The sequence below is a fragment of the Ricinus communis genome, chromosome 1 (assembly GCF_019578655.1).
Source record: "Ricinus communis isolate WT05 ecotype wild-type chromosome 1, ASM1957865v1, whole genome shotgun sequence".
NCBI lineage: Eukaryota > Viridiplantae > Streptophyta > Magnoliopsida > Malpighiales > Euphorbiaceae > Ricinus > Ricinus communis.
In genome coordinates, this window is record NC_063256.1 from 3,507,471 (window position 1) to 3,559,571 (window position 52,101).

A 52,101-nucleotide genomic window follows, 5' to 3' on the forward strand; every position below is an offset into this window, starting at 1 on the left:
ATCGTTTTGAGAAAAATATTAGCATCACATAAAAAGAATATAATATATAGTAATACAAAACATATATCTTATGGACATCTATCAATATTAACAAGAGTTTTAATCACCTTTTTTGATGAAAATAACAAGCTCAATTATTGCCATACCTGCTATATTTTCCTTTTATATTTCTCACTGGTTTAATAGATAATATTTTTTTTATTGTATCTATTTCTAATATATGAAATTCAATTTAATATATAATTCTATTATTAAAACACGCACAGAGGCGTGATGCAAAGTTGGTAATATATCTTATGTTTTTGAAACTGGTTGGTAATATATCTGGATAGAGATATTTTAGGAGTACGCACATTATTGACCCACCGACAATAACAATAGTAACAATTTCTCACAAATTCCTTTTTCCCAACATGGCCATAATCCATGATCCTACATAATCTATGATTACAGTAAAAAAAAAAACTATATTACAGTTTAATTAAGTTCTAATTATTTTAAACCAACATATTTTCACTAAAAGCATCCAATAAATAAACCATTTTTAAGGTTTAAAATTCTACACTCCAATTTTTTTTTCCACAAGTTGTTTAATCGATCATGGAAACTTGAAGGCATATGCATATATATATATATATATGAAACCATTTCTTCATCTCCTCATTACTCGGTAGACCACCTTCTCTCTAATTCCGCGTCTCATCTCTCTCTTTCATTTCAGTTCTGTCTTTCTCTCCCAAAACAGTAAGAGAATTGCAAGGTAAAAGTTTGATCTTTATTGATCTTTACTCGATTTGTGCATTTTCTTGCTAATGCGCAATTTAGTTTTGGTGTTTTATGATGTGGGTCTTTTTTGTATTGAGTAGTTTCCTCTGTTGACAGTTGGGTTTTGGTTTGTTTCATAATTCAGTTTGTATGTACAGATCCATGTCATGGTTTCGTTTCCTTGTGGATCTGGTAGCTGAATATGATTTTCTGATTCTATTTTATTAACACAAAATTTTTAGTGTTCTTGAGGTTGTCTTTCATATGCTTATAAGTGGAATTGCATAATTTATTTGAAAACTACTTTTCTTCAGTTCGAGATCTGTAATTCCTTTTGTCAATGGATTCCATAGATCTATATTTTCAATTCTTTTATGTGTATCCAGAAGAATCATATTCGTATTATGTTAAAGTTGAAGCCACATCGATCCAGATCTTGAAGTTGATTGCACTGCTTAGTTCCAGATAGCTGAAATTAGTTCTGGATGTCTGTATAGTTCAGTTTCTTTTAGCATTCAAGGTGCATATACCTTAATTGAATATATTCATGATCTATAACCTGTATAGCCTGTATGTGGTGAGGCAAGAATGATGTTTATTTCCTTTTAGATTTTATTTTTGTTTTACATCGTTCCTCTCAAAATATTCATGCACTGGATTGTTGTTTTCTGATTCTTATTTCAGGCTATCAATTCCTTAATATATAAAAATGGTGAAAATTTGCTGTATTGGAGCTGGCTATGTTGGTGGCCCCACCATGGCTGTGATTGCTTTGAAGTGCCCAGAAATTGAAGTAGCTGTGGTTGATATTTCTGTGGCGCGTATCAATGCCTGGAATAGCGACCAGCTCCCCATCTATGAACCAGGTCTTGACGATGTTGTGAAGGAGTGTAGAGGAAGAAACCTTTTCTTTAGCACTGATGTTGAGAAACATGTTTCGGAGGCTGATATAGTCTTCGTGTCAGTTAACACCCCAACCAAAACCCAAGGGCTTGGAGCTGGAAAAGCTGCAGATTTGACTTATTGGGAGAGTGCTGCTCGAATGATTGCAGATGTATCAAAATCTGACAAAATTGTTGTTGAGAAATCAACAGTCCCTGTGAAAACAGCTGAGGCAATTGAGAAGATATTGACCCACAACAGCAAAGGCATCAACTTTCAAATTCTCTCTAACCCTGAATTCCTTGCCGAAGGAACTGCAATTTCAGACCTTTTTAAACCAGACCGTGTGCTTATTGGTGGTAGGGAGACTCCAGAAGGGCAAAAAGCAATCCAAGCATTGAGAGATGTTTATGCCCATTGGGTCCCTGTGGAACAGATCATATGCACCAATCTGTGGTCTGCTGAGCTCTCAAAACTAGCTGCAAATGCCTTTTTGGCACAGAGGATTTCCTCTGTTAATGCTATGTCAGCTCTGTGTGAGGCCACTGGTGCAGATGTCACTCAAGTGTCACATGCTGTTGGCAAGGACACAAGAATCGGGCCTAAGTTCTTGAATGCCAGTGTAGGATTTGGTGGATCTTGTTTCCAGAAAGATATCTTGAACTTGGTCTACATTTGTGAGTGCAATGGCCTTCCTGAGGTTGCAAATTACTGGAAACAGGTTATCAAGGTGAATGACTACCAAAAGAACCGTTTTGTGAATCGGGTGGTTTCTTCTATGTTTAACACAGTGTCAGGTAAGAAGATTGCAATTTTAGGATTTGCTTTCAAGAAAGATACCGGTGATACTAGGGAGACCCCAGCTATTGATGTTTGCAAGGGCTTATTGGGTGACAAAGCTCAATTGAGCATATATGACCCACAGGTTTCAGAAGACCAGATTCAAAGGGACCTCTCTATGAAGAAATTTGATTGGGATCATCCCATTCATCTACAGCCATTGAGTCCAACTTCTGTTAAGCAAGTTAGTTGTGTTTGGGATGCTTACGAGGCAACAAAGGGTGCTCATGGTATCTGCATTCTAACTGAGTGGGATGAGTTCAAAACTCTTGATTATGAGAGGATCTACGAAAACATGCAGAAGCCTGCATTTGTGTTCGATGGACGTAATATTGTGGATGCTGATAAGCTGAGGCAAATAGGGTTTATCGTTTACGCCATTGGTAAGCCACTGGATCCATGGTTGAAGGACATGCCTGCTATTGCATAAACCTCCCTGGAAATTGAAGTGGCTTGTGGCGGTTGTTGTTGACTCATATACCAGAGGCATTATAATCTTTTAAATTTTTTTGGTCCCTCTTTAGCCCTAATATGTTCTAGTTTTGCAATTTAGTCATTTACTGTTTAGTAGTGGATTTCATTAAACAATTATATCCGGGTCCCTCTCCATTTGAATATTTTCTTATTTGCTTAATGTAATAAAGCAGAATATTGGGAAATTATAGTACTCTTTCAGAATGATCTTTCCAGTTTCTTGACAGATTTCTCTCTGTTTCTTTTTTTTTTTTTTTTTTCCTTATGGAATATGATAACGTTGCATCTTTTGCCTGTGTAAGATGATAATGGCATGTTTCCAGTTATGTTCATCAAGTTTAGAGCCGGTCTTCAAAGAATTACGGGTTCAATCCAGATGTTTGTACAGAGGAGCTTTATGCAGTATTTCCAAATAAAGCATCGACAGTTGATAAAATTCTATAGCAAGATTTGCTAACAGCAACTTATTTAATTGTTTAATATTATTAACAAATATTCGTGGAAAAGTTGTAGCATAAATTCTTCTTTAAGAAAATTGTATCCAATTATCAGTACTTCAGTTATCTAATATATGAGCCGATTCTTAAACTAGGTATATATATATACCAGTGTTTTTACAGCAGAAAATCCATATGGACCAACTTTCTGTTAATGCTTAATCTTTTTCTAAGTAAATATTTTTCTAGGGAAAAAAAATTAAAAATAATGACCTTTTCCTTTTTCGTTTGAAAAAATAATATTTTTTTTTTAAATTCTCTAAATACTGATAAGGGAGGGTGAAGAGAGCTATTCCCTAGTATTATAATTCAAATTAAAAAGGTGTCCATAATAGAAATGTTCTGAATAAATTAAATCAAATTTATAAGAATAGAAAAAAACCTATATTCAATTAGAAAAGAAATCCATATTTAATTTGAATTTTTTTATGAAATTTGTATTTTAGTTTGATGTTGGAAACAAGAGAGAATTATGCTAAACCAGTCATGCAACTTAATTTACAAACTTTTTTCGAAAAAAAATAATTAAAAAAAGGAAAATCCTAAATAAATAAATGAAAGGGACCTTAATGTAATTTGAAAAGAGCGAAGCCGGGCCGGTCTAGTTTATAATAAGGTCAAGCTGCCTACAAATCTAACCCGGTTGGTCTCTCGGACCGCGTCTTGTACAAATTCACGACCCTGATAATCGTATTTCAACATCTCCCTCTTTTAAAATTCAATCTGAAATCGGTCTCCGATTTTTCTTAATTTTCCTATCTATTCTTCGAATCAACTACCGATTATTTCAATTCATTGTTTGCTCTTTCAATTGCTACCTCTTTCGACCTCTGCCGTTGATTTTCATGTTCTAGGGTTAGGGTTTCCTGTCGCAGTCCTTAGCGGCCTTTCAATCCTTGATTTTTGTGGGTTTTGAATCTCCTCTGTATATATCTTAATTTCCACATCAATTTTGGGTCTATTTTTGTAGTTTTTGTGCTTCAGTTTGAGATTAGGGTTTCGAAGATTTTGTATCGTTTAAGGTTTGTTTGTAATCTGTAAATTGGTTTAGGGGTTTGATTCCCGTCGTCGTTTCGCGTCTATATCACCCTTCTTCGATCAGAAATTTGGCTGTAGTTGGTGAATCGAAAATTTAGGGTTAGGGTTTCTTCGAAAAGTTTTTAGGTTCTTATTTTTTCGAATTGAATTGGAGGTTCGTTTCACCAAATTTATAAATCATTTTAGAAATTTAATTCGGCGTCTCTAACGTCTAAATTAGGTCTCATATTTTCCTTATTCTGTTTTAGGGTTTGAAGTCGACGAATTTTAGAGGTAAATTCTCGTTCCTCTAATTATCGCTTGAATTGTTGTTGAATTGTTTCAGTTGATGACGTTTGTGTTTAATTATGCTCTAATCATTAAATTTGTTCCATATATGAGTCAGTTGGAGTATCGCTGGATGCTTTGAAGCATGGCTAAATATTTCAATTGAGGCTAATGGTCTTCTATGACAATGAAGCATGTTATGCAACATTAGTGGTTACTTGTGTACATTTTTGTTGAAGCCAATGTTAAAGCATCTCGCATTGTGTTGGCATAGTTTCAACTGTTTAACATACTTAGCATCTTTCTACTTTGCTTTGACCTTTTTATCTGGTATCCCATTCTTGCTAATTGTTATTGCCAATCCTTGCTCCCATTGGATTCAGTTTTGAATGTGGTTTAGGCGGGGTCCTTGAGCACATTACTCTTAGATGCTTTTGTTTTTCTTACATGTAGATGCTGTTGTCTCTTTTCCTTGTTGTTGAGATTTTCTTCAGTAGAACTTGAATCGAGGTTTTCAAACTTTGTATTAACTTTTAGTTCTGTCTTGCAGACTGAAATGGGATTTAAACGACCTTTTGATTGTGAGGACTTCCAGGAGCTTCCTTTTAAGCAGGCTAGACAGGTGGACTATAGCAACAAGATGACTCAGTTTGCAGATTTATATAGAACTACATCTGAGGAAACTGATGTTACCGGTAAAAGTTGTGGTCTCAATATATTCTTTTGTTTCTATGGCAGTTAGTCTAGTGTTCTGCTAACCCGTCTGGACCACTAATTGAAATAAAATTGTGTAGTTTAAAATTGTGTAGTTTGTATGCTTATTTATTTTTCATAATGGACTAATCGATCTATGTTCTATAAAGCAGATGATCAAGAAGGAAGCTTTGGAAAATCTCAAGAGCATGAGAGTTCTGGAAACAACTGTGTTTCTGAAGCTTCAAAGTTGGTGAAAGATTTTGGGATCGCTGTTCCTTGGTCTTTGGTTACGAGCAATTCCGTGGATGATGATGTTGGTTCTCGCTTCACAGCTTACTCTTCTGATTTCCTGGAACATGAATTTGATGTTCCCCGGAGATTAGAAGCTTCTGACGATGCTTACTTTTCATATTTGGATTCTTCTCCTAGAAAACAAGTTCCTCTTGGACCAAATCATCAAGCGAGCAGTCCATTGTTTGGCAAGCGTGTAAATAAGAACCGGTTAGAATGGGAAGACACATTAGATCCCGGTAGCTCCTCGCTCTCTGAGTCTGACCTCGACATTCACACTGACAATGAAGAGAAGTTTTTGGGCACTTGTATTATTCCCATGCCAGACACAGAAACATCTGCAGATAATAGTGATGAGATTGGAGGTGGCAGAAAAGATTGCAGTTGCATGGATGAAGGCTCTGGTAGATGTGTGCAACAGCACATAATGGAAGCTCGGGAAAGTCTCTTAAAATTCCTTGGGCATGAACAGTTAGTTCATTTGGGATTTTGTGAGATGGGAGAGGAGGTGACACATAAATGGACCAAGGAAGAGGAACGTGTGTTTCATGCAGTTGTGAATTCCAATCCTGCATCATTGGGCCAGAATTTTTGGAAGCACCTGTCACACGTGTTTTCTACTCGATCTACCATGGAAATTGTCAGCTATTACTTCAATGTATTTATGCTACGGAGACGGGCTGTTCAGAACAGATCTAACTTTTTGGACATTGACAGTGATGATGATGAATTGCATGGAATCAATAGGGGATCTTTTAAAGCTCGTGTACTAGATGAAGATGATGACTCTGACATCGAGTCTTTTGATCAATATGATCATGCGGATTATGGGGAGGATACTCTTATTGAAGATGGTGAAGATGATGATGATGACAGTGATGGGGATCAGGGAGACAGTAGCGGAGAGGCCACTGGAGAAGATTCTGGGGTAGATAATGTTTCAGAAACACCTGGTACAAAATCATTGGATGGGAGCAGGTTTGATGTTGTTAATAGGGCAGGGCTTGTTGGAGAGGATTTCACTGTCCAAGATAACTCGTGCATGTCTTTTGAGTTCCAAGCTGATACGATAGACTCTTGTGATCCAGCTGATACTGAAGTTGCTGAGCAAGGTAGTCGAGTTAGGAGCCATGAGAAAGAATGCTTCCCTGGTAATGGAGATGGATACAGTGATGGAGTGGATCAGGTGTACTTGTTGGATTCTTGTGATGCTAAAGCTTGGGATAGCCGATACACAGTTCCAATAAAAGGCGTTGATTTTCTACCAACTTGTAACATTATTGAAGAGATTTTTGGACAAGGAACATCTGGTGACAAGAAGTGACCATGCAACGGCTAGCGCCTTCACCTGGTAGACGTTCTTGAGCAGTCCTTGGTGTACAGTGTGTAACCTTTGCAAGGAACAGGATTGCTTTTCTAGCTAAGCACAATGTAAGAAATTTTCTTTGTAGGGATTAGTGGATTCCTTTTCTCAATGAAGTAGGGCGAGGTGGATAAGTGAAGAGAGGGGATTTTGGTTACTGGGTTTCGTTCTTGTTCATTCATTTTGAATGTAACATTTGCAAGCTTCATTAGTAGCGTTTTCCCTATCTGTTTCAATTACGAACTCAAAAATTACTATTTCTGTAGCAAATGTATATATAATATATATAAATATCTTATCTTCCCATCATGAACAATGGAGGGTAACATGAATTTTCTTCTGATTTATTTTCTTTTCCCTCGATGTTTTATTTTCAGCAGAGCAAATAAAAATTATTTTTAGGAATTCTTTTTTTAGCTGTTTTTGCTTAATTTTCTTTTCAAAAATATCTTAAAATTAATAATAGGAATAATAATAAATTTGTTGGCTTAATTTTTTATTTTGTTTATTTCAGTATTTGAATTTTTGTTTTTCAATTAAGTGCTTGCTAATATATATAAAGTAATCATTGAACTTAGTTTACATATAAAATGATTTAATATTTTTTACTTGTAATTTTTTCTATTCTAATTTTTTATTTTTTTATTTTTATCTTCTTTTTATTTTTTATTGTATATTTTTTAGCATTAAAATCTAAAGATATTGAGTTAACTTTTTTGTTCATTTTCTTAAAAAAAAATTATTCGATATTCTTTAGTTTCTATTTTTTTAAAAGAAAAAAATTCAGTATCTCTTACCTATTATTGTATGAGTTAAAAGAATTTTTCTTTTTTACTTTTTTGGGATGAATGTAAATCTTTTTAGTTTTTTATTTATTTAATGTGTTGAAGAACAAATACAAATTTATAAAAAGAAAACATTAAAAATAGATTTAAGAAAAAGAAGAATATGAGATTATTTTTAAAAAATATATTTAAGTCAATTTTGATTATTCAAAATAAACACATAATCACTTTAACAGAAAAGTTAAAATATCAAATTCATAATTTCTAAAAGATAATATTATAATTACTATTTTTTTAAGTAATTTTTTTATATTTACGACGTGATAATATTTTAGTTGTTTTTAGTTATTTTAATTATTTTATTCAAAAACAACAAAAAAAATAAAAAAATCAACTAAAACTGTAGATTTTTTAAAAGATATGGCCGTGTTTTTGATATTCCAGAGCAGTAAAAATAAAAAAATGAAAAAAAAAATTAAGAAAACTAAAAATATGGGTATCTCTAATATATATTTTTTCTTTTATTATTTATGATAACTCTTGAAATTTAAACAGTGTGTGTCTACAAGGCCCAGCAACTTAAAAGGAAACGGTCCGGTCAACTCTAAAGGGCAAGGAATTGAATTTGTATCCAACGGATAGGATCTGTAGTACGCAATCCTAGTCCAAAAAGGATTAGGATTTCCAATTCCGTTATATTTTTAACCTCCTTCACTTTAGCGATCATTTTTCCTATATAATAATTGCCAAACTAATTCCTCAAATCCTCAAAGCATAATGATAATGTCAAGTTTGAGCTCATTGGTTTTCTTAGTCCTAACTAACCTGCCAAGTCCTGAGGTGGATTCCGATACAGCTGAAGTTGAAGAGGTCCTGGGCAACTTGGCACCTCCTGAGGCAGATAAAGTTGAAGAGGAAGAGGAGATTAACGAACTTCAACATGACTTAGCTTCTTCTTCTTCTTATAATTTAGCTGGTGACTTGATCGTAGATCAGCTAACAAAGATGGAGGACTTTCAAGCTCCTCAAGTGCAGTATGGAGCTGAAGGGAATGAAGACATTGGAGAGAACTTAATTGCACTGCCTCGTCAATCAGCAGGTCGTTGTGTTGACATGGTAGGGAATCTGAATTCAGTTTGTGGGTACAGATTTTCTCCTAATGATTATGAGTTGATCATTTATTATCTAGCGCAAAAGATTTTGGGCATGCCACGACCTCTGGATATAATCCAAGAAATTGATGTATACAAGTGTGACCCTGAGCAGCTTCCAATTGGTAAGTTATTGCTACCTACTTCTTTTTTGGAAGTCCAGCCAAATTCGGCTGGAACGGCCGCCTAATAATCGGTAAATTTACCAGAACGAAATATGTCGGCCGCTCCAGACAAATTGGAATAGGATCAATGATCTCGAATCTAATTGGAATTCGAATCGTTGATCTCTTTTCTTTCTGCAGGGTCTGTTCATAACTATTGATGATTTTATGGCAAAGTTATTAATAGATTCCATTATGTATGTCTGGAATGGTCGAAGTATCTCGTTCAGGTATCGAAATACTCGTGGATCTGTGTTTGATTAAATTGCATTAGCCAAATTAATTAGCTCACTGTTTCTTGTGTTGTAATTGTGCAGATGAATTCAAGCATGCGTTGCCTGGAGAGGCATATTTCTTTACACGTAAAGTGAGGAAACATTCAAATAAATCAAGTTCAAGACGAACTATTGGCACGGGATACTGGAAAGCCACGGATAAAGAAACCATTGTGACTCGCAGGAAGAAGTGCGTCGGCTATAAGAAAACTATGGTTTTCTACAGGGGAAAGGCACCGAAAGGGAAGAGAACCCATTGGATTATGGATGAATATAGAGTGAATGCCTCGTTATTTCCTAATATTCAGCGTAACGAACGCCTTAAATCCAACGTAATCACAAGTAATCCCAATTTTCTGCTTCTCATAGTTTTTAAATTCTCAAGTTTTATTTCTTTTAATCATGCTGCAGTTGGAGAACTATGTGGTATGCAGAATCAGAAGAAAGAGCAAAAGTAGTGCTGTAAGTATTGTTGCTCTTAGCATGTAGACATGGTCTATACGGGCAATTGGGTCCGCTGATCAGCGTGGTTAGTAATAGTTGACAGTCTACATCTAGCTGTTATGGTTTATGCCAAGTTGAATGATGATTTACGATGCACAAAAATGCAATGCAGTCTATCAGATTGCTACTATGTCAACTGATGCAAATCCAACATTCACTAAAGTTTCTAGTCCGCCACTTGGGTATGAGATCATGAAAATTGCCATGATGAAATTGCTGGTACCTCTTTTCGGTACATAAATACGAATCCTCAATTCCGCATATATCTTCTCCATATAACTTCAATCAGTCTTAAAAGATCTGTCCATATTTAAAAGAGGAACAGGGGGGGAAAATCATAAAAATATGCAAAACATATACTAGTTGGGAAATGGGGAAAAGAGGGAAGATATGTATAACATTTACTAGTCGGAGAAGGGGAAAGGAGCAATTTAGCACTAATACCGGTTGGGTATTCAAAAAGCAGATTTGGAAATTTTTTGATTTAAAAATATTGAATCTTTAATTTTTTTTTTTTTTTTTTTTATAAACTGATTCTTTTAAACCTGTTTTGCAAAAGTAATTTTCAAGATTCAAAATAAAAATTGAGTTTTGCTGAATCACAAACTCATCCTAAAATAGAGGACTTGATCAGAATACATTCCCTCTAATGGTATTCTGTCTATCCAACATCATAACACTATTCCATTTAAACTACTTTGCAACATGACATCATCAATAAAGTAAATTTTCCTGGTATCATTAGCAATATCTAAATACTGCCAGCAAGCACAATCAGGAGCTGTCTTGTCATCTCCAAGCTGCTTACCAGCATATATGAGCCTCCGATCAACAGCAGCACACGGCACCAAAGTCTTATTGGTATACTGATGAAATTTCAGAAAAGCACCAGGTAAAACTAGTGGCAGATTCTGCAATGCGAGAAGTTCTACATTGGCATCCACCCTGTATAAGGATTATTAAATTCTTCAAGTTGTCCAGCTGGTAGTGCAACATCAATATGTTTCTACATCTTTTCAACCTCGTAGAGCGCATAGTATCTTTTTTTTCATCATAATCATGGTACAATAGAACATGATAAATTAATATTTAATAAATTAAATAATTTTGATTAAATAATAATTTTTTTGGTCTCAATTTAGAACAATAAAATAAAATAATAATTTTTAAATTTTTTTTTAAAGTCCATTGAAAATATAAAATAATAATTCATTAAATACATATAAAAATTACATACCAAATAAGTTCATAAAATAAATACTTTTTAGATAATTTTTATTTTTAAATTTTATTATTTTTGTTAAGAGTATTTGATATTGTTCCTTGACTGAGAGAAAGACTAAATTTTTGTTGAACCCATTGTTACAGATCTTTTTTACTTGAATCATTTACACTAACAGACGATATGCAAAAAATAATTTAAGTTAAAAGGATTTAACCCATTCATAATTTTTTTGAGTCAGTAATATAAATTTATTCATAAAATTTTGTATAACAACTTAAATTCTAGATGAAATGATTGATTCTTTAACATAATTGAAAGGTGTAAAATTTTACATTCAATTTTAGATTTTTATATGTAAAAGTATATTAAAAATATAAAACTATTTATGAAAAACTCACTTTTGACAGATTAAAAGTCGTGGAATGCTAATTATTCATCCATGTTTTGATTGTTAAGCTACATTATTTAAAGCAATAGAAGATGCATCGCGGAATAACGTAATGCCTACTCGTGAAACAATCACCGACAGATAGAACCTCTCGACTGCTTCCCTTCACCTAAGACTTCTCTCTGTCAACTAATTTGCAGTGTCTTACACGCCCCGTTATTTCCTTCTAACTAGTTTCCTTCATTTTCCCAATTTCATAAAAGCTTGGACTGCTCCAGTTTATTAAAAACAAAAAAATTGATTATTAAATTGTTTTATGATTATTAGGCTAATAGCGACGTAAACCTGAGGGGTTAGATCGTCGAAGGCCCAGTTGGTGCATGTGTAGCGTATATATAAAAACAAGGGTCTTTGAATCTTGAGCCCCTCATTCTTCGGCGAAATACCTTCTCTCTTCTTCCTCTTCTTCTTCTGCATCTTTCTTTTACAGGAGGACTGCATAGTCTATATAAAAGGAAGCGTCTTCGAGTCTTTATTTTGATCACTATAAACTTAAATTTCAATTCTATCCGCAGGGTCTTTGAAGTCTGAATCTTGAGCCCCTCATTCTTCAGCAAAACACCTTCTCTCTTCTTCTTCTGCTTCTCTCTTTGGCAAGACGACTGCTAGGTAAAGATTTGATCCTCGGATCCTTTCTTGCTCTTTGATCTTTCACTGTTTGTTTGTGCATGTTCTGGATAATGGGCATTTTTATTTTGGTGTTGGTGATATGGCTTGCGTTTGTACTCAGTAGCTGTCTTCTTGAAAGTTTAGGCTTTCGGTATGGAACAATTTTGGTTGGAACAAACAGATCTGTAGTTGTTACTTTGTTTGCTTATCCATCCGTGATATTTGATTTTTGTGGATCTAGTAGCTGAATTTGCCATATTCTGATTCATTTAGGTAAGCACATCAAAATAGGAATTGCATACATTTTTTCAGAACTTTCTGTCACATTAACTATTAAACTGGGATCTGTCATTTTTAGGCAATGGAGTCCGTAGATCTAAAGTTTTGATCTCTATTTCTCTCCAGAAGAACTTATTAGTATTATCATTCTGTGTCTTTGATTAGAATTCTTTGTGAGCATCTGTATAGTCTAGGTTGTTCGGCACTACTTTATTGAATTTCGTAGTTCAAAATCCTAGAGGAGGAAGAATTTGTCATTGAAGATCTATTCCATTCATGTAATCAGGTAGATTGATGCTTGTTTTCAGGGTTTGGTGTTTAACAGGTTTTTGTCTTGTCCAATGTTTACTACTCAAAATAAACATGCTCTGAGATTGTTGTTTTTTGGTTCTTATTTTAGGCGATCCATTTTATAGCATATAAAAATGGTGAAGATTTGTTGTATTGGAGCTGGCTATGTCGGTGGCCCCACCATGGCTGTGATTGCACTAAAGTGTCCAGAAATTGAAGTAGCTGTAGTTGACATTTCTGTTGCACGAATCAATGCCTGGAACAGTGACCAACTCCCCATCTATGAGCCAGGCCTAGATGATGTGGTGAAGGAGCGCCGAGGAAAAAACCTTTTCTTCAGCACTGATGTCGAGAAGCATGTTTCGGAAGCTGATATTGTATTTGTATCAGTTAACACCCCAACCAAAACCCAAGGGCTTGGAGCTGGTAAAGCAGCTGACTTGACCTATTGGGAGAGTGCTGCTAGAATGATTGCAGATGTGTCAAAATCAGACAAAATTGTTGTCGAGAAATCAACAGTTCCTGTGAAAACAGCTGAGGCAATCGAAAAGATTTTGACACACAACAGCAAAGGTATCAACTTTCAGATTCTCTCTAACCCAGAGTTCCTTGCTGAGGGAACTGCCATCGAAGACCTTTTCAAACCAGACCGTGTTCTTATTGGTGGTAGGGAGACTCCAGAAGGACAAAAAGCAATTCAAGCACTGAAAGACGTTTATGCCCATTGGGTCCCTGTGGAACAGATCATATGCACCAATCTCTGGTCTGCTGAGCTCTCGAAACTCGCTGCAAATGCCTTTTTGGCACAAAGGATTTCCTCTGTGAATGCTATGTCAGCTCTATGTGAGGCCACTGGTGCAGATGTAACCCAAGTGTCACATGCTGTTGGTAAGGACACAAGGATCGGGCCTAAGTTCTTGAATGCAAGTGTAGGATTTGGTGGATCTTGTTTCCAGAAAGATATCTTGAACTTGGTCTATATTTGTGAGTGCAATGGCCTTCCTGAGGTTGCAAATTACTGGAAACAGGTTATTAAGGTGAATGACTACCAAAAGAATCGTTTCGTGAATCGGGTGGTTTCTTCTATGTTTAACACAGTTTCAGGTAAGAAAATTGCAATTTTGGGATTTGCTTTTAAGAAAGACACAGGTGATACTAGGGAGACCCCAGCTATCGATGTTTGTAACGGCTTGTTGGGCGACAAAGCACAATTGAGTATATATGACCCACAGGTTTCGCATGACCAGATTCAAAGGGATCTCTCTATGAAGAAATTTGATTGGGATCATCCCATTCATCTTCAGCCGATGAGTCCGTCAACAGTCAAGCAAGTTAGTCATGCTTGGGATCCTTATGAGGCAACAAAAGGTGCTCACGGTATCTGCATCTTGACCGAGTGGGATGAGTTTAAGTCTCTTGATTATCAGAAGATTTATGATAATATGCAGAAGCCTGCATTTGTATTTGATGGGCGTAATGTCGTGGATGCTGATAAACTGAGGAAGATCGGGTTTATTGTTTACGCCATTGGTAAGCCACTTGATCCATGGCTGAAGGACATGCCTGCTATTGCATAAATTCCTAACTGCATGACCTGGCTTGTGACCAGTTGTCCTGTACAAGTGTTTTATTTTTTTTTCTCCTTTTGATCTTTGGCCTTTTGCTTATGTTGTTGTTTTGCGATTCAGTGATTATTATTTTGTAATGAATCCGATAGCACAATCATGTTGAGATCCCGCTTGATTAATAGCGTATCTGAATGTGTTCTTTTTGGTTTAATGTAATAAAAGCAGAAACCTGAGAAATTATACTACCCTCTGTCCAGTCCATTTGTTTTGCTTAATGTCGTGATGGTATGGGAAAATTCGGAGCAGACAGTGGGAATTGTGATACCATATAAGAGGAACAGATGATACTATTTCTAAAGAATTATGCAAGATTTGAGGAAGAATAAATTACGTTGCATATGTGCTTGTGGCCATCGTGGTCATGTACCCCTTAAATTCAAGCACAAGATGAAGCACAGAGCCACCCTCAAAATTGCTAGTCTCTTGTCATCTCCAAGCTGCATATGTCACCAGAGCGTCATTGGCATCCTGATGAAATCTCCATGGATGCAAATAAAGAACTACGTAAAACTAGTGACAGATTAACAGGGCTCTGTACATAAGAGACCTGCCAATAAAAGCAATTCAAGAAACACTTCGTCACCTACAAGAATTACATCTACATAACAGTTAGCGCAACCATCTGACTACCTCCTAGAAACCGTATGTAGACTAATTAACGAACGCAATCTATAAACATACAAAAACCAGTACAAATGGTGTTAAGTAAAATAGAACTCTACAGTAAGTGAAGGTCAAATATGTTGCCTTTGCTGCACAAGAGGAACTCTTCTTTTTCCTCTACATGTTTCTTGATTCAATCAATAGTATCAGTAGGTTCAATATCAATATCAACTTCTGTTCCTATATGAGAGCTTTCGCTTTGATCACATTTCCTCTTCACAAGGTGAAGAGTTGACTCCTTGTGGATATTGCAATAAGTTAAGTGTTCTACCATCTTCCAATTCTTTATCAGCAAATACCAATCTTTGTTCATTAATATGAATCTCTAAAAAAAGATAAATTCACAAATAGTTGTAATTAAGTTCATCAATTTAAGACCACAGCAAAACCCATAACATCTAACAGTAATTTATTGACCCGTATGATAAGAGTAAAACAAACCTTTGAATAATTGAAAAAGGGAAAATTTTAAACTTTGTCTCAAAATAAATTGATTAAAAAGAAAGATAGATGAAAATAATAAACATCTAAATCTTGGCTTTAATGACATTAATGATGTTACTGTTCTCAAACTCGAGAGTAGTGATCATCAAGGATTTTAACGATAATTTATATTTATGATCTAAATTAAAATCAGTTGCTTTATCAACTCAACCAAACATTATTTTATATAATTTTGTAACTAATCTGAATCAAACATTTGACATTAGTATAGGAGAAAATCATTTGGTGCCTATTTTAGATGGACCAATTCTTATGTTTGGTTGGGAGGAAGGAAAAATTTGAGGGGAACGATAAAGAGGAAAACCACTTTTTCATTGTTTGGTTGGAGAGAAAATTTAGAGATGAAAGAAGTACTTTCTTCATCCATTCCTCTGTTGGGCCCAAAAGAAAAAAAAGTTCTCCCAATTTTTCTTTTAACAAACTAAAAAGAAAATCAATTGGAATCAGTTCTAAAAAGAACCACAAAAGAAGAAGGAATATTTCAGAGTGGCAGAATTTACCCAATCAGCACATTTGTTACAAAACATGAGAGCAAAAATAAAATCACTATAAGTTACAGCATGGATCCATCCTATGTAGTAAATTTCCCAAGGGCGGTTGCTACTGGGGCCCTTAAAATTGAAAGGATTGGAGGCGAGGGGCTGATACCTCTTATTATCTTTACTTGACTTAATTGTCAATGTATTATGAAAATTTGAGATTCCCAGTCCTTCTTCCAATCATTTATTACCAAAAAAATGGACAGTACTAAATAATCTATCATTTTATTGTACTTTCCTTCTTTCATCCCTCCACTTTTCCACTTTCTTTCTGATGGATTCCTTAGTGCAGGACAACCTAAAATTAGTTTTTGGGTATAGATATTTTCAGCATACCTTACAATCATTGAGCTTATTATGCATTTTCTAGTTACAAAATGGATCTTAGGCCTGCAAAACTACCTGCTGATATAATAACTGAGATTGATTTGATCCTCCTCAACTTCCAATGGTTGAGTTTTTTTATTATTGAATTATTGAACCAAACCAATTTTTCTTGAAGACGAAGAAGAAGAAGAAGCCATGTTATTGTTGAAGAGCTAACCACGTAATAGACCAGAACAAGTAGCTGCTGACCAATATAAAATGGGTTAAAAGTTAGGCGTAGTGTAGTTATCTTTTTATGTTTACTCTAAAAACAACATCTCCTAAGAGAAGTCTCTGGTTCATAAATATTTTCATCATCCGACTTAAACTTTGAATATGTAAAATAAAAGAATAATACATATAAATTATACATGCAATTTAATGTGATGATACTATATATTTTTATTAATGTTTAATAGATTGATTTATCTATTTCTTTCATTGTTAACCATAACAATCTCAATTTTTAAAACATTAACAACAACATAACAATATTTTTCTTCATTAAATTATAAATATTTTGACTTTATTTTTATTTATTTTAAAATATGTGTATTCTAATAATATTTTATATTTTACTTTCTAATTAATTTTTATTAATAAAATAAAAAAATAAGAAAATAAAAAGTGACTTTTAAGAATTAGAAATTATAATAAAACTATTTAATGATATATATATATTTAAATTATTTTAAAAAAAAAATAAATTAAGAATTATAATAAAAGAGGAGTATAATTTAAGAGTTTGTTGAGAAACTCTTAAATCATACTCTTCTTTTATTACGGGAAGTAGACAAAAAAAAAATTAATTATTTTACGAAATTTTTTATTTTTTATTTTTTAAAATTATTTTAAAAGTCAAGAGAAAATGACTTTTAAAAGTATTTTATTATTTTTTAAGAGTTAACTTTCTTTTTTTACTTATTTATATTAATAAAAAAAAGTGAATAAAAAATATTGTTAAAACACAACTATTTTAAAATAAATTAATGAAAAAGGCATACAAAATTTTATTGTTAGAAATGCTTTAGTGAAACAGAAGCAGCATTGCGGAATAACGTAATGCCTACTCGTGAAACAATCGCCAACAAGTAGAACCACTCCACCGGTTCCCTAAGACCAATCATATCTTCTCTCTCTCTCTCTCTCTCTCTCTCTCTCTAATAATTTGCAGTGTCTTACACGTCTCTTTGTTTTCTTCAAATTAACTTTCATTTTCCAAGATTACGCAGATAAAATAGAAAACTGTATAAACATAATTGTTAAATTATTTTATTATTAATAATTATTTTTTCGACTCAATTTGATATTTTCTGTCTACTTCAATATTTAATTACCTTTTCGTTTCTAATTACTAATTCAATGAATGATTATCAAAAATATTTATTTTATTTATTTTATTATTTTGAAAAAAGTAAAAATATTTATTAAAAAATAAAAATCATTCAATCCATATGAACTGAAAGTAAATTATGTGTTTAAAATAGGGAAAGATATCTTTTATTGATTAAAAAAAATGTCATATTTTTACTTTAGAATCGTAACTTTCTATAAGGAAATCAAATTAAAAAAGGTGATAAAAAATTAATAATAATAGCTAAAAAATCTACATCTCTAATTCAGCTGCAGACTATCAAATTCGCACATTATTATTAGGCTAATAGGTGACACGAACCTGAGTGGTTAGATCATGGAAGCCTGGTTGGTGCATGTGCAGTGTATATATAAAAGGAAGGGTCTTTGAATCTTGAGCCCCTCATTCTTCGGCGAAATACCTTTCTCTCTTCTTCCTCTTCTTCTTCTTCTGCATCTTTCTTTTACAAGAGGACTGCAAGGTAAAGATTTGATCTTCTGGATCCGCTCTTACTCTTTGATCTTTTATTGCTTGTTTGTGCATGTTCTGGCTCATGGGCATTTTTGTTTTGGTGTTTGGTGATATGGGTTGTGTTTGTATTCGGTAGTTGGCATCTTGAGAGTTTATGGTACAATTTCACTTGGAATAAACAGATCTGTATTTGTATGCATATCCATCATATTTGTTTGTTGTGGATCTAGTAGCTGAATTTGCTAAATTCTAGTTCTTTTCAGTACCACCAGAGCTTTTTGGAACACGACTAAGTAAGCACATTACAGTTAATTGGTGTTTGGTGATATGGTTTGTGTTTGTATTCAGTAGCTGGCTTCTTGAAAGTTTAGGTTCGGGTGTGGTAAAATTTCATCTGGAATAAACAGATCTATAGTTGTTACTTTGTTTGCATATCCATCATGTTTGCTTGTTGTGGATCTAGTAGCTGAATTTGCTAAATTCTGGTTCTTTTCAATATCGCCAAAATTTTGGGGTTGTGGAACTAGTTTAGATAAGCACATTACAATTGGAATTGCATAGATTTTTTCAAAACTTCAGTTGCTTTAATTATCAAACTGGGATCTGTCATTTTTAGGCAACGGAGTCTATAGATCTAAAGTTTTGATCGCTATTTCTCTCCAGAAGTACTTATTAGTATTATATTTTTGTGTCTTTGATTAGAATTCTTTTTGAGTATTTGTATGGTCTACGTTGTTCAGCACTACTTTATTGAATCTCATAGTGCAAAATCCTAGTATAGAGTAAGAATTTGTCATTGAAGATCTATTCGCTTTCTGTAGTCGGGTAGATTGATGCTTGCTTTCAGGGTTTGGTGTTTAACAAGTTTCTATCTCATTATATCATACCTCTCAAAATAAACATGCTCTGAGCTTGATGTTTTTGGTTCTTGTTTTAGGCGATCCATTTTATAGCATATAAAAATGGTGAAGATTTGTTGTATTGGAGCTGGCTATGTTGGTGGCCCTACCATGGCTGTGATTGCACTAAAGTGTCCAGAAATTGAAGTAGCTGTAGTTGACATTTCTGTGGTACGAATCAATGCCTGGAATAGTGACCAACTCCCCATTTATGAGCCAGGCCTTGATGATGTGGTGAAGGAGCGACGAGGAAAAAACCTTTTCTTTAGCACTGATGTTGAGAAGCATGTTTCGGAGGCTGATATCGTCTTTGTATCAGTTAACACCCCAACCAAAACCCAAGGTCTCGGAGCTGGTAAAGCAGCTGACTTGACTTATTGGGAGAGTGCTGCTAGAATGATTGCAGATGTGTCAAAATCGGACAAAATTGTTGTCGAGAAATCAACAGTTCCTGTGAAAACAGCTGAGGCAATTGAAAAGATTTTGATGCACAACAGCAAAGGTATCAACTTTCAGATTCTCTCTAACCCGGAGTTCCTTGCTGAGGGAACTGCCATCGAAGACCTTTTCAAGCCAGACCGTGTTCTTATTGGTGGTAGGGAGACTCCAGAAGGACAAAAAGCAATTCAAGCACTGAAAGACGTTTATGCCCATTGGGTCCCTGTGGAACAGATCATATGCACCAATCTCTGGTCTGCCGAGCTCTCGAAACTCGCTGCAAATGCCTTTTTGGCACAAAGGATTTCCTCTGTGAATGCTATGTCAGCTCTGTGTGAGGCCACCGGTGCAGATGTAACCCAAGTGTCACATGCTGTTGGTAAGGACACAAGAATCGGGCCTAAGTTCTTGAATGCCAGCGTAGGATTTGGTGGATCTTGTTTCCAGAAAGATATCTTGAACTTGGTCTATATTTGTGAGTGCAATGGCCTTCCTGAGGTTGCAAATTACTGGAAACAGGTTATTAAGGTGAATGACTACCAAAAGAATCGTTTCGTGAATCGGGTGGTTTCTTCTATGTTTAACACAGTTTCAGGTAAGAAAATTGCAATTTTGGGATTTGCTTTTAAGAAAGACACAGGTGATACGAGGGAGACCCCAGCTATTGATGTTTGTAACGGCTTGTTGGGTGACAAAGCACAATTGAGCATCTATGACCCACAGGTTTCGCATGACCAGATTCAGAGGGATCTCTCTATGAAGAAATTTGATTGGGATCATCCCATTCATCTCCAGCCAATGAGCCCGTCAACAGTCAAGCAAGTTAGTCATGCTTGGGATCCTTATGAGGCAACAAAAGGTGCTCACGGTATCTGCATCTTGACCGAGTGGGATGAGTTCAAATCTCTTGATTATCAGAAGATTTATGATAACATGCAGAAGCCTGCATTTGTATTTGATGGGCGAAATGTCGTGGATGCTGATAAACTGAGGAGGATCGGGTTTATTGTTTATGCCATTGGTAAGCCACTTGATCCATGGCTGAAGGACATGCCTGCTATTGCATAAATTCCTAACTGCACGACATGAAATGGCTCGTGACCAGTTGTCTTGTATAAGTTTTTATGGTTTTTTTTTTTTCCCGATCTTTGGTCTTTAGCTTATGCTGTTATTTTGCAATTCAGTTGATTATTATTTTGTAAGGAATCCGATAACACAATCATGTTCGGATCCTCTTGATTAGGAGCAGATCTGAGTGTGATGTTCTTTTTGGTTTTATGTAATAAAAGCAGAAACTTGAGAAATTATACTACCCAGTGTCTATATGTTTTGCTTAGTGTTGTGATGGGTATGGGAAAATTCGAAACAGGCAGTGGGAATTGTGATACAATATAAGAGGATGAGGATCAGATGATACTATTTCTAAAGAGCTGAAATCTATTTCTGCTCTTTTAATTTTCAGTAAATCAACCAAATTACTGACATGTATTTAGAAAGGATAAGAAGACGGTCGAGTAATGGTAATCTGTTTTTAATGTGTTTCTATTCATATCTCGTATGGAATTGAAAAATCAAATTGAATCAAATCAACACTACTTAACGGTAAGAAGAGAGAAATTAAAAAAAAAAAAAAAAAAGAATTATTTGTTTTTATATATATTAGGAAGGGTGTATCTCGACATACTTTGTGAGAGACCTGGCTAATAAGACGGGAGGAACAAGTTACCGGTAACTTAGTCTGATATGTGTTTGGATGATGGTTAGATTATGTTGCTTTTGTACTTGTGACCCGCGTCGTCACCCAGAAAGATACTGTTAATAAATCACCATCCAAATTTACTTTTCGTTAAAATGCCTCAGCTAAGGAAGCTTGAGCCAGAGTGAGAGAATGCTAGTTCTTGAGTAGGAGCATCTTTTGCTAGAAGTAAAACAGAAAATACCATCTACTTTGACCCACTTAAGAGAAGATGGAGACTAAATTAGTAATGCACAGGAACATCGAGGGTGCAGTTATTGTGGTGGGCTTCTGACACCGTAAGAGTGAGCAACTGCTCCAAGTTGGTGAGACTCAGAGATCCCAGCAATTTTTCAACTGCAGCAGCAGGAGGTATTAATTTTATTTCGTTTCTATGGCAGAAATTGAACGTAGGAATGCCTTTCTTTCTTACCCTGCCCCAAGTATGACTCCAGCATCTTGATTTCTATAGGAGACAAAAAAAACCTTCAATTTTGAGAGCCGATTGATTGTTTTGCAAGCTATCGGCAGAGTTTATTTAGTTTCGTTATGCAGTTGTGGACTTGTATAGTGTTGGATTGTGCTTTGCTGAGCATTACTGCTGCTGCAATCCCTGATATCAGTTTACTGTGTGAGAGAGAGAGGTATGTATATGATAAATTCACATTGCTTTACAGGAATTGGTTACAGATTATTGAGATGAATTGGGGTAAGGCTCCGAATGAAGGTCAGTATTGAAGCATTCTTATGATTCTAAATTAACTACAAATCTAAACATTGTAATTTGAAATCTTAGATCCGCCCCGCCAATGTCAGTATTTGTTTATGTGAAATTGTTCACCAACCATAGTTTTCTTTCTTTCTCTACCACTACAGCTTGTTCATGTGATCCTTTCTTTTTAATTTGTTATGTCCTCCATTTTGGATAGAGAGTGGGTCTGTGTTTCTTTCTAATTTTAGTTTTTTTGCAGGATTTAAACATCATTCTTCTATCACACCAATCATAAGGCAGCTTATGTAATTTCCCAAATATAGTGGCCATCTCCATTCATCATAACTCTATGCATTGATTTTTAATATTTTTATATTCTGAAATTTTTTTAAAATGGATGGAATGCAGAGGTAATTACAATTATCTATAAGATTTACCCTATTCTACACTTTCATCCTTATATTTATAAAAGCGTTCGCAGTCTATATAGGTATTTATTAGTAGAGTGTGAAATTTAAAAAAAAAAAAAAAAAAAAAAGAAGAGAAAGAGACAGTACGGTGGATTTGTTCATTAACTTCTTATTCTATTTAGTAAATTAAGTGGCAATATTTCATACTATAAAATACTTTAATGTTTGATAGAAATAACGTTTTAAATGTTGTATATTTGGACTAACAATTAACTAATAAGAAAGCTATTTTATTGAATGAATAAATATGAAGTATTATTTTTCTAAAAAAACATTAAAAAAATGCAAAATAAACCTTAAGAGATATATTTATAATTTTTCCTTAATTACCCTTTAAGGCCCTAATTCTCTTTCAGACACTCCCTTTAAACTACTAGCATAGCAAATTCAGATTATATTCCATGAGTATGCACTTTCTCGATGAATCAAGAAGCGATCCAATTGATCTTTTTATTTGCAAGAATTAAAAAAGATATCGAATTTAATTTTTTTATTTTTATTATTACCATCCACTAGCTATTAAATAGCTCATTAACATTCAATGAATTAAAAGGAGAGGAGGTACTTGGTTTGTTCTTATGTTCAAAGTCAATGCTGGCAGTGATGTTGAGATTTTCATTTGAGTAAAAGTTTATCATTTTGGGCAACAGCCATTTAAAAATAGAGAAAAGAAGCCATTTGCCAACTACAATATGACCAATTAATTCCCAATAAATTGACAAAGTTCCAAATGCTGCTGTTTATCAAGCGGGTTTTACTTCAATTCAAGGATCTTCCTCCCTTTTTCTCTTTCTTAATCAACTTCACCCTCCAACTCCTTACTATTACTCTAAATTTTAAGGGTGGGACTAAAATCCACCTTTTAACCTTTTTCTATTATTTTCACTTAAAATTTATCCTTTTTAATATTTTTTAAGAGAATGAATTGTATTTTCTATATCTAATAAAAAATAATCTTAAGACTAAACTTGACAAATAAATAATTAATTACTAATAATAATATTTAAAAAATTATAGATTCTTCTATTTTTATTTTATTTAAATTTTTTCATCTAAAAGTGAACTTTAATCCAAAATAATTCAAAAAAGTTAAGACGAGTTATTCAACTCTTCCCTCAAATCTCTAGAGAACTATTTAAATCTTAGCGCCACGTAATAAATAATTTTTGCTAGTTTTTCATCCCAAAAAAAAAAGAAAAAAGAAATTCTTATTTTGATTTAACTTTTCAGCCTCTCTTTTAAATAGAATATATGTTAGGGCTAAATATATGAGCCACACTAATATGGGAAAATAACTATTACTTCACAAGAACTTTTATCATTATTATTAACAAATAGAAATGTAAATATTAATTTGCCTATCAACACTCATCAATACTGATAAATAAATAAATAATTGAAACGGTGATAATTAATTAGAATTTTAACATTTCAAAGCTTATGTTGGATGAAAAGAAAAAAATGGAAAGAAAAAGGCAGATTAAAAATAAAATAATTATATTTTCAAAATTGTTTCTTTAAGTGAAGGAAAATAATTAAAGAAAGATAAAATTTAACTATTTTCTGGATTGCACCCAAGTTAGATTTAGGTATTTTATATTTATTACTTATTTAATTATTAAATATAAAACATACGAAATAGGTAAAATAATATTTTAAAAAAGATTTGAAAAATTAACTTACTATTATTCTCTGGCCAAAATATAAAAAATAGGGTGCATCGTAGCTCATGGGTGAAAATTTGATATAATTTATCTTTCTTATCCAAACATAGAAAATCACTTGTATTTTATTATTATACTCTGTGTTAATCCAGACTTTTTTTGGCTTAGTTTAGTTTAGTTTAGTTTTGTAGCTGCATTGATCATTTCATATTCCCAAACAAAGTGTAAGAGATTAACAAACAAAAAAAAGGTTTAAAATAATGAGAAAGTGCAATTGACAAGGAGATCACTACAAAGGTGGGTTGACTTGATCAAACCAAATAAACTGAAGAAGTGAGGTGAATAATTAGTAGCAAAAACACACTTAATTATTTTTTGTTACAAAATAATAATCCATGGAAATTAGTAACACGTAACTTGTCAGGTGTTGTTTGTGATCTAAAAACTAAGCGTATATAAAGGGTTTTTGCCTTCTCTTAAGGATTTGACTGTTGACTTCAATTCACCTTTATGGAATGGAAGTACATTCCCCATTTCTTTTCTCTTTTCTTCCATATCATAACACTAATTTGTGATGATGGGGTCATGGAAATTGAATGAACCCTTTTATTTATTTTCTTTACCTTAATTTCTTTTATAGTTTTGAGTTTTCATTTAAGAAAAAGAATTATCACTTTTATGGCAGAAAGTATCAACTCTTTAATGGTTAAAATTATATAAATATAATCGATTCTATTCAACTTGAATACGAGAGTATCTTAATTTTCAAAATGATTAGAGGCGTTATTTTAACTATGAAATTTAGTTGTGGGCAGTGTATTCACAAGTATGCATTATGATTGTTGAATTGAAGGAAAGCATGAGCTAAGTATTGGATCAGCGAACTATTAGATTACTTAGAGCATAGGCTGTGTGGAAGCTGAAAAGGGAAGTCAGACTCCTACTCCTAGCAAATGTACAAGGAAAAATGAGGAAGCTAAGAGCCAAAATGATTTAATGAGACTTTGATAATGTGTAAAGAAATTGTTAAGAGTCCCATTGGAGAATTAGGGGAGAGGGGAATTAACGGTTGGAGATTCTGACCTTTCACTTGTGTTTGTTTGTTTGAGCTTACAAAAGAAAAAAGAAGACAAAGTAAGGCATAGTTTGGATGCTCAAAAGTAAAGAGTATTGTTATTGCAGTATCTACTAAATCCTCATTCCTTGGGATCTCAAATTAAAAACAAAAAGAAAAAAGAAAATATATAGTCCAAAAGTGAATCCTGACCGTCCAATATAATACCGAATGGTTCTCACTTGAGTACACGTGCTGCCTATCTTTTCTTTTTTTTCTTGCCTTTTTAATGTTTTGCTTCCATGCATGGAATTCTCCTCCAACTAGAGCACAAAAACAAAAGAGAGAGAAATCAAATAAAAAGAAACAGAAAGAGTCATGGTTTTGCTTTGATTCTTCTTTTATACAGGCTTCTTCATCGCCATCATTAGCGACCCTCTTCAATCAAGACTTAAACTTTTGATTTTTCTTAAAAACAAAAAAAAAAAAAAAAAAAAAAAAAAACCTTTCAAGAGAGAGTCTAAATGTGTGTACTTGAGAAATGTGGATTTGAAGGAGGCTTCTTTTGGTGGGTCTGATCTTGTTGTGTACTTCACAGAAATAAAAACTGTCACATCTTTCGACGCTTTTGATTCTCCTGATCAATCACTAATGGTAAAGCAATAAATTGGTGATCTCTTGATCTGTTTTTATCACTCTGCTTCTTGATCTAGGGGATTTGATTTTGCTCCTGCTCTGTGTTTTTTGCTAATCATGAAAATGCGGGCATTTTTCGACAAGAGTTTGAGGTAAGATTTTAAGTTACTGATCTTGCTTGCTTTCTTTGCTGGGTAGTTTTTAGTTTTGTGCAATTAGATCAATCATGGAACCAAATGCAAAAAAGAAATTGTTCATTTGTAAGTTCTGCAACAAGAGGTACCCTTGCGGCAAGTCACTGGGAGGTCATATCAGGATCCACTTGAATGGGAATGGCAATGGATATGGGAATTCAACTGATATAGAAGAGGAGGATATGAAGCTCAATACTAGCAAGAGTTTTGCTGCTGCTAATGTAAGCAATAGCAAGCAGGAACTTGAGCTTGAAGCTGGTGCCCGGTCTGGTTATGGTCTTAGAGAAAACCCCAAGAAAACTAAGAGGTTTATGGCTGATTCAAGCAAGGGTAATTTGCTGCAAGAGAAAGTATGCAAGGAATGTGGAAAAGGGTTTCAATCGTTGAAAGCTCTTTGTGGGCATATGGCTTGTCACTCCAAGAACAGCTTTGAAGATCAATCAGAGACTACTGAGAAGCTGAAAGATCAAGTTTTTGATAGCCAATCAGATACTGAGACGTCATCAGCTCCAAGTAAGAGAAGGAGATCCAAAAGAATGAGGTACAAGGCTATTGGTGTTTACTCTTCTTCGTTGTCATTAGTAAATGGTTCGTTATCTTCTGCTTCTGATGTTGAGCAAGAGCAAGAAGAGGTAGCTAAGTGTTTGATGATGTTGTCTAAGGACTCTGGTTTTAAAGGTTGTTTTAGTTCAGTTGCAGATTCCTCAGATAATTCTGTTGTTTTAGAGACTAAATCATCATCTCCTAAATTGAGAATTAGTGTAAAGAACGGCGTTAGTTGTGTGTATAATGGTAATGGGATTTTGGAGATAAAGAAAGCAAAGCAGCACGAAGTTATGTCCGTTGGAAATGAGTACTCTGAGAATTCTGATTCTGGCTATTTTAAGAATGGACCTAAAAAGGTTGAATCTGATATTTCTGTTCATGGGTTTACTGGGATCGACGAATTCAAGAAGCAAAAGATGGAATTTGGTTCTAGATTTGAAGATGGCTTCAGTCCTGAATTGGGGAAAAGATTAAGCAGGGTTAGGCGTATTAAAACAGAATTAGGGAAGGATCTGATTGAGGAAGACGGATACGGTGAAACTGATGGAGCTTCATTTAAGTATGACTCAAGGAAGAGAGACAAGAGAAATGATCCCGAATTGCTTAGCAACATTGCTTCAAAAACATGCATTGGGGTACAAAGGACCAGGCATAGAAGGACTAATGGTTGCAGCGAATCAATGTACGGAAGCGGTGAGAATAGCATCGAGACTGACTGTGCTCCTAGTCCTTTGCCTAGTCATAATAAAAAGAGCCAATCTTGCAATGGGAAAACTGCAATTGAGCAGAAGTTATCAGGCAGTGTAGAGAAAAAATTGAGCTTGAGAAAAGGCAAAATACATGAATGTCCATTTTGCTTTAAGGTTTTCAGGTCAGGTCAAGCTTTGGGCGGTCATAAGAGGTCCCATTTTGTTGGAGGTGCTCAGGATAGAACTCTGGTGATTAATCAACAAGTTTCTGAAATTTCAATGCCTGCGCTAATTGATCTCAATCTTCCTGCTCCAGTGGAAGAAGATGCAAACGGGTACTATATACCATCATGGTAAGAGAAAAAAAAAAAAAAAAAAGAAATCTCGAGTTTCTGCAAGTGGGTAAATCTGCTCTCTAGTGGCAACCTCATTGATGAAGATGCCAGTTATGCTTAGAGTGTACAGGAAGGTTGGTGAATGTTTTTGTTTCTTTTGCTTCAGATTCAAGGATGTCTTATTCTTACAGAAGGTAACTGTTCCAATTGTTGCTTATGAAAATGTGAGAAGCATCATTTTTATTTTTAATTTTTTAAAACTTTTGCTTTAAATTTATAGGAGGCCCTTTTGCTTTGGTAAACATAGATAACAATATTTTGAATTCCAAGTTCCTTTATTTCCTTAAATTCTTTACTGTTAATCTTCCATGAAAGATTCTTTGAATGCTATGGGTAATGCAAACCTTCAATTCAAAGTTAAAAGACTTAAATTTTCACCTTTTGAAGCCACTTAAAAACAAATCAAATGTATGATTGGGAAGCCAAAAAATAAAGTAGTAATAGTATCTCCAACTGAAACTAATGGGCAAGTTATTGAATTGTCTGTGCTGTTGTTAGTCTATGCTTCCTAAAAGATTCACGGAACACCTGCTTTGCTTTTATGGGGAGAAGATTAAAAAATGAAAAGAAAAGAAAAGTGCTGTTCTAAAATTGGGAGAGAAGTTTCCTTTTCAATTTACAAACTCAACTTTAAGCCCTGTTTTTTCACATTTTGTTTTCTACTGCTCAAAATTAATATTTTCTTGCATTCAACTCCAAACAAAGATCTCTTGGGAAAGTACACTTAAATGTGAATTGAATAATAAATCCAATGGCAACATCCAAAGCATGTCTCTAACTGCCAACTATAGTTAGCCCTTCCAATGAAACCCATTTATTTGAGGGCGAAAAAGAATTATGGGAAAAACTACAGAAAAACAAGGGGAAAGAACAACAATATGCCATGGTTGGGCCCTTTTTTTCTCAACTTTTATTTTATTTTTATAAAATCAATTTATGTGATTGATTCGGTTAGTAAAAATTAAATATATTGTTTGCACGGTTAATTTGTTGGTATAATATTCATGTTGCATGTATTTTGTTGATATGATCAATTGGTTTGATGTGATGCATTCTCTATTTATACCATACTTTTCTCTTCTTTCATGTAAGTGCACCCATTAGTAAAGTAAATAATATTATGGTAATATATGACCGAATAAACCACATTAATTAATTTATTTATTTATTAAGGAAAAATAGGAAATTAATAATTGACCAAATCATTAACAATTTTTTGCGCTTTTTCCTAAAATTATTTATGACTAAATCTGTATATACAGAACTCGTACTCTTTTAATTTGCCTTATTACTTTAGCCCCATTTTGGACTTAGGTGGCAAAAATATTTTTATTTTAATTTCTTAAAAATAAATTGCTAAAAAAAATAATTCATAAAAGTCAATTTATTAAAATAAAACATCGAATAGCAGTCCAAACAGGGCCGCTATTTAAGTGTTAGTGAAGGAGAAACGGTGGCGTTTAGTCTGTGGAACAGTGAAATCTCGTTGCTTTTTTATTAGTTAGCACTTCCAGTGAATTAGGGAGGGGACCACTTCTGAAAGGAGAATATGTTGTTGTAAAGTGGTTTGGTATGCAAGGCTCGATTGGTTTATGTGGGTGAAGATTCAGTAGCAATCAAAATCCTGTTCTTTTCTTTTCTTTTCTTTTCTTTTATGTGTTAAGGTGGTTTTGGTTTGTTTAGTTTAGTGGCCTACCATTATCCTTAAGGAATTGAGATCCTCTCTTGTTACCTGTTTCTAGCTGGTATGCTTGTCGGTTTCATCATGCGAATGCAGCTTATTCAAGCTAACATTACCTTTCCATTTTACCCCATGATTCATAGCTTTCTACCTTACCATCCTATTTTGGACATTTCAGCCTATATGTCCAACACCCAACTGTTCATATGTTATCAAACAACCATTTAATGGTAAATGAGCTTTTAAAAAATAATTTACAATGTTATTCGGTATCCCTTTGTGGCGTGGTGGTAATGCTCCTTTCAAGGGTTGGACCCCCTTCTCCAATGGGCGAGGGAGGCTATGGAATTCCCTGCTTTGAGGGCACAGGACTAGGCCCCATGGCGGTTGGCCGGTATTGGCAAAAGACAATGTTGTTGATGTGAGAGAGTTATAAGAGACAGAGGTAGGATCACTGGTATCAGTTGTTTTTCAAAGTTCATAAGTCAGCTTTGCATCAGATTTGCTAATTGATCAACTCCAGTATCTTATGCTCTAACACTCAACTGCCATCATTTTATCTTTTAATGCTAACAAAGAGCAAAAAAACCATGATTTAGCATAACTATTTAATGTACTAAATTCTTTATTAATTTATTTGATAAACTGCTTTTATCAAATATCTTTCTTGAAAAGGAAAATACCAAATGGAATTTTTAAAGATCAAACAAAATAAATCTAAAAAAGTAATTTTGAGTTTTGGCCTTACTCTTATATTTCAATGTTTTCTTTTCACTTTTATCTCTGCTATTAATCAATATTTTGAGTCAAGAGCTTCGTGGAAAAGAAGAGAGAACTGATCACATACAGTTTGAATTGACTCAAAAGTTAAGTCTTGAGTCTCCTTCTTGTGCTTATCTGAAATAAAAATACAACTCTAGAAGTATTATAAAGCTTGAGTCTCCTTATTGCTTATTTCCAAGACTAAACCCTTCTGTGGTGGTTACAGCATTTGTATTGCGTGAGGTAAATGGAATATGTACTGCCAAACTAAACCAAACCAAACCAATCAATTTCACATAAGACTTCTTTTTCCTGTACATTTCCTACGTAACATTATATCCCACATTGAGCTTGAGATTGAGCAAATGCTGAAGAGCTTCAGTTTCAGTCCCACATATATAAGACACATTAATTTTATCATCAGTAATGATTCCCCATTTACATAAAAGCTATAACGAGGAATATGTCCAGCAGCCACCCCACCACCGCAACTTTAAACCACCTGACTTTTCTGAATTTAGGTCCGAGAAGCTCTAGACTGACACTGAACCCAAAACATCAGAATCCTGCTGTTTAGGTTCCTCTGACCAGAATAACTTCTGCCTTTAACAAATTTTCCCAACTCTAGTTAAAAGTCAAATACGTCCAATTTAAATTTGTTAAATGTAAAATAATATTAGATTTTTAAGTTTTTTAATTGACTTATAAAAATTAAAAAGAATGTTTATTTTATTAATTTACTAATACAATATCTAGTGACATGTTATATAAAAATGTGTTTAGTAAAATTTAAAATTCGAAGAGTTGCTAATGAAATAAATATTATTTTTAATTTTTATGATTTAATTAAAATCTAAAAATTTAAATGTTATTTCACTTTCTTAAAAAATTTAAATTGGATGTATTTGACTCTTGGAAACAAGTTTAAGGGATTATTTATTGAAAAGTTTAAATTGAATGTATTTAATCCTTAAATATAAGTTCATTAACGCTTTGTCTTTTTATCACCGGCCTAAATAATTGGTAACAAGAGATAAAAAGTGTTGATACAGTACCGTGCTCCATGCATAATTTTGAATGCCAAAACATTTAATCATTCACATACATTTGATAGATAGCTGCGAGTTCACGCATTGAATCAATTGTCAAATATAAAGTGTAATACTAAATTTGTGTGAAATGCAAGGGAAACAAATTCTATATCTAGTTGACTTCAGCCAGATTAATACCAAAGTTGCTACCAGACAATGGATTTCAACCAGAACAATGTGGCCTCTTCCCGAATGCCATTCTCTAACCAAATGAGTTGGTTTCTTGAATTTTCATTATTAAGGATATAGTGCTAATAATCAAATATTTCTGGGGATCGTCAACATCTCCAACTTGAGATGTGGTTGTTACAAGGGAAGAGGGGTTAGAAAATGATTCCTGAACTTTGTTTTGTTCCCATATTGGAATTGTTTTTTCTTCTTTTTGAAAATGGAGAAAAGTCCAAAGCAATGTTAATCCTTTTCAAGGGTACAATTGAGATGACCCAACTCATAAACTATTTAAAAATTAATTAAAAAATATTTGAAATTATTTTAATGTTAATAGAGTCAAATTTTAATTTGAACTATTAAAATAATTTGATAATCTAATTAGATTTTTATTATTTTATTGATGTGTCTAAATTAATATTTGCAAGTACACAAACCAATCCTGTAGTAAAGATAAGTTTACCTCGAAGTCGATCTCTTAAGAAACTATGAGACAACTTATTATATAGATTAATTATCGATACAAAACAATAAAAATAAATCTAAACACTCTAAACCAGTATTTTTAAGAGAATAATAATCATAAAGTAAATATAATAAACTATAAAGTAAAAATGCAATGATATAATGTATGAAAACAATATGTTAAAGGCAGTATTTAGCCTAGCCATTTATTTAGTAATGCTCTTATTTTATTTTAAGTCTAGATCTAAATGAATGATATTGTGATATGCTTTTTCCTTTAATTACTCAAACTAATGATGCAACTAAAGTTTCTTCTACCAACATAAATTGAAGCAAAGATGGTGTTTCTAATACATTCAACCCAAATATTTTTATAACAATTATTATTATTATTATTAAATTATTATGATGGTTAACTAACAATAATAACTGAAACGAATAAAAATATGAAAGTAAAGAAATCACTCATTAAATAAATAAATAAATAAATAACAAAGTTCATATATAAATAAATAAAAACTAAACTAAACATCTATGAAAACTAGTCTAACATATTTAATCCAATAGTCATTGTAATTAAATAGAAAGACATAAAAATAATACAAAATTAAAAGCACCCTTTAAATCAAGAATTGAAAATAATTAGTTCTCACTTTCCATTTTTCGAAAAGTTCCTTAGATCTTAAAAGAAAATTGAAAACTGCTCCTTAGATCTTAAAAGAACATTGAAAACTAAAAACTAAATGTTTATGAAGAACTATAGAGAATTGTAGAGATAAGAATGGTAGACAAATGCAAGTGAGACATATAGCAAAAAGCATATAGGAGAAACATCTCTTCCTCCTTTAGAAGGAAGTTTGGTGAGATTTATACAGAGAGGAGTCCTCCTCTAAGTAAGTCTCCCTAAAAATATGTATACTCAATATATATTCTATCAAATAGATAAGACTATATATATTTTTATTTCTACCAAATATTATCCCATAAATAACTTTTAATATAAATTCTAATAATTATATAAAATGACTAAAATGCCCTTCTTGGACCTTGTAATTTTCGGCTAGGCCTTATAAATAGCAACTCATGCGTCTTGATCTTGAGTCTTTGAGAATATCAGTTCTATTTAAGCTCCTTTTTGAGTTATTTTTTTATATATGTTCTTTTCTTAACTAATATTATCTGAAAATAGATACTTAAATTTAAATGAGATAAAAATATTTATTTTTATTATATTATATATAAAAAAATATATCTAATAGAGCACTAAAATATTCTAAATGTATCAACGTATTACTTACCTTTTACTCTATATAAGTGACATATTTACAGTAACATAAATATAGAAACAAAAAATTGAAGGTCACTTTTAATACATCAATTAGAAATTGAGAACCTATTTGCTGTGGTAGTCTACCCACAGGGCCTCCACCACCACACCCACCCAACAAGTCTATTTGGAGGAGTAACGGTGTGATACCTAACTATCAAGACAATCATAGCTTTGTATCATTTACTGGTTACTTACCTTTTATTGGGATGATCGAATTGTGTTGTATGGAGAATTAGATTGCTGCTTCTTTTTTATATTTTTGTATTGACGACTTAATGCCATCGTTTAAATTGACTATATATTGGGTGGCCCACGAATTATTTGTTTGAATTTCTAGTTTAATGCTCCACTTTGCACTTTCTATTGTTTGAACTAATGCATGTTTCTTTATAGAAAAAATTTAAATTTGAAATTGTAAAAAAGAAAATTTAGTGTATATATGATAATAAATAAAAGAGTAACTAGGCATAACAATTGAAAATTTTTAAATCTTTGCGGTAGTTTGCTATTTTGGCTAATTCTTTTAAGATTATCAATTTAGTTATGATTTGACCAAATTAAGTTACTGGTCAAAATTAACAACATGGACACAATTTAGAAAATGAGGATTTAAAATTAAATAACGTGTATAAATAATGTAGTATTAGGACTCATCAATTTGGATTTTCTTATTCTAATAGGCGTTCATATCACTGTTCGTATCACTTAATTTTAACGAACAACTCAATTAGGCCAAAATCATATTCAATTTACTAAATTGTAGCTAAATTGATAAATTTTAAAGAATTGGCTAAAATAGTAAAATTTCATAAAAAAATTAATTGTTTAGACTATTAGACTTAATAATATACGAGTGTTTATGTCTTGGTATTGAATGATTATTTAAAACTAATGGATATATGTTAATCACTTATCAGTTTGGTGCATATGTGGGAACATATATCGGACTTAGACAATAATTTTTTTTATAAAAAAGTCATTTATGAGTAAATAGATCTAAATTCAAAATTGAGCTTTAGAGAGATTGGATCGATTTCTGTGATAAATTTTGAATTTGTTTTTAATTACATCAAATATAAATTTAATAATATTTTCAATTTACTTGAATAATATCTCTACTCTTTCTTCCATGCATTAAAAGGGAAAAGAAGAGAATATATTGGTCCTACTTTAAAGACATGGGAAAAGATGGGCTTGTTTTATTTGAATTTATCTTTTGTTTTTTCAAGTCTTGATGACACGAATGTCTATAAGAAAATGTGAATGCCAAACACAATATTCTTAAAACAGCTTAGTTTCTCAGTATCGGAGTAATATGAAAAAGTAACATTTACTTTTAAGATGTAACAAATCAAACACACTTGTTGAAAACTACAACAAAGGTAGACACAAGCGCTGTGACACTAGCAAAATCTGGGAAAGAAGATGAAGAAGATGTGAATGAAAAGGAAGACATAAGGTTGAAATGGAGAGATTAATAGTAATTAGTGTTGTGATAAACCAAGATCATTTCATTTATAGTAGTTGTTAAAGAACTGAAAGGACAAAGCAAGCCCCATTCATAATTTTGGATAATTTGCGCCTTCTTCCTTCTAAGTATCCTATAGCTTTCCACCTTCTAGGACTCTGATATGTAAACCCACTTGAATGGTTGCCATATTTCCCATGTGTAGGAGCTCACTCTTAATATCAATTTCTAATTCACCCCATTAATCATTATGTGCATATCATTTCAATTGAGTGGACAGAACTCTTAAAATGGTTCGTATATTACTTTTATAAATAATCCTTTTCGCCCTTAGCCATCACTTTTTAATGTTGCTTTCGCTGGCAAAGATAGGAGGATAAAGGGGGAGTCTTGGCTCTTCAAACTTTTCAATTTTCTTTATCTTTAAGAAGGAAAAATAAAATTGGTCAAATTGATGTTTGGCCCCTTCTAAAAGTTTTCTTTTGCAATTTGGCAATCTATTCAGAGTTTCCTGCCTTCGTACCCTATTCTACTTCTTTAATTATTAACCTCCTTCCTCCATTCGCCCTGCAACCAAGGCACACAAGAAAACCTTTGTCTCTTTTGGCATTGCTGGGACGGAGAAAGAATAGAAGCAAGCATATATTATAGAGATTTAAGGATGTCCAAAGTATTCAATTAGATTGGCATTTAGAGAAAGATTATCTGTCAGCAACATTTTGGACAACTAAGATTAAGAGAGGAATACTTAATCCTTAGAGGTGGACATTGAGCAAGCATTAGTTGAGAATGACCAAGAATGCATGTCATCACTTCATAAATCGCTGTTTATCAGGTTTTTTGCGTAGTTGTTGAGAACACATGGCCAGACACCGTCAGGACAGATGGGCCTGAAATTTCTTTCCACTGGATTTGTCCCATCAGGGATTGCATTATGATTAGGCCCTCAACTTTGAGTAATTCTAAAGCTTTTTAGCCATAATAAATGGTGGGGCGTCTGGTGGCCCAATCGAACTTCATGAGGAATGACGACATCTAGGAGGTGCAACTGCAACAATGGATGTTCTTGCTATCTAATGGAAGAACTTTCGGCTTTTTGCAGATAAAATACACTGTCAAAAGAGATTATGTAAATAAAACATGGCCGCACACTCAACTTGCCTTTAACATACAATCTCAACTACTACTTGGACTCGCCCGGTTTCAGCAAAGAAATTCTGTACCGTTTGGATAAGGAACTTTAGAAAATTTATTATTAAGCTAAATTTAACATTTCAAAAATTACAAAAATAGTAAAAATTTTAAGTAACGGGTTGTTATAATATTCACATATTTCGAACTTTAACTGTATTTATAAAAATTTAAAATTCAGAAATATCAATGAATTATAGTTATCGTGTAGAATTCGGTTTTATGAATGAGCAGTAACAATCATGTGAATTGATGGTTGAACTGATGGATAGCAATAAACATGTCATGTCAAAATCGATGAGATTGATCCCACATTCTACTGATGGATGGGAAACCCACTTCCCCCCGCCTGTCTGCTCAATACCAAGACGCTAAATAAATGGACCCATCGATCTTTGATTCTTGGCTCTCCTTTTGATACTTACTTCTATTATCTAATCTATTCCCATTTTTCACCAAATATTATTCCTACAATCATAATACTTGCCACTGTATGTACCCATGAAAGGAAGAAGAAGAAGAAAAAGAGTGGGTAAGTACTACATATTCTGTATTAATCCTTAATAATCCATATCTGTATTATCAAACATTATGTCCTTACATATACATTTACTAATCTTTGAAATAAACTTTACAAGTATCTTTTTATAACCATTACATCAAGATTTACATGTAAACACCTCAACAGTATTTGGCAAACATGCTAATTACAACCCAATAACGTAACAACTCGTGAAAAGTCATAAGATTAAAGATTTTAACATTTTACCTCTCTTTTTTTCTCTCAAAACAAACAGCCATCATCCATTAATTAATGTAAAAAAAATCACATGTCATTTTTTTAAATATTTTTTTGTTTGTTTTTTCAACGCAGATATATGTTAGAATTATAATTTATTTAATATATCTTAAATATATTTTTTAAGATTATAGCCATATTTTTTAGTAATTCTTGAAAGTAATACTGTTTATAATAGTATTTTATAAAACTGTCAATAATATTTTTAAATTATTTTTTTATTAACTTATTTAATTTAAATTTTATTTTCTAAATATTTAATTTAGAAATCTTAAACATATTTCTTAAAGTTATTGTCATACTTTTAGTATATCTTGAAAGTAATACTGCATAATTTATTTTAATTTATCATATGATATTTTTATAAAATTGTTTATAATTATTTAAATGTATATTTTAAAATTATTATAAAAGATTTTATATGTTTCATCAAATAAATAAAAATAGAATGTCTAATAAATATGAATTCTACTTATACTATGTGAATTCCAATAATATCATGAAATTAGAGTTCCAATTCCAGTTCCAGAAAAGAGTCTTATCACCAGAAAAATATCAATAAAATTTTAGTATTAAGGAAAAGAACACAGATAGCTGTGGCACAACCCAACCTCGCTGTAATGGGTAGCTATAACAATAACTAACTTGGCCTAACTGCCTAACTGACGAACGTAGAGTAGCCAATAGATCGCCGAGGAATAATATATGCAGAGGTTGCGTAGCGGCAGGAAACGCGGCGCTTTTTCCTGACACAAGTGTACGATTTTCCTGACAGAAAAAGGAAAGAAGAAGAGGGGAACGGGGAAAACAGGTGATAGTGTCGGGTTAAAATATGCGTGTGGATGGATTAGGCTGTGTTGTATTGTATCACATGTTTATAATGACAAAGGACTTTCATGGATCACGCGCCTCATGCGAAGGGACTACTGTGCTTTCCTTTTTTTCTTCTTTCTCACAATATTATTTTCCAACAAATCTAAGTAATTTTGTGATATTCTTATATATTTATTTAATTAAAATTATAAATTAACTTACATAAAAACCTTTTGTTTGAAAAAACTGAAAATATTAGCTAATAATTAATGTACACTTTCTAAATATAGAAAAACAAAAACATATACACCAAAACAGTTTTGAGAATCTAATTAATATGTATAAGGGAAATTCATATATAACGACTTTGTAATATACATTCCGGCCACTTTCAGATGAATAACTACAGGTGTAAAACGCATAGTATAATTGTAATAATACTGTACTACTTTGTGCAATATATTCATGAGACTGATAAGGAAAAAAAAACAAACCCCTTCTGCTTATAAGTATTGATTTACTCCATTTGATATTTTATTTTTTCATATTTTAATTTTTTATGATTGCACAACTGTTGTTATTATTATTTTAATTATATAATTAAATTTATAAATATAATTCTTAATATTTATTATTTAATTATAATATTTTTAAAAATAACAACAAATTAATTATTTTTAAACGTGTTTAATTTCTTTTTAAATTTTAAAATTTATTAATGAAAATATAAAAATTTATCTTAAAAATATTTATTAATTTAATTATAATATTATATAAATTAATACTATCAATATAATTAATATTACTATTTCTAAATTATAAATTATCATATAATTTAAAATATTAATTTATTAATACATATGATATTTAAAGATATTATTTTTTATAATTATGATCATTATTTAATTTTTAAATTAATTTATTAGTTAATATATTATGAAAATATAATTAATATATTTTTAGAATAATTATTATCTAATTATGAATGTAATTAATTATTAATATGTTATTTTTTAGAATTAAAACTAGTATTTAATTATATGTGAAGAAGGAAGCGAATAACTCTCTTCTGCAATGTACCTTCTTACGTTTTTTCCCCTTTACCTTCACTTTCTTTCTTCGTTATTTTCTCTTTCTTTATTATGAAATTACAATACAAAAAATATTGCATATGACCTCTTTCATATACCAAAATGAATCAATTTCTAATATATATTTTAAATTATTTAATACATTACTACTTCAAAATTAATTGATTCTGGGATATAAAGAAGACATACATGAGAAGCAATACTTGTCCGTTGTAGTAACCCAAGCTGCCTTCAAGAAAAGGTAAAAAGTGAAAGGGAAAAAGGATAAAAAGTGACAAGAGTACCATCAAGAAAGAGAAAAATAAAAAAGATAGAAAGGTCAAGATTCAAGAAAAGGTAAAACAAAAGGAAAAAGGAAAGAGAGTGAAAAAGCACTGTCGGCTGACTCTGAAGCAACATCGAAATCCACGTAACTGAACCACCACCAAGAAGTGGCCCAGTTCACAGTGTTCATTATATATATATATCATTCGGGGTCACGTACCTCCCATGAAGAAGAACTCCCAAACAGAAATGAATTAACTACAGCTACCCAAAAAGCAAACAGAAAAAAAAGGACGATTAATGAATCAAATTATAAGATTTGATTTAGAAATAAAGAAGGATTTATATCATCAACTTTACATATAGTACAGACCTCTTAAAACACTCTGAATTCAGAGCGGACTCAAACTAAAAGAGTGCAGAATTAGGTTAACAATATTTCAGCTGTGAAAGCTATTTACACATACAGCAAGCCATCCTCAAAATGCAAATTTGAAATGAAAAAGGTTCTATATAAGAGCCAATCAATTGAAAAATACCTGCTGCAATGTGAGATACGTATAAAGTCATGCACTCTAGTACCAAGAGATAAATACAAGACTTGAGGACTCACTTCGAGCTAGAAAATTCTGGCTTGCTCCTTTTGTTCTCCACAATAAAGTAAAATGAATTCTCTGCACCATACATACATATATACATATGTAAACCGTGTTAAGAAGGCTAGGTTAAATAAGAATGATAAAACATAAATGGGTTTATCTTCTCTTAATAGTGAGGAATAAAATATAGAACACGTAGCTTCATGAATATGCCTATAGATAAAATAATATAAAGGGAATGTTCCACACACTTGACCCGTGCCTTGCTACAAAACAGGTGGGTGAGACAAAGGGTTATATTCTATCAAGCAAGCACCTTTAAAAAGATTTTAACTCCTGACAAGGCAGCATAAGAAATTAATTTTTTTGGGTCACCGTTTCTTGGAATCCACCTCTACACATATGGGATCATGTCGGTCGACCCAGATATGGAACACAAAAACATTAAGCCATGTACTGCAATTCTTACACAAACTAACGTATAGGCTACAAAAGACGCATGGTATAGCCACCTGTCTCATAACAATCTAATATAAGTGGTTATATAGAGTTTTCAATCATGCTAAACAAATACTCGTATTTATCACTCCCTAATAAGAAAAGTGCAAATACCCAAGGAAAAACAGCAAACAGTGACACAATTCTCTGCGGAAGCCTCTAAGCATGATATGTCCCCGGCTTGGGAGAAAACAATTGTATATATATGCGATATGACTACTTGAATACTTCAAGACCAAGCCAAGTTTAGGATGAGTTATGGAAAACCTTTGAAGGAAAACCCTGCTTAAATATTTTACTACGATGAACTTAAGACTTGTGGTATTATGTTTCATTTATCTACAACCTAGAGAAAAGAAGTGCAGTTGTCGTGGTATATGTAGATAATTAAAGAAGTTTTCAACAAGTCAAGGAGAAGATCAAAATATCTAAAAGAGAATGTATAACATAGGGTAGTTGTACCAATTATTAAAACTAAATTTTTACATTTAGTTTCAGTTTATTCATAAACTTTCTTTTAGTTATTAAACTTCAATTGCATTTTAGTTAGTTATCTTCGTTTTAATATATTATAATTTTTTCCTCACCTTTTGTTATCAGCTATTTTGTGATGTATCAATCTCTCAAGTATAAAATGTGTAAATTAAAACATAATGAAGTTCAATGATTGCAATCATATCGAAATTTTGGGACTACAATAAAAGATTCAACAATCATTGCTATAACTTACAATGTATATATTTAAAAAATTTTGTTTAACTTGAATCTGGTTCGTTTAGGGTTGTAGAGCATTGGTTCATTTAGCCTTTTTCCTTAAGCGGCTTCCAACCACATCCTTTCCAGAAAAGATCTTTTAAGTACTTAATGAGAAAGCAAAGAATAAAGTGGCAACTATCGAAAGATAAGGTACTACATAGGCAATAACCCTCAAGCAAACATTAGTAGATAAGTTCGGACTGAATGAGAACGACTTGATGGTGGCAATGATACATAGCCACAAGCAAACGAGGACATTTACACGTGGCCCACCGTACTCAGTATATCCATTATACCTGCTCACTATAAGTCACATATGCGGTGTGATACCTGTGGTTCTAACAGATAATATCAGACTAGTTCACTCAAGAACCATTCATGCCTCAGACGCTAGCTTGTCCACTAATGTAGAAGCTGAAACTCTATAGTAGTTGACTGGTAAATACATCGGATTCTCTCCTTTTCTTCTGACCTCATCAAAGGTTATCTACATATACAGATGAGTGGAACTAAGTTCTATTACGCATCTTGCTATATTTAGAGCTTTTATTCTTCCCATGAGCTAAATTAAGTTTTAGCACTAAATGGCTAAAATCTGATTTTATTCTTATAGTTAACAATTCTAAGGCTCGTACTCGTTTTCTTTCATTTTTGACAGCTCATGAACATCTTTTGTTATCATTTAACATGATTGATAAACTTATATAGAGATTTATTGAGAAAATTCAGCACAGAATTAGTTTAATCTTTAATTTAAAAGCCAAAAATTAACTAATTCTTACATAGATTTCAAGAGCAGGCCTCTTAAGAGTCTACAAAAAATTAAAAAAGAAAAATAACATCTACTGAAATTTTTCCAGTGACATACGTAATGATTTTAAATTTTAGTGTACCTTTAGTCGAAAGTCCAATGTACTAACTCTCTCTGTCAATTACACATGAAGTGATTGGAAATGCTATCTTCATGCAAGATTCATAGATACTAAAGGATCAAGTTTAATAACTAAAATTAGGGAAGGCAAGCAATGTACCAATTCTGTCTCATCTGTTACGCATTCCAGGAGGCACGATGTCCCCAAGAAGTCCTTCATCTGTTGGGCCCCGCCGGTTTGGCTCTCTCAGTGTACCGGGTTCACCGGTTTGAGCCGGTAATGTTTGTTGTGATTGTGTAATAGTTGGAGGATTTTCTCGAGGTGTCTGAATTCCAGTATAATAAAATTGTGAAACTGGCGGAGTCATGTGGTTAACAAATGTGACTTCATGACTAATTATTCCGCCTCGAGGAAAACCAACAGTATGGTGACAGTGCTGGCCTTCATATGTTGTAATCACAATGGTGGGATCTTCAGAAGACCGTTCAACCCTCTTCTTCACAGTGCATTTGCTATTTGTGCAACGATAATAGCTCCTGAAATGTTTATGTGTCAAATCAAACACACTTTCAAGAAATATTAAAAGCAACGGATTTTGAATCAGGAACTTTAAAAATGAGAATATGGTCTTTTCTTTTGCATATACAATCTTCCAAATAGAGTTAATGGAACTTGTTTAGCATACCAGTAAAATATATAATTTTGTAGTAAACATTAAACAGTGATGGCCAAAACTCTAAGAGTGTTAATCCATTTAGTCAAGGGATTTCTTTACCTTTCCAACTAGGGTTCGATCCTCCTTGAGATCATTTTGAGAATTTATCCATGAATGCACACCAAACTAACGTGGAAAAGAAATGAAAGCTAAAAGTTCTTCTAACTGGCTGAAAAATATAGAATTATAGAAGTTAATGAATTCTTAACGCTTCGTTTGATTAGCTTGCTCTTTCGTTTTTCTTGTCGGATTTTTTAAAGTTTTTGTAAGCAAACATGGTTAGGCAACAAAAACCAATGTTAGAAAGCGAAAAAAAAAAAAAAAAAATTTCTGAAAAGCAAAACCAATTTTTTGTTTTATATATATATTGCTGCCCTTTTCCTTTGTTAAGTGAATTTTAAATGTTTATCAAATATACTTATTATTGTATTTATTTTCTAGTAAATTGAAAATTCGTAGAACCATATTGAGTAAAAAAGGAGTCAATTCAATAGAATTCGACTTATATCTAATATCATTAATAGTAGAACTAATTATAGTAGAATTGATTGATTGGAAACTTTAGATAGACGTTGCTGGAGAAAATGATGAAGACAATGGAAGAAAGGAAATGTAGATACCTTTGGGACAATAGAAATTAATAAAAGTAGATTAACTGCAGACCTGGGAAATGGACTGTTTTTAACTGCTTTCTGTCCATATTTACGCCAACGGTATCCATCCTCAAGATGATCAACTTCACTCTTTGTCATAAACGCAAAACGTGGTTGTCGGATTCGTTTCTGCCCCTTCTTTTTGCCCTTACTCCTACAAAATATTTCACCTACAATTATGAAAAATCAAAATAAAATTCTGAAAAAAAAAAAGCCCAAGTGTAGCAGTAAAATAATGTGTCCATGTTGCTAGAAAATTGATTGTGCACTTCATGTTATCTTTCCGAAGGTAACTACATTTCTCTCGCTGTTTCCTAATAAGATCAGTGCAGTCCAGATGGCTATCTGAAAGAAGATTTTAAGATATTGAAATTGGAAAAAAGGTTAATGCCAAAATGGGACTAATGGTTGGTTCTTTTTTTATTTTTCCCTGGATATAAAAGAGAACGTCATGGAGATGGAACAACGAAGCAACATCTGAGTGCACAGAGATGGACATCCTTCATCAAGACTATTTCCTAGCCCATTGGGCAATACAATGAGCAAAACAGTGGCATTGACCATGAACATAAGAAAAAATAAAAATCAAATCAAATCAAATCTAGAAACTAGATGCAAAATATCATCATAAATGATATGATGTAAAGCCAATGAGGGAAAAGACAAAAAGAAAACTAATCTCTCATGGCAAAATAAATAATATAGGGTAAGGATTGAATGACATTTATATGCAATGCTGGAAGCGGGTAGAATATAGTTTTTTCAAGAAAAATAATAGTACATATGCAGTGATAGTAATGCACATGAATATGTTCATGCAGAATAAGAAAAACCGAAAATAGAAAATGAGATTCAATACGGTGAAGCATTTGTGTGTGTCGTGCAACTTGCAGACACGTATTGCATTCAAAATGATTATAATTGTATAAAGCACTATCCAAAGGGGATGAATCTAGAACATAAAACAAGCATCAATTGATTTATTTAAATTTAAAACAAAAAAAAAAAACAAACATAGCATAACAGAATATCTCCTACAATATTTCCTTTTCTTGAAAGAATATCGACCAAAAAAACTAATAAAAACAAGTATCAAGGAACTTCTTTTTTCCTTCTGCTGTATATATTCAGCTTTATAAATGTGTTACTAATAGAATTAGAAACCGAAAGAGAAAAAGAAAAGAGAATTTTAAAAGTTCGTGTTAAAAAAAGTTAAGAGCACGCCATTCCCGCCGCAATAACGGCGGGTTCGAGGGCTCTGTCTTCTTTTTTTCTCTTAGCAAAATGCCCCTTTTGTTTCGAGAAAAATTATCCCATTTAGCCCTATTTTTCTGATAAATTACGAAACTACCTCTCCTCCCCAACTTGCATGAGCTAAAACCAAATTTTTTTGACAGTTTCTAGAGTGTACGGACGCATAAATTGCACTCTCCCTCTCTCCAAACAGAAAGGACCGAGTTCTGCAACTGTTTCTTGATTTTATCCCCATTATTTTAAGTGCAAAACCTCGAGATTCGAGCTAATTTTTCAATTTCTGTATATCCACTACTCACGGTATCTCAGGTGGTTTCCCGACGGAACTCGCGGACTTATCTGGCGGATCCTCACTGGAGCTTGACGATATTGATGGATTCGAAGTCGACGCATCGCCACCGCCACTGCCAGGGATTGCCGTACCAGTACGAGTATCGCGACCGGTAGGTACCGATCCTTGTAACACGCTGCTGCTGCTGCTGCTCTCAGGTGCAAACCTAAGATTTCCCGCCAAATCGGCTGTATTTTGAGATTGTATCGGGTCAAGTTCATCGAGCCGTTCCGGTTCACTGGTGTGAAGATTCCATCCGAATTCGCTGAGTATACTGCTCTCTCGCTCGGTTGCAAAGAAGTAACTGACGCCATCGGAGTCAGGTCCTAGCGTCCAGGTGGAGTCAGTAACAAAGTCATCGCCGGTATTATCTTTATCATCCATGGAACCCAGAGATCTACTGATTGGGGATTTGAAATGACGTGAGAACTGAGAGGGAGTTTTAGAAAGATAAAAAGTTAAACAGAATGAATATAGAGAGAGAGAGAGAGAGAGAGAGAGAGGAGTTAGGGTTTTGAGGTGCGAAGAAAGAAGTTCGTTGTTGTTGTGTTGGGAAGGACGCGTAGTTTTTCAAAATTTTCTTTTTTTCTTTTGAAGAGTTCTGAAAGGTGTGTCTGTCAGTCAGTACATTAAATTTATTATTTCCGTTTTTTTTAAGCAGAAAAAAAAAAGAAAAAAGAAAATAGAGATAAGTTAGAAAAGTAAAAGGCGTCAGCTGCAAAAATAGTACAGAGGGTGATATTTAAGCGAGGGACAGGAATGAAGATGAAGAAGGGAAGGAAAAGGGCCGCCCCCACGCGCATGAATAGAAATAGTGGATACTTTCCTGACAAGAGAGACAGCATTAGAAAATCATATTGATGCTTAACAATGTCTATTTGTTTGATTTTGATTTTCCTTATTGTTTTTAACATTTCACTTATGAATTGCACTCTGAGCAACCGATTCAAATAGCAAATATAAATGTGCTTCACCAATTTAATTTTGAAAAGAGTCTTATCAATAATCAACATCTGCTAATATTTACTATATATATTTGTAACTTTGCAAGTGCATGTGTTGTAAGGTATAGTGGTGGGTTCATTTCTCCAATGCTGACTGCTAACCGGATTATAAAGAAACTGTTTATCAAGAATGGAATGCTTTGAGTAAATTTTGGAGTTCTCTTTGAGATTGCTGCTGCTTTCTACTATGGCAGGTTATTATAACAAGGAATGTTCTCAACACGTTTTGCCTTCAAACTTAAGGAAACAAACTCTATTAATTTAATTTTATTTCCCAAAAATTGTTTACCAGCAATTAATTGATAGGATTGGGTCTGCTATAATTCAAACAGAATCATAAAATATACAAATCAAAGACATTTTTTGAAAAAAAAAATTCAATAAAAGAAAAGGTTTGGACCATCTTATTTAGTAAGAGCCACAGGAATTCGGCAATCTAATTGTTATAGAAAAAAGTAGGAAGAGAAAGGCTTTTTTCTCAAACGATTTCTCACTCTAGAAAGAAAGCGATTTTCAAAAGAGTAGGAAGAAAAAGCTTTTGATGAACTCGTTTCTCACTCAACAAAGGGACTGCTGGAGGGCTTTGAAAAATCCTAACCCAAAATATGTTTCCGAGTAAGAGAAAAGGAACAAAAGGAGAAGCAGGAAATAGCTGAACTGTGTCCTTCCATCTCAACCATAGATTCCATAGCAATCTTTAATTAATATTCTGACAGTTGCTTTTTAGCATAAGTGGACTGGGACTAGTTTTGTCAGCACAGTTATTATCCTGCTGATAGAAAGAAATCATTCCTTTTCGAGCTGAATCTAGTGTATTGTACCCTCTTGCAAAATACATTATTATTTCTATAACTTAAAACTAATACCTATCTCAACAATGGTGAATAGAGAGAGAGAGATTGCTCCAACAAATCTTCTAAGAAATTGGGAGAGTGCAATTTTGAATTTATATGTTCAAATCGGCCAGATTAAGCTAAACTTAAATAATTCACAAGGGAAAACAGCATATATAGACATTTTAATTAAGGAAAAAGGGAATTTAAAACGACATGTATTTTAAAAATTAAAAAATTATAATTATAGTTATAATTAGTTGACGTATTTTTCATGTAATAACATGATGTAAAATGCTGGGACAATAAAGAAATTTTGAAAAGAAAAAGGTAGCAAGGAGATGAAACAAGTGGTTGGAACCATCCTTTTTGCGGTGTTCTTATTAATGCCGTTACTTTGTGCCCAAAAAAAAAAAGAGTTGAACTTTTCAATAATTTCGATTTTGAGGGATAGGCCCCAGTTATAACAATGATTGATGTTGATAACAAAACCAAAAGTTTTTGAATTCATTCATTGCTTAAATGCACAAAAACAAGCAATTTGACCACGCCGATTTTACCCCTTCTGTTAACACATTATATCATTGTAGTCTCGTTATTTACCTTTAATTTTGATTTATCTCCATTCCCATTGTTCTAGTATGTTAAATATGGTAATCAAGATTGGGATGCAATTCTTTTTCTAAACAAATAATGCGTTGTTTAATTTGAGACTTAATTACTTTTACGAGTTAACTTAGTTGATAGATTAATAAAACTCTCAATGACTCAATTGATTAGGATTCGAATACTAGAATATAAATCCATCAGACTTCGATGGCATGATGAAAGCTAAATTGTAATTCCATATAATTATGTATGTGTATGTGTATAGGTATAGGTCCACGAGTAGTGTTCCATGCAGGGTCCTCACTTTGACGTGGAAGTTTCATGCCCTCCAGTATACTATTATTATAAAAAAAAATAATTCCGTCTTAATTATTGTATGGTACATAATTGGACCAACTATTTTTAATTCAGAAAATTGAATGTTTTATTTTATAATAAGAACCTATTCGTTTAGGATATCATACTTCATACGTACGCAATGATTGAACTCTCGGATGCATATTGTTTTCAGAATGTATCTATTCTACTTGTAAATTATTAATATAATTAATTAGGATTTTTAAACACGAAAGGTCATTTTTAGTATTTTATTTTTTAAAAATTTAGGATGTACTATTAAAATCTTACAGTTAATATATTTGCAAAAGTAATTAATGATCTTCAATTTTCTTTTTCTGAATGTACGATTAGAATAAGCATAAATACTAATATGAACTTTGGCATATGGGTAATGGGTTCAAGGGAAAAAGACAAAAGTAATTGGGGAAAGAAAGAGAGATTGTGGGGACAACTGATCCGAATCTCCATTGTTAATAAGCTAACTTGATCTTTAAGCAAGCCCATCATTTTCACCCAATTTCATCAAATATTTATATTTCCTTTTTGTTTTTGTTTTTTTCTTCTTTTATTTAGAACCATCATGCTAGATTTCGTTTATCAATAGCAGAACATGTGAAAAGATTCATAATTTCTTCTTTTTTAAAAAATATTCAGTGTACTGAATCATTATATTAATGGTAGTATAATAATTAATTCAATAAAATAGAAAATAATAGTGGTATTCATAAAAATAATCATTTGATTTTTTTAAAAGAAAAAATTATCATTTAATGAATCATTATTATTTATTATTATCATTTAGAGTAACAAGATTAACACTATTACTACAACGATCTTGTCTTATATAAATAGTTAGATTCACTTTTGAATGCAAATGCCAAATGTTATGAGTTTAGTTAAAATCAATATTACGATCGATCAAAGAGTTTATTTTTCTCAACCGAAATCATTAGAGATGGGTATATCCCAGTCCTTCTCTAAGATTTAATTAAATCTTTGTGAAGCTTAATATTAATTTTTAAAATTTTAAAATTATAAAGTATTTATGATAATAAATCTATTAATATTCATTCAAATTTATAGAACTTAAATTATTTTTCGATAATAACATATGATTCAATAAATTTATTATAAGAGATAAAAAAAACTTATATTAATTAAATCTTATTTTTATGGCGTATGTAAACGAAAAAAATTATTTTATAGTTATGATCGGTTAAGTTTTTTTTATAAATAAAAATGAATTATCTATAAAGTTATAATTAAAATAATTTTATTACCGCAATAAATAATAATTAATAAAAATTTATCTTTACTCAATTAAGATCTTACCTTTTTTCTTTTTTTTTTTATATTGATAATCTAAAAAATTCTCCAAATTATTCATTTTCGGCTCTCTATTACACCCATATGAGAAAATGACCTAAAAAAGAGAAAACTATAGTTAAAAACAGCTGTGAATGATTAAATTACAACTTATTGTGAGGGATTGGTCCCTTGTATACCATGTTGATGGAGTATTAATTCGTATTATAATGTGAGTGAGAGAATAAAATATAAATATAAATAAAATCACGTGTATGAAGAAAAAGAAAAAGGCCCACAAATAGTCACTTCATAGAATCTTCCAATATTTGATCGGTTTAGCTTTAGTTTGCAGTGGGGTAAATCAGATCAAACGGTAGCAATCAAGAAATTTGGCTTTATGACCCTTAAAGTGTCCACTTATGGGGTTGTGGGGAGCTACTCTAATTATTATTATTATTATTATCCAACCAATTCGTATGGGCTACCATATTTATTTTTCTAAACATTGTTTTATTCTCCAATTATTTCAATATAAGTCTCCTTTTATGGTTTGTTGCATGGGAGTTACATAATTTATTAAACAACTTTAGTGATGGTGAAAAGTAATTTAATTTGATTAAAATATCCTTCCGTTAATATATTTAAAATCACTGTAAATTTACCTCTTATTCTATTACATTTTTTCTTTCTCTTCAACTTCAATACTTTTACTCGTTATGAATAAGAGTAGAGTTAATAAAAAGTTATTAACCGTTGATTATTTTCTTAAAACCTAATTTGAAGAAGTTTTAGTGACACTTACTTTTAAATAAAAAAAAAAAAGTAAAATAGTACTTAGAATAATTTAGATTATCTCCAAGACATAAATTAGTAGGTTTGGGAGTTAAAAGTAAGCAATTGAAATACAATGTATTGTATCATCAGGTTAGTTCTTCAAATTAATAGGTTATTAAATGTGAGATAAAGTATTCAAACCACCAACAACCTTTTAATTTGTCTAAAATACATCTTAGATAATTGATTTATTTGAGATGAAATATAGGAGAAAATGGGTCTCTATTGGATCGAAAAACATCATCTGTAGATTCTAATTAAAGTAAGTAAGAATAACTTTTAAAATGAGCCCTATGGATAATTAATATATATTTTATTAATTTTTAAATAATTAAAAATGTATTAATCGTTCAATATTAAAATGTTAAATATTTATATATGTATTATTATTTTATTTAATACGGTGTATATATTTATTTTTATTTATTTTAATTTTATTAAAAAATAGTAAAGAAAAATAAAGGTATCCAAATATGAAACTGATGAGAAGTTTTAAAATAAATTCTACCAATTCCCCATCACTTGTTTTTCTCAAAAAAATATCATAAGATTTGGAGGGTAAGACTCTTTTTGATTAATTGACCTTTTTTTTTTTAATGATAAACCATGTATGCCTTGCAAGAGGGCAATCAATTTGCATTAAATGGCAATAATTTGGCCAAAGTGCAGCTTCAGAACTCCGAGGTGCCTTGAGGTTTTGGTCATTTGGACAAGAGGATAGGGTGGCAAGGCAAGCAAAGGAATGGTGGTGCCAAATAGTCCATGCACATAAAAACATGTTGCACGTGAGATTTGCAACCATTGTTTCTCTGTTAGTCGTTTGTTTGGCACTCGTTTGGTCGCAAATCACCAAAACATATACATGCTGTATGATTAAGGTTGGTCAGGAGGCAACCCTTTTAGCTTTTTAGCCCTAAATTTGTTTTGGTCGATATGTTACTAATTAAGTAGACAGTGGACAGGACCCCCCCTCCCTTAATAACATATTAAAATTAAATGATTTGATGTCTTCGTTCAGGTTTAAATTATTGTAAATAATGCAACTTGGTGCAGCCATTATTCTGGAAACCAAATTTTATTAATTACGTCAATGATTTTAATGAAAAGTTTCAAAATTAAGAAAAAAGAAACAGTGATGCTAATAATAGCCAAAGAAAAATATGAAGAAACAATTATTGAATTTTTTGAAAAGAATATATTGTCAAAATAATAATGAATTAATTCAAAAAGCAATTATATAAGATGATAAAAATTCATGTGTTTAATAATAAAAAAAGTTAAATATTAGTACGTAATATAGAAGCATAATTAAAGATTTTGACTCCAAACCGAATAAAATGACGCATTGTATTGGATTTTATCCGTCACAATTTAGGTATCAACATCAAATTATAAAACAAAACTTAATAATATTTGATAAAATAAAGTACAAGTAAAGATGAACTGTGGTATGACGTCTTTATTGCATTAATGGAATAAAGATTAAAAATTGATTTATTTTTTAGAAAAAAAGAAAAAAGGAAAAATGATTATATTTAAAATGAAAAAAATTACACATAAAATTCAGAAAAAGGTGAAGTGAGTTCGTTGCGGTTTGGTCCTCAGCATACAAAATGGCCCCTCTAATTGGATCCACCGAAATTAATTATTGATTAGCATAGAATCTAGCCATTAAAATCTTAAAATAAAATATAATAAAATATAGGAGTATTAGAAAGGTATATTGTCGTAATCATATCTTATTAATAATTTATTTTTTGAAAACAACTTCACCACAACTGTTTATATACATATCCATCAATGGCCTCTCTTTTTCTTTTCTTTTTTATTTATTTATTTATTTATAGGCTGCTTCCAACTAAAGATTAGGTCCAAGCTATAAGCTACTTTGCCACTAGCATTTCATCCTATCTCCAAACAAATTTTAATTCATTTTCTTTTTAATTTTGAGATTATCATTTGATTGACCCTTCTTCTTTCTCTCAAAATCTTCGATTTGGACCGTTTGAATTAGCCACTTCAAGCAATGCATAATTTCAAATGCAAATTATAATTGAATGTACATTTATATTGTACATTCTGAGCCGTCTATTTAATTTGATTAGAAAGAAAGAAACCAAGTGGGTCAAACGACAATTTCTCAGGCTTCTTCCAAATCTAAAATTTTCACACACAAAAAAGAAAAGATCTGAGCACATGCAACCACCAAAATCTCATGGTTATATGATACAAAATGCTTTCTATTTATCCCGTGAACATCTTCCATTCCTAATTATATGCTTACTAGAAACCAAAAATTTATATGTTATAAGGCATCGAACAAATTGTTGCGCTCAAAGAAATTAGGAAATAAAAAGGGTTTGTATTATTATATAGAGATGGAAAAAGAAAACAAATAAATTGAATGACGAACTTTTGTGTCAATGTTATTAGGGTACAACACCGACAAACTTTTGTTTCTAATGTTTTCTCTTATCATACATTTCAAGCATAGCCACTTTAATTATTTCTCATATTCTCCTCCCTTTTATATATAAATACGAATAATTATAAAAATAGTGTGTAAATTTAT

At 32.3% G+C, this 52,101-nt stretch overlaps 7 protein-coding genes across 16 annotated transcripts; 6 read left to right on the forward strand and 1 right to left on the reverse strand.

Moving 5' to 3' along the window:
• The first annotated feature begins 603 nt into the window (after positions 1 to 603).
• LOC8289126 (UDP-glucose 6-dehydrogenase 5) lies at positions 604 to 3,176 on the forward strand. Of its 2 annotated transcripts, none has more exons than XM_002512053.4 (2): positions 604 to 760; positions 1,450 to 3,176. In XM_002512053.4, the coding sequence occupies exon 2, from the start codon at positions 1,475 to 1,477 to the stop codon at positions 2,915 to 2,917; it is 1,443 nt and encodes a 480-aa protein (XP_002512099.2). In that variant the 5' UTR covers positions 604 to 760; positions 1,450 to 1,474; the 3' UTR covers positions 2,918 to 3,176. The 2 variants fall into 2 exon arrangements, with proteins under 2 accessions (XP_002512099.2, XP_015584513.2); XM_015729027.3 differs by lacking the exon at positions 604 to 760 and adding an exon at positions 872 to 1,285.
• Positions 3,177 to 4,072: 896 nt separating this feature from the next.
• On the forward strand, positions 4,073 to 7,460 carry LOC8289127. 2 transcript variants are annotated; one of them, XM_048376895.1, is made up of 4 exons: positions 4,073 to 4,650; positions 4,745 to 4,769; positions 5,314 to 5,458; positions 5,630 to 7,460. In XM_048376895.1, exons 3-4 carry the CDS (start codon positions 5,320 to 5,322, stop codon positions 7,072 to 7,074), a joined length of 1,584 nt encoding a protein of 527 aa, XP_048232852.1. In that variant the 5' UTR covers positions 4,073 to 4,650; positions 4,745 to 4,769; positions 5,314 to 5,319; the 3' UTR covers positions 7,075 to 7,460. The 2 variants fall into 2 exon arrangements, with proteins under 2 accessions (XP_048232852.1, XP_002512100.2); XM_002512054.4 differs by having other exon boundaries at positions 4,074 to 4,769.
• A 1,085-nt stretch (positions 7,461 to 8,545) lies between these two features.
• Positions 8,546 to 10,128, forward strand: LOC8289128 (NAC domain-containing protein 83). 2 transcript variants are annotated; one of them, XM_015727870.3, is made up of 3 exons: positions 8,550 to 9,174; positions 9,531 to 9,820; positions 9,900 to 10,128. In XM_015727870.3, exons 1-3 carry the CDS (start codon positions 8,676 to 8,678, stop codon positions 9,975 to 9,977), a joined length of 867 nt encoding a protein of 288 aa, XP_015583356.3. In that variant the 5' UTR covers positions 8,550 to 8,675; the 3' UTR covers positions 9,978 to 10,128. The 2 variants fall into 2 exon arrangements, with proteins under 2 accessions (XP_025015851.2, XP_015583356.3); XM_025160083.2 differs by having other exon boundaries at positions 8,546 to 9,174; positions 9,531 to 10,128.
• A 1,594-nt stretch (positions 10,129 to 11,722) lies between these two features.
• LOC8289130 (UDP-glucose 6-dehydrogenase 4) lies at positions 11,723 to 14,657 on the forward strand. Of its 2 annotated transcripts, none has more exons than XM_002512057.4 (2): positions 11,723 to 12,274; positions 12,954 to 14,657. In XM_002512057.4, exon 2 carries the CDS (start codon positions 12,979 to 12,981, stop codon positions 14,419 to 14,421), a length of 1,443 nt encoding a protein of 480 aa, XP_002512103.1. In that variant the 5' UTR covers positions 11,723 to 12,274; positions 12,954 to 12,978; the 3' UTR covers positions 14,422 to 14,657. The 2 variants fall into 2 exon arrangements, with proteins under 2 accessions (XP_002512103.1, XP_048233458.1); XM_048377501.1 differs by lacking the exon at positions 11,723 to 12,274 and adding an exon at positions 12,359 to 12,839.
• A 3,527-nt stretch (positions 14,658 to 18,184) lies between these two features.
• On the forward strand, positions 18,185 to 21,018 carry LOC8289131 (UDP-glucose 6-dehydrogenase 4). The gene is made up of 2 exons (XM_002512058.4): positions 18,185 to 18,379; positions 19,307 to 21,018. Exon 2 carries the CDS (start codon positions 19,332 to 19,334, stop codon positions 20,772 to 20,774), a length of 1,443 nt encoding a protein of 480 aa, XP_002512104.2. The 5' UTR covers positions 18,185 to 18,379; positions 19,307 to 19,331; the 3' UTR covers positions 20,775 to 21,018.
• A 4,288-nt stretch (positions 21,019 to 25,306) lies between these two features.
• On the forward strand, positions 25,307 to 27,991 carry LOC8289133. Its single transcript, XM_002512060.4, has one exon. It carries the CDS (start codon positions 26,204 to 26,206, stop codon positions 27,761 to 27,763), a length of 1,560 nt encoding a protein of 519 aa, XP_002512106.2. The 5' UTR covers positions 25,307 to 26,203; the 3' UTR covers positions 27,764 to 27,991.
• A 10,791-nt stretch (positions 27,992 to 38,782) lies between these two features.
• On the reverse strand, positions 38,783 to 45,332 carry LOC8289134 (probable WRKY transcription factor 57). Of its 6 annotated transcripts, none has more exons than XR_007214392.1 (5): positions 44,571 to 45,332; positions 43,028 to 43,187; positions 41,809 to 42,185; positions 39,464 to 39,598; positions 38,783 to 39,188 (listed from the first exon to the last, which is right to left on the reverse strand). XR_007214392.1 is itself a non-coding variant. In XM_015728339.3 (4 exons), exons 1-3 carry the CDS (start codon positions 44,984 to 44,986, stop codon positions 41,819 to 41,821), a joined length of 927 nt encoding a protein of 308 aa, XP_015583825.2. In that variant the 5' UTR covers positions 44,987 to 45,327; the 3' UTR covers positions 39,226 to 39,598; positions 41,809 to 41,818. The 6 variants fall into 6 exon arrangements, 1 of the variants encoding a protein (XP_015583825.2); XR_007214391.1 differs by having other exon boundaries at positions 38,783 to 39,182; positions 39,538 to 39,598; positions 43,028 to 43,171; positions 44,571 to 45,327; XR_007214389.1 differs by having other exon boundaries at positions 39,538 to 39,598; positions 43,028 to 43,171; positions 44,571 to 45,327.
• Between the last annotated feature and the right edge of the window lie 6,769 nt (positions 45,333 to 52,101).

Coding starts and splice junctions, on each gene's coding strand:
- LOC8289126 (XM_002512053.4), top strand. CDS start 1,475: ATGGTGAAAATTTGCTGTATTGGAGCTGGCTATGTTGGTGGCCCCACC.
- LOC8289127 (XM_048376895.1), top strand. CDS start 5,320: ATGGGATTTAAACGACCTTTTGATTGTGAGGACTTCCAGGAGCTTCCT. Junction 5,459..5,629: donor TGAGGAAACTGATGTTACCG/GTAAAAGTTGTG, acceptor TCTATAAAGCAG/ATGATCAAGAAGGAAGCTTT.
- LOC8289128 (XM_025160083.2), top strand. CDS start 8,676: ATGATAATGTCAAGTTTGAGCTCATTGGTTTTCTTAGTCCTAACTAAC. Junction 9,175..9,530: donor CCCTGAGCAGCTTCCAATTG/GTAAGTTATTGC, acceptor GTAATTGTGCAG/ATGAATTCAAGCATGCGTTG.
- LOC8289130 (XM_002512057.4), top strand. CDS start 12,979: ATGGTGAAGATTTGTTGTATTGGAGCTGGCTATGTCGGTGGCCCCACC.
- LOC8289131 (XM_002512058.4), top strand. CDS start 19,332: ATGGTGAAGATTTGTTGTATTGGAGCTGGCTATGTTGGTGGCCCTACC.
- LOC8289133 (XM_002512060.4), top strand. CDS start 26,204: ATGGAACCAAATGCAAAAAAGAAATTGTTCATTTGTAAGTTCTGCAAC.
- LOC8289134 (XM_015728339.3), bottom strand. CDS start 44,986: ATGGATGATAAAGATAATACCGGCGATGACTTTGTTACTGACTCCACC. Junction 43,172..44,570: donor GGGAAACCACCTGAGATACC/GTGAGTAGTGGA, acceptor AATATTTTGTAG/GAGTAAGGGCAAAAAGAAGG. Junction 42,186..43,027: donor AAAAACAGTCCATTTCCCAG/GTCTGCAGTTAA, acceptor TAAACATTTCAG/GAGCTATTATCGTTGCACAA.